This window comes from Ranitomeya imitator, chromosome 4, assembly GCF_032444005.1.
Source record: "Ranitomeya imitator isolate aRanImi1 chromosome 4, aRanImi1.pri, whole genome shotgun sequence".
NCBI classification, from domain to species: Eukaryota; Metazoa; Chordata; class Amphibia; order Anura; family Dendrobatidae; genus Ranitomeya; species Ranitomeya imitator.
The window spans coordinates 484,719,421-484,791,509 of record NC_091285.1 but is presented as its reverse complement, the minus strand read 5'-3'; the positions used below and the strand labels follow the sequence as shown (position 1 = coordinate 484,791,509).

General features: G+C 45.5%; 1 protein-coding gene and 1 pseudogene across 1 annotated transcript; one reads left to right on the top strand and one right to left on the bottom strand.

Annotated features, from left to right (window-relative positions):
• Window positions 1-48,328: 48,328 nt before the first annotated feature.
• Window positions 48,329-48,914, top strand: LOC138674569 (small ribosomal subunit protein uS2 pseudogene; annotated as a pseudogene).
• Window positions 48,915-51,011: 2,097 nt separating this feature from the next.
• RSL24D1 (ribosomal L24 domain containing 1) lies at window positions 51,012-67,034 on the bottom strand. Its single transcript, XM_069765966.1, has 6 exons — window positions 66,868-67,034; window positions 63,743-63,856; window positions 58,627-58,699; window positions 58,266-58,329; window positions 58,095-58,180; window positions 51,012-51,253 (listed from the first exon to the last, which is right to left on the bottom strand). The coding sequence occupies exons 1-6, from the start codon at window positions 66,946-66,948 to the stop codon at window positions 51,180-51,182; spliced, it is 492 nt and encodes a 163-aa protein (XP_069622067.1). The 5' UTR covers window positions 66,949-67,034; the 3' UTR covers window positions 51,012-51,179.
• Window positions 67,035-72,089: the final 5,055 nt, after the last annotated feature.

Genomic DNA, 72,089 nt, shown 5'->3' with positions numbered 1-72,089 from the left:
GGAAGACAGGTCACAAGAACGATCCAGGAGTGAACTAGACCAATACTGGAACATTGACAGGTGGCATGGAGCAATGATCTAGGTGGAGTTAAATAGAGCAGCCAGCTAACGAATTAACCTCGTCACCTGTGGAAGGAACCTCAGAAGCCGCAGCCCCACTCACCACCACCAGGGGAAGCCCATGGACAGAACCAGCCGAAGTATCATTCATGACCACAGGAGGGAGCTTGACAACAGAATTCACAACAGAGAGGTAAAAAAGAACCCCAAGATCACTGTGGCTGAGCTCCAAAGTTGCAGTAGGGAAATGGGAGAAAGTTCCACAAAGTCATCTACTGCACCCTCCACCAGTCGGGCCTTTGTGGCAGAGTCGCCCAATGGAAGCCACTTCTCAGTTCAAGACATATGAAAGCCCGCATAGAGTTTGCAAAAAAACACATGAAGGACTCCCAGGTTCTGAGAAATAAGATTCTCTGGTCTCATGAGACAAAGATAGACCTTTTTGGTGATAATTCTAAGTAGTATGTGTGGAGAAAACCAGGCACTGCTCATCACCTGCCCAATACAATCCCAACAGTGAAACATGGTGGTGGCAGCATCATGCTATGGGGGTGTTTTTCAGCTGCAGGGACAGGACGACTGGTTGTCATTGAAGGAAACAGGAATATGGCCAAGTAAAAAGATATCCTGGATGAAATCCTCTTCCAGAGTGCTCTGAACCTCAGACTTGGCCGAAGGTTCACCTTCCAACAAGACAATAATCCTAAGCACACAGCTAAAATAACAAAGGAGTGGCTTCAGAACAACTCTGTGAACATTCTTGACTGGCCCAGCTAGAGCCCTGACCTAAACCCAATTGAGCATCTCTGGAGAGACCTGAAAATGGCTGTCCACCAACGTTCACCATCCAACCTGACTTAACTGGAGAGGATCTGCAAGGAAGAACGTCAGAGGATCCCCAAATCCAGGTGTGAAAAACTGGTTGCATCATTCCCAAGAAAACTCATGGCTGTACTAGCTCAAAGGGTGCTTCTTCTCAATACTGAGCCAAGGATCTGAATGCTTATGACGATGTGATATTTCAGTTTTTCTTTTTTAATAAATTTGCAAAAATTACCACTTTTCTGTTTTTTTTCAGTCACGATGGGGTGCAGAGTGTACATTAATGAGAAAAAAATGAACTTTTTGAATTTACCAAATGGCTGCAATGAAACAAAGAGTGAAAAAATTTAAAGGGGACTGAATACTTTCCGTACCCACTGTATGTTAATAGTATATATAGATGGTCGGGTGTAGACACACAGGCAGTATGTGACACACACTAAGTGTGTAGTCCATATTTATAAATACCGGCTGCATAGACGAGAGTTCATTAGTGTAAACATGTTGGCAACTTTTCAACCAACAAGCAAAATGCTGCTCATTCATCGGGTGATTTGTTTGTTGATGGCAGAACATAAATCCTTGTTCTCAGCAGCACATCTCCCGGTGTAAACTGCAGATGTGCTGCTGATAACATGATACTGTATGGTGATAGAATGATCTATTAGTGATTGCTCTGTCTCCATCATTCTTCCTCAGCCGGTGTAAAGAGTCTGGGAAACAAGCGTCAAACGACTTCAATATTATCTATCATACTCATTGAATGGTCTGAACTCAGCGCATGTAAATACAATCAAAACATTTGAGCATGATGTGTAATATGTGAGCATTAAGGGCCTCATTTTAAACTATTGCCTATGGCCCCACTTTGTCTAAAACTAGCCCTGAGCACAGGGGATACTTAAAGGGAACCTGTCACCGCCAAAATCGATGGTGAGGTAAGCTCACCGTCTTCAGGGGCTTATCTACAGCATTCTGTAATGCTGTAGATAAGCCCCCGATGTAACCTGAAAGAGGAGAAAAAGAGGTTAGATTATACTCACCGAGGAGCAGTCCCGCTGCGGTCTGGTCAAATGAGTGTCTCAGGTCCACTCCGGCGCCTCCCATCTTCATTCCATGATGTCCTCTTCTGGTCTTCACGCCGTGGCTCCGGTGCAGGCATACTGTCTGCCCTGTTGAGGGCAGAGCAAAGTACTGCAGTGCGCAGGCGCAGGGCCTCTCTGACCTTTCCGGCGCCTGCGCACTGCAGTACTTTCCTTTGCCCTCAGCAGGGCAGACAAAGTACGCCTGCGCCGGGGCCGCGGTGTGAAGACGTCATGGAATGAAGATGGGAGGCGCTGGAGCGGACCTGAGACACCCATTAGACCAGACCGCAGCGGGACCTCCCCTGGGTGAGTATAATCTAACGTCTTTTTCTCCTCTTTCAGGTAACATCGGCGGCTTATCTACAGCATTACAGAATGCTGTAGATAAGCCCCTGATGACGGTGAGCTTACCTCACCATCGATTTTGGGGGTGACAGGTTCCCTTTAACTGTTCGCTTGTGCTCCACCTCCCATGATCACGAGATTCTCTGAAATCTGGGAACTGCTCCATGAAAGATGGAGCTCTGCAGATCCCAGTTCCCAGGTCCCATAGCTCCAATATCTGGTTCTCTGAGGATCCCAGGGGTCAGATCCCCAGCGATCTGTAAGATGTCCCCTCTAGGAGATAATGTAATATTTTGAAAATAACTCTTTAATGACCATTGTAAAAAATGTATTAGTGGGGTTAAACAAACGTGTACTTATCATGCTGGAAAACACACATACAACACAATAATGTTAGTTTAATTAATAATTTTTAATTAACAAAAACGTAATAATACAAATGCAGCTGCCATCAACATGTCAACCATGGCACATTTCACCGATTGGGTAGCAAGCCTATGATATTTATGCAATGTGCTGCTCACGCAACGTAAATAAGCGTGACAGTGATAGCGTTATGCAAATAGCGCAGTTATTAAAGTAGCACGTCAGCGGGCATCTTTGTGGCTGCTACATCTGTAACTATCCCCTAATAAGCCCCCACCAGTGCAGTAAGTCCCTTGTTTTCTGAGCATTACAAATGACTGCATTTACAAGTGTAGCATTGCTGACACTTCTGTAATAACTGTCTGGTGGAACGTCTTCATCACTACAACCCTGCATTTCCATGCGAGAAATAATGATTTTATTAAGCACAAAGTCACAAATCAAACGCAACAATTTTAGAAAAGCAAAACTGAAGTCAAATCTAGAGACTAAAGGCCATTATGTGATGCACAGGCTAAAAATGCACATAAATAATGTGCCATTAATGAATATTTAATCTTCATTATTTCATTCTCTAATTAAAACAAAAAAAGAAAAACCTGCCAGCGGTCTCATAAGTGAAACAAATGAAATCCACATTTTCTGCTCAAATTAATGTATGTGTTATGTACCAGCAGTGGGTTTTATTTCATTGCTTTGTTGCCATTCTCTGATCTGTTTTCTATAGTTGTTTCACATCAAATTACAGGGGTGACAGTTCAGCATTTCCCGTCCATGTAACACGAGGCGATCTGGGATTGGTACACCAGAGAAAAAGAGATGCCAAGCCGTTATGTCTGCCACTGAGAAAATTGTTTTATTTTGTGATGAATGTTATATTTCATTGGCCCAAATACTCACGTGTGAGGAGGGAGTTCATACAGTGGGAGCCGTACTATGTGCTGAGCATGTTGAAGATGGTCTCTGGTATTCTTATATTAGGAGGGGTTCTGAGTCTTAGCAGCTGAGGGGTATTATCTGTTAAAGGGGTTGTCCACTACTTTCATGTAACCCCCCCAATGTATCCCCCCTGGGCCCCTAATGAATTGTGTAAATACCTTCTGTTGCCGTTTTCGCCTGTGAGCGGCGCTATGGCAGCCAGTCCGGGTCACGTGACCCCCAGGCTGCAGCCACCGCTAATTTCCGCTGACGTCACGTCAATTTCCAGACTCTAGAAATTGACGTGACGTCGGCAACAGGCGTGACCAGCCTCACAATCGGCAGTCACTCAAGAGTGACTGGGCTGTGGGCGTGGCTTTGTGCTGCCTGCGAGGCTGTGTGTGCTGGGGGCGGGCGGGGCTGTGCTAGGATCTGCTGCCGTCGTCGGCGTCCGGTGCGGCGGCCGGTTCCGTGTCGGCGGCGGTGGCCGGTGCCATAGCGGCGGCCGGTGCATCGGCGGCCGGTGCCGTGGCGGCGGTGGCCGGTGCAGCGGTGGCCGGTGCGTCATCGGCGGCGGCCGATGCCGTGGCGGCGGCCGATGCAGCGGTGGCCGGTGCGGCGGCGGCCGGTTCCGTGACGGCGGCCGGTGCAACGGCGGGGGTCTGTGCCGAAGGTGCTGGAGTGTGCGGTGGCGGCAGCATCTCTGTGTGCAGGCATCGTCCGATGGGACTACAAGTCCCATCGGGCTCTGCCTGCTACAGTGACAGCGAGTAACACATTAGCCAATGATGGGACAGTAGTAGTCCCATCATCCGGCTAATGTGTTGAATGTAAAAAAAACAACACAGTACATACATACAACACACACCATGTGACATAATATGTGACAACATTCAACACATGCGACATGCACCATGCGACAACATGCACTATGTGGCGACATGCGACATGCACCATGCGACGACATGCACCATGTGACGCCATGCGCCGACATGTGACATGCACCATGCGACGACATGCGCCATGCGACAACATGCGCCATGCGACGACATGCTACATGCACCATGCGCCGACATGCACCACGTGCCGAAATGCACCATGCGCCGGCATGCACCATGCGCCGACATGGAACATGTGCCGACATGCAACATGCACCATGCGGCGACATGCACCATGCGCCGACATGCACCATGCGCCGACATACACCATGTGACGACATGCACCATGTGACGACATGCTACATGCACCATGTGACGACATGCTACATGCACTATGCGGCGACATGCACCATGCGACACCATGCGACGACATGCGACATGCACCATGCGATGACATGCACCATGCGACGACATGCGACATGCACCATGCGCCAACATGCACCATGCACCGACATGCACCATGCGCCGGCATGCAACATGTGCCGACATGCAACATGCACCATGCGCCGACATGCACCATGCGACGACATGCACCATGCGACGACATGCACCATGCGACGACATGCTACATGCACCATGTGACGACATGCGCCATGCGACGACATGCACCACGCGACGACATGCACCACGCGACGACATGCGCCATGCGACGACATGCAACATGCGCCGACATGCAACATGTGCCCACATGCAACATGCACCATGCGCCGACATGCACCATGCGACGACATGCACCATGCGACGACATGCTACATGCACCATGTGACGACATGCGCCGACATGCACCATGCGACGACATGCACCACGCGACGACATGCGCCATGCGACGACATGCGCCACCATGTGACATGCCCCATGCGCCAACATGCACCATGCGCCGACATGCAACATGCGGCGACATGCACCATGCGACACCATGCGCCGACATGCACCATGCAACGACATGCGACATGCACCATGCGACATGCTACAAGCACCATGCGACGACATGCACAGTACATACATACATACAACATACATACAGACATACAGTACATATAACAGAGTACATACTCACCATCACTTGTCACTTTGTTCCCCGAAGCCATTGTCACCTGTATGCGACACTATGCGCCGACATGCACCATGCGACGACATGCGACATGCACCATGCGATGACATGCGACATGCACCATGCGACGACATGCACCATGCGCCAACATGCACCATGCGCTGACATGCACCATGCGCCGGCATGCACCATGCGCCGGCATGCACCATGCGCCGACATGGAACATGTGCCGACATGCAACATGCACCATGCGCCGACATGCATCATGCGCCGACATGGAACATGTGCCGACATGCAAAATGCACCATGCGACGACATGCACCATGCGATGACATGCTACATGCACCATGTGACGACATGCTACATGCACCATGTGGCGACATGCACCATGTGACACTATGCGACGACATGCGACATGCACCATGCGATGACATGCGACATGCACCATGCGACGACATGCGACATGCACCATGCGCCAACATGCACCATGCGCCGACATGCACCATGCGCCGGCATGCACCATGCGCCGGCATGCAACAAGTGCCGACATGCAACATGCACCATGCGGCGACATGCACCATGCGGCGACATGCACCATGCGGCGACATGCACCATGCGCCAACATGCTACATGCACCATGTGACGACATGCGCCATGCGACGACGTGCACCATGCGAAGACATGCGACGACATGCGCCATGCAACGACATGCGCCACCATGTGACATGCCCCATGCACCAACATGCACCATGCAACGACATGCGACATGCACCATGCGACGACATGCACAGTACATACATACATACAACATACATACAGACATACAGTACATATAACATAGAGTACATACTCACCATCACTTGTCACTTTGTTCTCCGAAGCCATTGTCACCTGTAAAAAATATTAAAATAATAAACAAACAATATACTCCCTGATCCGCAGAAATCCAATTAAAACGAGTGTCCCACGACGATCTCCCAGTGGAGAGCAGGAGCATCAGCTGATGCGACCACTCTCCAGGGGCCCCCAGGAACACAATGATGGAAGGTATCCTTCCATCATGTATTCCTCACAAGGTATTCCTACGCCCCTGTGAGAAAATGGTCCCTATTCTCACTTATGGCAATGCTGGGTGAGACATTTTCCCATGAAGCAAATGCCATAAAGTGAGACCAGTGAACTAGAGTAACCTCAGTGATGCACTGCAGGAGCCATTGTCTCCTGTCAGTGTGTCACTGTGGCTCCTATAGAGCAGTGACATCACCCGATGTCACTGTTCTATTGGGAAGATCGTCGTGGGACACTCGTTATTAATTGGACTACGGCGGACAGGTAGTATACGGTTTATTATTTTACGTTTTTTGCAGGCGCTGAAGTATGGTAAGTATGGTTAAATGAAGAATATTCAAATACTTTTTCCCAAATGTGTGTGTGTATTATTAACCCTTTCTTACTATTGGATTACTAACGGATAGGCGTCTTATTGACGCCTCTCCGTTATTAACCCGGCTTAATGTTACCTTACAATAGCAAGGTGACATTAACCCCTTATTACCCCATATCCCACCGCTACACGGGAGTGAGAAGAGAGGGGCTAAGTGCTGGAATTGGCGCATCTTACAGATGCGCCATTTCTGGGGTGGCTGCAGACTGGTATTTGTAGCCGGGGGGGGGGCAATATCCATGGCCCCTCTCTAGGCTATGAATATCAGCCCGCAGCTGTCTGCGTAGCCTTTCTGGCTATAAAATATAGGGGGACCCCACGTCTTTTTTTTGGGGGGTCCCCCTATTTTAATAGCCAGTAAAGGCTACGCAGACAGCTGCGGGCTGGTATTCATAGCAGGCTACAAATATTGGCCCCCGGCCGTCGGCTTTCCCCCTCTGGCGCAGAAAATTGCGCGGGAGCCCACGCCGTTTTTTTCCGCTTTTTTTTTTTTTAAATTCAACACTCATTAAGGCCTCTTTCACTCTTGCGTCGTTACGGGTTCGTCGCTATGCGTCGGGCCGACGTACCGACGCACGTTGTGAAATTTGTGCATGACGTGGGCAGCGGATGCAGTTTTTCAACGCATCCGCTGCCCATTCTGAAGTGCGGGGAGGAGGGGGTGGGGTTTCTGCCACGCATGCGCAGTAGAAAATGGCAGGCGCGACGGCCAAAAAAACTTTCACTTGAACGTTTTTTCGTGCCGACGGTCCGCCAAAACACGACGGATCCGTTGCACGACGGAGACGACTTCATAGACGCCGGTATAGTTGAATGCGGCGGCGGCACTGGTGGGAGGAGGGGGGAAAGAGTGCAGCAGCCCACTACTGGCACCGGCCCTTCTGGCATTTGCCAGAAGTGCCCGATGGCCTGTCTGGGCCTGGTCACCGCCCACACACTTCCCTGCCCCTGAACTGCAGCGTTTCTCGGACCCACATCCGCAGCAAAACTGCAGATATTTTTTACATCTCAATGAAAGTGTAAGGCCGGAGTCACACTACAGTGAGATACGGCCGAGTCTCGCAGGTTAAATACAAGCTCTGGCACCGGTACTCCGGAGCCGAGCGTGCGGCTCCATGTATTGCTGTGCGGCCGCACGCTCCGCTCCAGAGTGCTGGTGCCAGAGTTTGGTTTTAACCTGCGAGACTCGGTCGTATCTCGCTGTAGTGTGATCCCGGCGTAAGGGTGCAGAAATACTGCAGTTCGACACAAAAGAAGTAACGTGCTGCGGAGAAAAAAAAAAGCTGCGTTTCGGTGCGGCCTTTTCTGCAGAATGTGCACAAGTCTGCGGCTCCCATAGACTTACATTGGTTGTGGATTTAATGCAATTCCGTATGGCAAAAAACGCTGCGGATCTGCAATCAAATCCACAACATGTGCACACAGTCTTAGCATTTAGTGAACCTAGCAAAAAGGCAAGCAAAAACAAGTGTGGGATTGCACTTTTTTGCAATTTCATCGCACTTTGAATTTTTTTCACATTTTCTGTTATACGACATGGTAAAACCAATGGTGTCGTTCAAAAGTAGATCTTGTCCCGCAAAAGATAAGCCCTCACATGGCCAAATTGACGGAAACATTATGGTTTTGGAAAGAAGGGGAGCGATAAACGAAAAAAGCTCCAGGGGTGAAGGGGTTTAGAAACATGGATATGGAAATAGATATATAGATATATCTGTATGTATCTATCTATCCCATATCTATCTAATATCTATCTATCTAATATCTATCTAATATCTATCTAATATCTATCTATCTAATATCTATCTATCTATCTAATATCTATCTATCTAATATCTATCTATCTATCTAATATCTATCTATCTATCTATCTAATATCTATCTATCTATCTATCTATCTAATATCTATCTATCTATCTAATATCTATCTATCTGTGTGTAATGGAGTGTGGTTTGGACAAATGTAAAAGAGGAGTTGGACAGAAATGACATCACAAATCTTTTGAAGAGAGAGGAGGGAGAGGAGGGAGGGGTTTGGGTGTGTTTTTGGAGTGGGTGTGGTAGGTTCGGGCTTAGTGGCAGTGCAAAGCATCATGGAACTTGTAGTATTAGAGCACAATAACTCAGGAGAAAGGAAGTTGCCGATTAACCCCATGAGAGCTGAATCCAGCACTGAAGATGTGCTGCTACAGCATGATAAAAGGTAATATTGCTAAAATAAACACAGTAGATGTTTTCAGTGGCACATAATAGCAAGATTTATGAAAAAAAAACAAAAAAATTTATAGTAGTGGACAACTTCTTTAAGAAATGCATTGCTTATCTGGATTGGCTATGTATTTGTGTATGTGTGTATTTGTTTTGTTGTATGTTCGTGCGTATACAGCTCTGGCAAAAATTAAGAGACCACTGCAAAATGTTCAGTTTGTCTTATTTTTCTCTTTATAGGTACAGTACAGACCAAAAGTTTGGACACACCTTCTCATTTAAAGATTTTTCTGTATTTTCATGACTATGAAAATTGTACATTTACACTGAAGGCATCAAAACTATGAATTAACACATGTGGAATTATTTACTTAACAAAAAAGTGTGAAACAACTGAAATTATGTCTTATATTCTAGGTTCTTCAAAGTAGCCACCTTTTGCTTTGATGACTGCTTTGCACACTCTCGGCATTCTCTTGATGAGCTTCAAGAGGTAGTCACCGGGAATGGTTTTCACTTCACAGGTGTGCCCTGTCAGGTTAAATAAGTGGGAATTCTTGCCTTATAAATGGGGTTGGGACCATCAGTTGTGTTGTGCAGAAGTCTGGTGGATACACAGCTGATAGTCCTACTGAATAGACTGTTAGAATTTGTCTTATGGCAAGAAAAAAAGCAGCTAAGTAAAGAAAAATGAGTGGCCATCATTACTTTAACAAATGAAGGTCAGTCAGTCCGAAAAATTGGGCAAATTTTGAAAGTGTCCCCAAGTGCAGTGGCAAAAACCACTACAAAAAAACTGGCTCACATGAGGACCGCCCCAGGAAAGGAAGACCAAGAGTCACATCTGCTTCTCAGGATAAGTTTATCCGAGTCACCAGCCTCAGAACACGCAGGTTAACAGCAGCTCAGATTAGAGACCAGGTCAATGCCACACAGAGTTCTAGCAGCAGACACATCTCTACAACAACTGTTAAGAGGAGACTTTGTGCAGCAGACCTTCATGGTAAAATAGCTGCTAGGAAACCACTGCTAAGGACAGGCAACAAGCAGAAGAGACTTATTTGGGCTAAAGAACACAAGGAATAGACATTAGACCAGTGGAAATCTGTGCTTTGGTCTGATGAGTCCAAATTTGAGATCTTTGGTTCCAACCACCGTGTTTTTGTGCGTCGCAGTAAAGGTGAACGGATGGACTCTACATGCCTGGTTGCCACCGTGAAGCTTGGAGGAGGAGGTGTGATGGTGTGGGGGCGCTTTGCTGGTGACACTGTTGGGAATTTATTCAAAATTGAAGGCATACTGAACCAGCATGACTACCACAGCATCTTGCAGCGGCATGCTATTCCATCCAGTTTGCGTTTAGTTGGACCATCATTTATTTTTCAACAGAACAATTACTCCAAACACACCTCCAGGCTGTGTAAGGGCTATTTGACCAAGAAGGAGAGTGATGGGGTGCTACGCCAGATGACCTGACCTCCACAGTCACCAAACCTGAACCTAATCGAGATGGTTTGGGGTGAACTGGACCGCAGAGTCAAGGCAAAAGGGCCAACAAGTGCTAAGCATCTCTGGGAACTCCGTCAACATTGTTGGACGACCATTCCCAGTGACAACCTCTTGAAGCTCATAAAGAGAGTGCCAAGAGTGTGCAAAGCAGTCATCAAAGCAAAAGGTGGATACTTTGAAGAACCTAGGATATAAGACATAATTTCAGTTGTTTCACACTTTTTTGTTAAGTATATAATTCCACATGTGTTAATTCAAAGTTTTGATGCCTTCAGTGTGAATGTACAATTTGCATAGTCATGAAAATACAGAAAAATCTTTAAATGAGAAAGTGTATCCAAACTTTTGGTCTGTACTGTATATTTTTGAGTAAAATGTAAATTGTTCTTTTATTCTGTAAACTTCTGACAACATGTCTCCGAATTTCCAAGCAACAATTTTGTATGTTTTTTTTTCAGAAAAGAAGAAATGGTCAAAATTGAAAAAACAAACAAACAGTGCTTTCAGACCTCAAATAATGCAAAGAAAACAAGTCCATAATCATTCAGAAACAACAATACTAATGTTTTAACACAGGAAGAGTTCAGAAATCAATATTTTGTGGAATAACCATGATTTTTAATCACAGCTTTCATGCGTCTTGGCATGCTTTCCACCAGTATTTCACACTGCTCCTAGTACAAAAATGTAAGCAGTTCTTTGTTTGATGGCTTGTGACTATGCATCATCCTCTTTATTACATTCCAGAGGTTTTCAATGGGGTTCAGGTCTGGAGATTGGGCTGCCCATGACAGGGTTTTGATGTGGTGGTCTCTTAATTTTTGCCAGATCTGTATGTATGGATACTTTTTTAAGTGGCGTGAAGGTTGTATGGGGAAACACGTACTTTGGGGCTTTTGCCCCTGATCTGTTAGGATCCTAGCAATGCCCCTGTCTGACACTAATTTAAATTTTCACCCTAAGATAGCATCTCATTATGTCCACCATTTACTTAATGGCCAAGCATTCCTTTTCTATAATGGAATAAGTTCCTTATTAAAGTCGGAGGCTACAATTACCGATTGCTTACAGATAGCTACTTTCAGTTCTTGAAAGGCAGTCTCCACGCCCAAAGTGCACTTGATATAACTGATTTTGTCCCCTTAAGGAGGTCGGTCAGGGGTGCGGCCATCATAACAAAGTTTGGGATGAAACAGCTGACTGTAAACAACCAACATCTTTTGCAACATTGCGTGATGATTTACCCTCTTTAATAGTTTAATAATCCTCTCCTTTGTTTCAATTGACATCTCGTGTTGGAGCCATGGTTCATGTCAGTCCACTTGGTGCAACAGCTATCCAAGGTGTGATCGCTCCTTTTTAGATGCAGACTAACGAGCAGATCTAATTTGATGCAGGTGTTTTTGGAATGAAAATTTACAGGGTGATTCCATAATTTTTTCCCTCATAATTGAGTGACTCCATAATTTTTTCCCTATGCTTGGTTAAAAAAAGTAACCATTACTGACTACCACATTTTTGTTCTTGATTTCTTTTACTGTTTCTTAAAGCCAGAAAGTTGCCATTTGAAATGACTTTAGTTTTGTGCCATGTCTGTGATCTGCTTTTTTTCTACAAAATAAAACTGAATGAACATCCTCCAAGGCCAGTGATTACATAATTTTTGCCTGGGATTGTATAATGCAGCCTTCTCAGAGTATAATGCAACCCCCTCAGAGTATAATGCACCTCCTTCAGAGTATAATGCAACCCCCTCAGAGTATAATGCAGCCCCCCCACACACACACAGTATAATGCAGCCCCGTCAGAGTATAATGCAGCCCCCTCACAATATAATGCAGCCCCCTCACAATATAATGCAGCCCCTCAGAGTATAATGCAGCCCCCTCAGAGTATAATGCAACCCCCTCAGAGTATAATGCAGCCCCCTCAGAGTATAATGCAGCTTGGATTACTCGTGCTGCTGACCCCTGATGAACCCCCTTGCAACAATGGGGGGGGAAACGCGTCGGGCATTGTTTTGGGGATAAGATTTTGATCGAGTGCTGCTTTTGTCATCTCTGTATCATCATCTCCTATGGCGTTACCCGGATTTCGGGTTCTCGTGCCGCAGCTCACAGATGAGTATCTTTAATCTTACTGTGCCAATCATTGAATTACTATGCTGCTGTGACTATTGTTTCTGCACCCTTTATTATTAAGGGATAAGTCTGAGTCATTACGGGGCTTCTTGTGACGATAACACTGTTATAATTATCGGTCCTTTGCCCCTTTTTCAAATTTGGCACTTCGCACTTTATTATTGTCGTGGGTACTTGCATTATCGGAGATTGATATAATAGCCTTTTTTTTGTCCATATGAGGGGGCTTTTTGGGCTAATTCTTTAAACATTTGTATATTGCCTGTTCAGCTAGAGACGATTGTGTCTCGCTAACATAATCATATACTGATTGACTTTATGATATAAATGTGTCCCCCTATTGGATATGTTATCATCTTTTTTATTTTTTTGATGATGTGAGATTTATTTACTGCATCCTGATATACCTTTTGCTAGCTGGGCATATCCGATTTTGTAGACTGAAGCCCAATCTGTGATATACTGATCTCTCTATTACACTACATTATCTGGTTAGGTTATTTTCTTTATGTTTTTGTTTCACATTTTTTATTTATTTTTGTGGTTATCAGGGTGTATTGGGACATTTTTCTGAACTTTATCTCCATTGTAGGGATTTTTTGAGGGATCCTAGGGTAAGTCGACGCTGAGTGGGGGCGCCAACCGTTTCAAAGTAGGGTGCCAACCTCCACTGTCAGGTAGGGTTTGTCCGTTAGGCATTTATTAGGTTGCTCCAGGTTTCCTGTATCGTAGGGATCTCTAGGGATTCTGAGGGCGAGCCGCCGTGGAGTGGGGGCGCCAAGCGTAATTTAGGGTGCCAACCCCCGCTGCCAGGTAGGACAAAGCATAGTGTCGCTCTAGGACCATATAGGCACATTTCTGTTATTGTGTTTTAATGATTAGAGTGTTTTAGTAGTATATATTAATAAAGGTTATTTTTTATGAATTCTGTTTTTCTTTGGTTTTTTTATAATGCAGCCCCACCAGAGTATAATGCAGCCGCACACACACTGTATAATGCAGCCCACCACACACAGTATAATTCAGCACCCCCACAAACACACACAGTATAGTGCAGCACTCCCACACACAGTATAATGCAGCCCCCCCACACACACAGTATAATGCAGTCCCCCACAGTATAATGCAGCCCCCCACACACAGTATAGTTCAGTCCTCACAAACACACAGTATAGTGCAGCCCTCACACATAGGAAAAGTGCAGCCCCCACATACACACAGTCTAATGCAGTCTGCCCATGTGCAGTATAGTGCTGCAGACACACAACCCAGTATAGTGCAGTCCCCCCACACACAGTATCATGCAGCAGACACACAAACACACACACACATAGACACACAAACAATACTTCTACTCCTTGTCCCCCCAATGCAGAGCATCTCAGCGTCTCATCAGCTCCACTGCTGGCACATGCTGAGTCAGAGTCAGAGGGGGTGTGATGGGAGAGGGGGCGCAAATGACATTCTCTCCTCCATCACTGCTTTCAACTGTACCACTGCTTTCAACTGTACCGGAATCTATGATGGTGATAAGTTGAATGCGCAATGCAGGGGCGATGCAGAGCCAGGCCCCTCTTACTCAGGGGCCTCATAGCGGCTGTGTGGTGTGCTGCTGTTAGCGTCACGCCACTGTCTGGGTTCCCCTCTAGTAGCAGGGGCCCTAGGAGGCTGCCTGGGCTGTCGGCCCCAAATGCTGACCTTGAGAACACCAGTGCTATAGTTACAAGTAAACCAGTGAGATCCACTTACAAATCTTTCATTGGGACCTGTGAATTTCAAGTTCAAGTTTTAATAGACAAGATTTAATACCTTGAACAGTTTAGCAAGAGGTGATATACAGAAATGAAGCACTTGAACCCCAGACTTATTCAGTACTAAACATTTTAATGGTAATTATGCACAATCTTGATAATAAGGTCACACGAAATGGCTCATTGAACCAATCCAAATTATATGCCACAGCAACAAAGAATGAGGGAACTGTTTTATGGCCAACAAGGGAACAATCTAAAGATAGAATGAAGATCTGACTTTATTGCCAGACTTAAAGCTTTACATCTACAGTTACAGTCAATTTTATTCATTTAGCATTCTTCTCTTTACAGCAATTAGCTTTAATCATGAGACACTAGGTAAAGCAGAATAAGATAACACTGAGTCCATAAGCTAAAGTTTTTTGTAAAACGAGATTTTTTTATATTACATATTTATCCGCTTTTGATCCAAAGATTCAGTATTACAAAAAATTAACATCTATACCATCACATACCATAATACTGCACAGCCAAGCCTAAATGAGAACGGTAATCACCAGCTTTTACATGGTACCTGTTACAGGTAGAGCTTATACCTGTAGCAGACTCTAAGAATGCAACATTAGCTGCGTAGAATTATAAAAGGGAACTGTGCTAGAAGCCGGTATTACATAACTATAATACAGCAACCTTTAGCATCCATTTAATAGATCTAACTTCCTGTATCTCTGTTTAGCCAAACTTAGACCCTCAAGGCCCTAGGAAGACCTAAATTCAGATTAGTACATTTTGTGGTTAACTCTTTTTTTTACTTTTCTTTTTTACCATCAGAGAGGTTATACATTTAAATGCCCTCATACACATTAGATAAATGTTGGCTAAACACGCCAATTATGCCAGAATCGGCTGTCCATTTGATGTGTATGGGGATTTACCAATTTTGCCTCAATAGATGATGTCGAATGGGAAAAGAATCAGGCTGTTGGAAATTCAATATCTGATCCTCTTGATTTCAGGGAAGATAAGCTGCTGCTAAAGGTGTCTGGCAACAGCTTTCACTTCTTTTTCTTTGGGAGAGATAGCTCTTTGCAGAACGAACGTTAAACAGGTTATTATATCGTGTGTATGGCCAAATTATGATAAGAGGGGATATCACCTATGGCAACAGTAATAGTCCCAGAGTTTGGAATCCCACCTTAACTTCATATTAACTTCTGATTTATGGATTATACATAGAAAAAAATTGGGTTTGTGCAACAACTCCCTCACTGACATTGATAAAGAAGGGTTAACATTTTTCTAGTCTTATATTTTGGCTAATAATTGTTTTATTAGTGATTTGCTTGCTCATCACTTCATCCTCAGGAATCAATGTTTACAATCAGTGACAGTAAACAGAGGAAGCCTAAGGGTCTGTGCACACGTTGCGGATTTGGCTGCCGATCCGCAGCGGATTTGGCCCTGCGGATCCACAGCTGTTTTCCATACGGTGTACAGTACCATGTAAACCTATGGAAAACCAAATCCGCGGTGCACATGCTGCAGAAAATTCCACGCAGAAAGGCTGCGGATTATTTTCCGCAGCATGTCAATTCCTTGTTCGGAATCCGCAGCGTTTTTATACCTATTCCATTATAGGAATCCACAGGTGTAAAAACGCAGGAGAAATCCACACAAAATCTGTACAAAATCCGCAGAAAACCAGCAGGTAAAATGCAGGTCATTTTACCTGTGGATTCTGCAGAATTCGCGCTGAAAAATCTGCAGTGGAATCTGCAACGTGTGCACATACCCTAAAGCCTGACAGTAGATTGCTAAAGGTACATGTAAATAATTCATCCTATCAATCCCCTCTGTATCTCAAGGTCTTGTCATCGCCACTTATTGTGGGATGTTCTGAGACGTTGTGTCTGCTCCAAATTTAAATTTAAAATCTAAGTACATGTACAGAGAGAGAGAACCACACTGACACTCTTAGTATCAGAACAGAACTGCTTTATACCATCATAAGGTTAGTCTTTCTATGGGTTATTAGTATTCATGCATTGTTCCAATATAATTGGCTCATCTTATCTCTAAATTTGTTCTGGCATTAGCATACATACATCTAATTGGTTAAGTTAACACTATTGACACCCAGCTTGTGGTTTAACCCCTTCATGACCCAGCCTATTTTGACCTTAAAGACCTTGCCATTTTTTGCAATTCTGACCAGTGTCCCTTTATGAGGTAATAACTCGGGAACGCTTCAACGGATCCTAGCGATTCTGAGATTGTTTTCTCGTGACATATTGGGCTTCATGTTAGTGGTAAATTTAGGTCGATAATTTTTGCATTTATGTGTGAAAAAATTGGAAATTTGGCGAAAATTTTGAAAATTTAGCAATTTTCAAATTTTGAATTTTTATTCTGATAAACCAGAGAGATATGTGACACAAAATAGTTAATAAATAACATTTCCCACATGTCTACTTTACATCAGCACAATTTTGGAAAAAAAATTTTTTTTTTCTAGGAAGTTATAAGGGTTAAAAGTTGATCAGCGATTTCTCATTTTTACAACAAAATTTACAAAACCATTTTTTTTAAGGACCACCTCACATTTGAAGTCAGTTTGAGGGGTCTATATGGCTGAATATACCCAAAAGTGACACCATTCTAAAAACTGCACCCCTCAAGGTGCTCAAAACCACATTCACGAAGTTTATTAACCCTTCAGGTGTTTCACAGCAGCAGAAGCAACATAGAAGAAAAAAATGAACATTTCACTTTTTAGTCACAAAAATGATTTTTTAGCAACATTTTTTTTATTTTCCCAAGGGTAAAAGGAGAAACTGCACCACAAAACTTGTTGACCAATTTGTCCTGAGTACGCTGATACCCCATATATGGGGGGGAACCACTGTTTGGGCGCATGGCAGGGCTCGGAAGGGAAGGAGCGCCATTTGACTTTTTGAATGACAAAATTAGCTCCAATCTTTAGTGGACACCATGTCGCGTCTGGAGAGCCTCTGTGTGCCTAAACATTGGAGCACCCCCACAAGTGACCCCATTTTGGAAACTAGACCCCCCAAGGAACTTATCTAGATGCATAGTGAGCATTTTGTACCCCCAGGTGCTTCACAAATTGATCCGTAAAAATGAAAAAGTACTTTTTTTTCACAAAAATTTTCTTTTAGCCTCAACTTTTTTCATTTTCACATGGGCAACAGGATAAAGTGGATCCTAAAATGTGTTGAGCAATTTCTCCTGAGTACACTGATACCTCATATGTGGGGGTAAACCACTGTTTGGGCGCACGGCAGAGCTCAGAAGGGAAGGAGCACCATTTGACTTTTTGAATGAAAATTAGCTCCAATCTTTAGTGGACACCATGTCGCGTTTGGAGAGCCTCTGCGTGCCTAAACATTGGAGCACCCCCACAAGTGACCCCATTTTGGAAACTAGACCCCCCAAGGAACTTATCTAGATGCATAGTGAGCATTTTGTACCCCCAGGTGCTTCACAAATTGATCCGTAAAAATGAAAAAGTACTTTTTTTTCACAAAAATTTTCTTTTAGCCTCAATTTTTTTCATTTTCACATGGGCAACAGGATAAAGTGGATCCTAAAATGTGTTGAGCAATTTCTCCTGAGTACACTGATACCTCATATGTGGGGGTAAACCACTGTTTGGGCGCACGGCAGAGCTTAGAAGGGAAGGAGCACCATTTGACTTTTTGAATGAAAAATTAGCTCCAATCTTTAGTGGACACCATGTCGCGTTTGGAGAGCCTCTGTGTGCCTAAACATTGGAGCACCCCCACAAGTGACCCCATTTTGGAAACTAGACCCCCCAAGGAACTTATCTAGATGCATAGTGAGCATTTTGTACCCCCAGGTGCTTCACAAATTGATCCGTAAAAATGAAAAAGTACTTTTTTTTCACAAAAATTTTCTTTTAGCCTCAATTTTTTTCATTTTCACATGGGCAACAGGATAAAGTGGATCCTAAGATGTGTTGAGCAATTTCTCCTGAGTACACTGATACCTCATATGTGGGGGTAAACCACTGTTTGGGCGCACGGCAGAGCTTAGAAGGGAAGGAGCACCATTTGACTTTTTGAATGAAAAATTAGCTCCAATCTTTAGTGGACACCATGTCGCGTTTGGAGAGCCTCTGTGTGCCTAAACATTGGAGCACCCCCACAAGTGACCCCATTTTGGAAACTAGACCCCCCAAGGAACTTATCTAGATGCATAGTGAGCATTTTGTACCCCCAGGTGCTTCACAAATTGATCCGTAAAAATGAAAAAGTACTTTTTTTTCACAAAAATTTTCTTTTAGCCTCAATTTTTTTCATTTTCACATGGGCAACAGGATAAAGTGGATCCTAAAATGTGTTGAGCAATTTCTCCTGAGTACACTGATACCTCATATGTGGGGGTAAACCACTGTTTGGGCGCACGGCAGAGCTTAGAAGGGAAGGAGCACCATTTGACTTTTTGAATGAAAAATTAGCTCCAATCTTTAGTGGACACCATGTCGCGTTTGGAGAGCCTCTGTGTGCCTAAACATTGGAGCACCCCCACAAGTGACCCCATTTTGGAAACTAGACCCCCCGAGGAACTTATCTAGATGCATAGTGAGCATTTTGTACCCCCAGGTGCTTCACAAATTGATCCGTAAAAATGAAAAAGTACTTTTTTTTCACAAAAATTTTCTTTTAGCCTCAATTTTTTTCATTTTCACATGGGCAACAGGATAAAGTGGATCCTAAGATGTGTTGAGCAATTTCTCCTGAGTACACTGATACCTCATATGTGGGGGTAAACCACTGTTTGGGCGCACGGCAGAGCTTAGAAGGGAAGGAGCACCATTTGACTTTTTGAATGAAAAATTAGCTCCAATCTTTAGTGGACACCATGTCGCGTTTGGAGAGCCTCTGTGTGCCTAAACATTGGAGCACCCCCACAAGTGACCCCATTTTGGAAACTAGACCCCCCAAGGAACTTATCTAGATGCATAGTGAGCATTTTGTACCCCCAGGTGCTTTACAAATTGATCCGTAAAAATGAAAAAGTACTTTTTTTTCACAAAAATTTTCTTTTAGCCTCAATTTTTTTTCATTTTCACATGGGCAACAGGATAAAGTGGATCCTAAAATGTGTTGAGCAATTTCTCCTGAGTACACTGATACCTCATATGTGGGGATAAACCACTGTTTGGGCGCACGGCAGAGCTCAGAAGGGAAGGAGCACCATTTGACTTTTTGAATGAAAAATTAGCTCCAATCTTTAGTGGACACCATGTCGCGTTTGGAGAGCCTCTGCGTGCCTAAACATTGGAGCACCCCCACAAGTGACCCCATTTTGGAAACTAGACCCCCCAAGGAACTTATCTAGATGCATAGTGAGCATTTTGTACCCCCAGGTGCTTCACAAATTGATCCGTAAAAATGAAAAAGTACTTTTTTTTCACAAAAATTTTCTTTTAGCCTCAATTTTTTTCATTTTCACATGGGCAACAGGATAAAGTGGATCCTAAAATGTGTTGAGCAATTTCTCCTGAGTACACTGATACCTCATATTTGGGGGTAAACCACTGTTTGGGCGCACGGCAGAGCTCAGAAGGGAAGGAGCACCATTTGACTTTTTGAATGAAAAATTAGCTCCAATCTTTAGTGGACACCATGTCGCGTTTGGAGAGCCTCTGTGTGCCTAAACATTGGAGCACCCCCACAAGTGACCCCATTTTGGAAACTAGACCCCCCAAGGAACTTATCTAGATGCATAGTGAGCATTTTGTACCCCCAGGTGCTTCACAAATTGATCCGTAAAAATGAAAAAGTACTTTTTTTTCACAAAAATTTTCTTTTAGCCTCAATTTTTTTCATTTTCACATGGGTAACAGGATAAAGTGGATCCTAAAATGTGTTGAGCAATTTCTCCTGAGTACACTGATACCTCATATGTGGGGGTAAACCACTGTTTGGGCGCACAGCAGAGCTCAGAAGGGAAGGAGCGCCATTTGACTTTTTGACATACATAGTGTACATCAGGTTGGTGTGTGTGTGTTGTAGTGTACGTCAGGTTGGTGTGTGTGGTGTATACTGCACCACACACACCAACCTGATGTACACCACACACCAACCTGACATACACTACAACACACACACCAACCTGACGTAGGGTCAGGTTGGCGAGTGTGGAGTAGTGTACATCAGGGTGGTGTGTAGTGTACGTCAGGTTGGTGTGTGTGTGTGTTGGATACTACACCACACACACCAACCTGACGTACACTACACCACGCACTAACCTGACATACATTACAACACACACACCAACCTGACGTAGGGTTAGGTTGGCGAGTGTGGAGTAGTGTACATCAGGTTGGTGTGTAGTGTACGTCGTGTACATCAGGATGTGGTGTAGTGTACGTCAGGTTGGTGTGTGTGTAGTATACACCACACACACACCAACCTGACGTACACCACACCACACACCAACCGGACATACACTACAACACACACATACACCAACTTGACGTAGGGTCAGGTTGGCGAGTGTGGAGTAGTGTACATCAGGTTGGTGTGTAGTGTACGTCAGGTTGGTGTGTGTGTGTGTGTTGGATACTACACCACACACACCAACCTGACGTACACTACACCACGCACTAACCTGACATACATTACAACACACACACCAACCTGACGTAGGGTTAGGTTGGCGAGTGTGGAGTAGTGTACATCAGGTTGGTGTGTAATGTACGTCGTGTACATCAGGATGTGGTGTAGTGTACGTCAGGTTGGTGTGTGTGGTGTAGTATACACCACACACACACCAACCTGACGTACACCACACCACACACCAACCGGACATACACTACAACACACACATACACCAACTTGACGTAGGGTCAGGTTGGCGAGTGTGGAGTAGTGCACATCAGTTTGGTGGGTAGTGTACATGTGGTGTAGTGTACGTCCGGTTGGTGTGTGTGTGGTGTATATTACACCACACTACACACCAACCTGACGTACACCACACCACACACCAACCTGACATACACTACACCACACATACCAACCTGACGTAGGGTCAGGTTGGTGTGTGTGGTGTAGTGTATGTCAGGTTGGTGTGTGGTGTAGTGTACGTCAGGTTGGTGTGTGTGGTGTATTGTGTATATCAGCCTGGTGTGGGTGAGTTCTGTAGTGGAATATCAGGATGTGGCTAGTCCACGGACGTGTGATGAATTCTGAAGCATTCATCCAAACACAGTCCAGGTTTGTCGGGACACGTTTCACATTGGAAACGAGTTTCCCTTCTTATCCCCCTTTTATAACATACCCGGCACCTTTTTCTTTTTTGCCCCTCACCGGGAAAATGTTGCCCTGGTACCATACGGGAACCTTGAGTTCCAGCAGTGCTGGGGCCCGCTCCTTCCTCGTCTCCAAACATCAGGGCCTTTATCACCGCCTCCTGGAACTGAAGGAAGGTGTTGTTGGTCTGACCTGCACATCGTGATAGCACGTATGCGTTATACAATGCCATTTGTACGATGTGCACAGCCAGTTTTTTATACCACACCTTTGTCTTCCGCATGGCACTATAGGGCTGGAGGACTTGATCAGAAAGATCAACTCCCCCCATGTGTTTGTTGTACCCCAGCGCACAGTCCGGTTTGTGGACCTGTGCTGTGGTACCTCGAACGGTGGTGGCCGTGGTGCCGGGACCATGGATTGTTGTCAAGAAAAAGACGTCCCTTTTGTCTTTGAACTTGACCACAAGCATGTTGTCACTACATTGGGCCCGGGTCTCACCCTTTGGGAGAACCTGCTCAATTAGTGACAAAGGGAGACCCCTCTGGTTTCTGCGCACGGTACCGCAAGCAACGGTAGCTCTGGCAGAGAGGGATTGAAAGAGTGGGATGCTTGTATAAAAGTTATCAACGTACAGATGGTAACCTTTATCAAGCAGTGGGTGGACCAAATCCCACACTATTTTCCCACTCACCCCCAGAGCAGGTGGACATTCTGGGGGCTGGATCCTGGTGTCCTTTCCTTGATAAACTCTAAAGCTGAGAGTGTACCCTGAGGTACTCTCGCAGATCTTATAGAGCTTAATCCCGTACCTCGCCCTCTTGCTGGGCAGGTACTGACGGAACTGAAGCCTCCCTTTGAAGTGGATGAGGGATTCATCCACACAAATTTCCCTTTGGGGAATGTACACTTCAGCAAACTTGTTGCTGAAGTGTTCGATGACCGGCCGAATTTTGAACAGTCTATCAAAATTCGGGTCATCGCGGGGAAGGATGTCCGTGTTGTCCCTAAAGTGGAGAAATTTATGAATCGCCTCAAAACGCTTGCGAATCATAACCATGCCAAATACTGGAGTTTGATATAAAATATCAGTACTCCAGTATTGGCGAAGTTCTGGTTTCTTCACAATTCCCATGTGAAGGACCAGTCCCCAATATTTCAACATTTCTGCAGAGTCAACGGGACTCCAAGCAGAAAATGATGAAGCTGGGTTTTGGGCAAAAAATTGCAGGGCATATAAGTTTGTTTGCTCCACCATGAGACTGACGATTGACTCCGAGAAATAGACTTTGAAAAAGTCTATTTCCCTGAGGTTGGCAGTCTCAAATTGGATTCCTGATTGGGGAATGAAATCAGGAATCCGTGGAGCAAAATTTTCAGGGACGGGGGTCCAGGTGGGGGTACTAGTGCTAGGTTGGGCGTGACTAGCACTAGGTTGGGGGTTACTCACACTTGGTTGTGGGTCTTCTCCCCCGGCCTCCGACTCTTCTTCCCTGGGCTCCGGCTCTTCTTCCCTGGGCTGCGGACGATTTCTCGTCCTGCGACTTCATGGTGGTGGCGAGTCCGTGTCACTGGAGGAGGAAGAGTGGGAGGAATAGAGAAAGGTAGGGTCCTCTCCCTCACTATCAGCTTCGGAGGCAATAAAAGAATATGCCTCCTCTGCCGAGTACAGCCTTTGTGACTGGGACGAGCGGGACATTGTGTGTGCGTGCGTGTAAAAAAACTAAGCTTTATTACTGTGCGTGTGTGTATGTGTGAGTGTTTAGTGAAACTTTACTGCAGGAGGGGGCTTTCAGGAGTGGGGGGCTGAGGAGATGCAGGAGCCGGCAGCAGCAGTAAGGGGAGCGATCAGCAGGGCAGGGAGCGATCAGCAGGGCGCGGGAGCGATCACGCGGGAGCGGTAAGTGGGGCGCGGGGGAGCTGTCAGGCGAAGGGGCCTGAGGAGACGCAGGAGCCGGCAGCAGCAGCGCGGGGGGGAGGGGGGGGGGTGATCAGGGTGATCACTGGGGCGGGTGATCACCGGGGGGGGGCAGGAGGTGGTTGTCAGGTGCGGAGGAAATGTGGGGGCAGGGGAGATGTAGGAGCCTGCAGCAGGGAAGGGTGATCACTGGGCAGGGGGGTGATTTCCGGGGCGTGGGAGGGAGTGGCGGTCGGGAGGGGGGATCGGACGGCGGGGGGAGCGGGAGGCAGAGAGGGGGAGTACTGGAAGGCGGACAGGCGGCGATCAGCAGACCGGAAGGAGGACAGGCGACGATCAGCGGGGCACGGGGGAGCTGTCAGGCGAAGGGGCCTGAGGGGATGCAGGAGGCGGCAGCAGCAGTGGGGGGGGGGTGATCAGGGGGGCAGGGGGTGATCAGAGTGATCACTGGGGCGGGTGATCACGGGGGGGGCAGAAGGTGGATGTCAGGAGCGGGGGGGAAGGAGGGGGCAGGGGAGATGTAGGAGCCTGCAGCAAGGAAGGGTGATCACTGGGCAGGGGGCTGATTTCTGGGGTGTGGGAGGGAGTGGAGGGGTTAACGGATGGCAGGGGGGGATCGGACGGTTGGGGGAGCGGGAGGCAGAGGGGGGGAGTACCAGAAGGCGGACAGGTGGCGATCAGTGGATGGGAAGGCGGACAGGCGGCGATCAGTGGGGCACGGGGGAGCAGTCAAGCGAAGGGGCCTGAGGTAATGCAGGAGCCAGCAGCAGCAGGGGGTGATCAGGGGGGCAGGGGGCGATCAGAGTGATCACTGGGGTGGGTGATCACGGGGGGGGGGGTCAGAAGGTGGCTGTCAGGAGCGGGAGGGGGGGAAGGAGGGGGCAGGGGAGATGTAGGAGCCTGGGTGATCACTGGGCAGGGGGCTGATTTCTGGGGCGTGGGAGGGAGTGCAGGGGTTAACGGATGGCGGGGGGGGTATCGGATGGTGGGGGGAGAGGGAGGCAGAGGGGGGAGTACCGGAAGGCGGCAGCAGCGGCGATCAGGCAGCAGGGGGCGATCTAGCAGCGGCGGCGGCGGCGATCTGGCAGCGGGCGGCGGCGATCTGGCAGCGGGCGGCGGCGATCAGGCAGTGGCGGCGGCGGGTGCGGCACACAGGGACCTCACTCTCCAGCTTCCACGGAAGGGATGAAGCTGGAGAGTGATGTGAGACATGTTTCACTCCGCCCCTCCACCGCTGATTGGAGTGAAAGCGTCACATGGACGCTTTCTCCAATCAGAGCTGGAGGGGGGTGAAACAGAGGGCACAGGAGCGATCGTGGCCACGGGGGGGCAAAGCCACCCCCCCTGGGGTCAACTAGAGGTCCTCACGTACCTGCGGGTCGGGTGACATTTCATTGACCCCGGTCACCCGACCCGCAGGAACGCGATCAAACCATGACGCATACGCTGCGTCATGGGTCGGAATGGCACCGACTTTCATGACGCAGTGTATGCGTCAAAGGTCGGGAAGGGGTTAAAGGTACCTTCACACTGAGCAACTTTAGAACGATAACGATAGCGATCCGTGACGTTGCAGCGTCCTGGATAGCGATCTCTTTGTGTTTGACACGCAGCAGCGATCAGGATCCTGCTGTGACATCGCTGGTCGGAGCTAGAAGGCCAGAACTTTATTTCGTCGCTGGATCACCTACTGACATCGCTGAATCGGCGTGTGTGACGCCGATCCAGCGATGTGTTCACTTGTAACCAGGGTAAACATCGGGTTACTAAGCGCAGGGCCGCGCTTAGTAACCCGATATTTACCCTGGTTACCATTGTAAATGTAAAAAAAAAAAAAAAAACACTAGTTACATTCCAGTGTCTGTCGCGTCCCCCAGCGTCAGCTTCCCTGCACTGACTGTCAGCGCCGGCCGGCTGTAAAGCAGAGCACAGCGGTGACGTCACCGCTCTGCTTTACGGCCAGCGCTTACACAGTGCAGGGAAGCTGACGCCGGGGGACGTGACAGACACCAGAATGTAAGTATGTAGTGTTTTTATTTTTTTACATTTACAATGATAACCAGGGTAAACATTGGGTTACTAAGCGCGGCCCTGCGCTTAGTAACCCGATGTTTACCCTGGTTACCCGGGGACTTCGGCATCGTTGGTCACTGGAGAGCTGTCTGTGTGACAGCTCTCCAGCGACCACACAACGACTAAACAGCGACGCTGCAGCGATCGGCATCGTTGTCTATATCGCTGCAGCATTGCTTAATGTGACGGTACCTTAAGGGTCGTACTAGGTTCTAAGGTTCTATGCTTTGTTTCTCTGAGTTATGTCTAAACACAAAGATATTCCTTAGCCCCCTTATCTGATCATGGACTCTATCTTGGAGGGAGGGAGGGAAATACATGCACAAATAAACTAAAATGAAGTCAGGATAGATAAAGTATAAATTCTGCTCTCACAATTCCCTTCTCTTGTGGCAGTGTGTGGCTGTTCCAGCCAAAGAGCCGAAGAGCCAGTCTACTGACTCCCCCAGATACGTTCTCCTCCCCTAATAGAAGAAGCCGGTCTTCCAACACTGATTCACCGGATTCTCCGGATTGGTCTGCCTGCCATGCCATCGGATGGACACACACACACACCACAGCAAGCAAGCAATACCTGGTAAAATGGATAAAGTAGTTTTATTCTTCGGGTCAGTACGATTACAGCAATATCTCATTTATATCATTTTTTTATGTTTTGGCGCTTTTATACGATAAAAACTATTTTATAGAAAAAATAATTATTTTGGCATCGCTTTATTCTCAGGACTATAACTTTTTTATTTTTTTGCTGATGATGCTGTATGGCAGCTCGTTTTTTTGTGGGACAAGATGACGTATTCAGCGGTACCATGGTTATTTATATCTGACTTTTTGATCGCGTGTTATTCCACTTTTTGTTTGGCGGTATGATAATAAAGCTATTTTGTTATTTTTTGCCTCGTTTTTTTTTTTTTTCTTACGCTGTTTACTGAAGGGGTTAACTAGTGGGACTGTTTTATAGGTGGGGTCGTTACGGACGCGGCGATACTAAATATGTGTACTTTTATTGTTTGTTTTTTTATTTAGATAAAGAAATGTATTTATGGGAATAATATTTTTTTTTTCTTTATTTAGGAATTTTTTATTTTTTTTTACACATGTGGAAAAATTTTTAAAAACTTTTTTACTTTGTCCCAGGGGGGGACATCACAGATCGCTGATCTGACAGTTTGCACAGCACTCTGTCAGATCAGCGATCTGACTTACAGCACTGCAGGCTTACCAAGCGCCTGCTCTGAACAGGCACTTGGTAAGCCACCTCCCTTCCTGCAGGACCCGGATGCCGCGGCCATTTTGGATCCGAGCCTGCTGCAGGGAGGAGACGTAAGAGACCCTCGCAGCAACGCGATCACATCGCGTTGCTCCAGAGGTCTCAGGGAAGCACGTAGGGAGCCCCCTCCCTGCGCGATACTTCCCTGTACCGCCGGCACACTGCGATCATGTTTGATCGCGGTGTGCCAGGGGTTAATGTGGCGGGAGCGGTCCGTGACCGCTCCTGGCACATAGTGCCGGATGTCAGCTGCGATAGTCAGCTGACACCCGGCCACGATCGGCCGCGCTCCCCCCATGAGTGCGGCCGATCGGTATGACGTACTATCCCATCGGTGGTCATACAGGCCCACCCCACCTCGACGGGATAGTATGTCATATGTCAGAAAGGGGTTAAGATATATGGCTGAGTGCACAATTGCTGTGATCTGATGGCTGCAATTATCTCATTGTGGCACTTAGCAGGTCCATCCACCAGTACTGTGGCAATTTCATAGTGTGGCATGTACTCACCACTGGATGAAGTCCTCCATGATCTGAGTGCAGCAGCTGCATTCACGTCATGGCTGTGCTCAGATCAGAGTTATCACCCGTGAGTGCTCATCAGGTCCAAGTACCAGGGCTGTGGCAGAGACTTTATCCAGCGTTGAGCATACACCACTGGATGAAATCACCTCCACAGCACTAGTGTGATGGGCCACTGGGGAGGTGCCATATGTTGCAGAAGGGCCAGCTTGGGCATCTAGTCCCACTGGCACCAGATAATGATGTCACGGTAGCTGAATTGGGTCGCTGGACCCCTCAACACTTCCCTCGTGTCCACAGCAATTGTCAATAGCGGGAGGTGGCACTTGTGGATGATATAGGACAAACCCCCACACCCCCCCCCCCCCCCCCGGGCTCTCCTGCAGCGGTGGTGTCTGGGTGCATGTTTTGGAGCACCCGTGGTGTTTGTGCAATCTCAAGCAGCCAGACAGCTAGGGAACTTGTAAACATAACAATTTTACTGATAAAGGTAACGGGGTACAGTCTCTTAAAGGCAAAGTTCACAGTATATTGTGCATCATATGAAACAATTTTTCTCTCCTCATGAGACAAATGAGGTTATGGCCTCTCAGGGCGTCTGGAGCAGAGTTCTCTTCACTTGCTACTAGAGGAAATGCTATGCGCAGTCCAAGAAATATTACACTGATGGAGGGACCGTCACAGATTGGTTCTCAGTGGAAACACACTAAAGTGTGGAAGTACTCACAGTTTTGAGCCTACCGTTCCCTATCGCAGGGGGTAGGTTAAACAAAGTCAGTGGTGTGGCAGCCATGTGGATCTGGTCCTGGGTAGAATCAAAAAGGATAACCAGCATGCAGGAGAGCACATGGGCAGTGTTATCTCTCCTGACTGGATGAGGCTTCATTCCTTTGTGGAGGAGATTATGTGGAGAAAGATGTCCCCTGAACATGTACTCGCATGGACAATTATGCTGGGAGCAGTAGTGTCTGCTTCCTCAGGCAGCTTGAACTGCCCTGAACTGGAAGTTACCTCAGGAAGTGTGAGAGCCCTGAGCTGGGAGCTGCCTCAGGAAGTGTGAGAGCCCTGAGCTGGGAGCTGCCTCAGGAAGTGTGAGAGCCCTGAGCTTGGAGCTGCCTCAGGAAGTATGAGAGCCCTGAGCTGGGAGCTGCCTCAGGAAGTGTGAGAGCCCTGAGCTTGGAGTTACCTCAGGAAGTGTGAGAGCCCTGAGCTGGGAGTTGCCTCAGGAAGTGTGAGAGCCCTGACCTGGGAGTTGCCTTAGGAAGTGTGAGAGCCCTGACCTGGGAGCTGCCTCAGGAAGTGTGAGAGCCCTGAGCTGGGAGCTGCCTCAGGAAGTGTGAGAGCCCTGAGCTGGAAGCTGCCTCAGGAAGTGTGAGAGCCCTGAGCTGGGAGCTGCCTCAGGAAGTGTGAGAGCCCTGAGCTGGGAGCTGCCTCAGGAAGTGTGAGAGCCCTGAGCTGGGAGCTGCCTCAGGAAGTGTGAGAGCCCTGAGCTTGGAGTTACCTCAGGAAGTATGAGAGCCCTGAGCTGGGAGCTGCCTCAGGAAGTGTGAGAGCCCTGACCTGGGAGTTGCCTTAGGAAGTGTGAGAGCCCTGAGCTGGGAGCTGCCTCAGGAAGTGTGAGAGCCCTGACCTGGGAGTTGCCTCAGGAAGTATGAGAGCCCTGAGCTGGGAGTTGCCTCAGGAAGTGTGAGAGCCCTGACCTGGGAGTTGCCTCAGGAAGTGTGAGAGTCCTAACCTGGGAGTTGCCTCAGGAAGTGTGAGAGCCCTAACCTGGGAGTTACCTCAGGAAGTGTGAGAGCCCTGACCTGGGAGTTGCCTCAGGAAGTGTGAGAGCCCTGAGCTGGGAGTTACCTCAGGAAGTATGAGAGCCCTGAGCTGGGAGCTGCCTCAGGAAGTGTGAGAGCCCTGAGCTGGGAGTTGCCTCAGGAAGTGTGAGAGCCCTGACCTGGGAGTTGCCTCAGGAAGTGTGAGAGCCCTGACCTGGGAGTTGCCTCAGGAAGTGTGAGAGCCCTGAGCTGGGAGCTGCCTCAGGAAGTGTGAGAGCCCTGAGCTGGGAGCTGCCTCAGGAAGTGTGAGAGCCCTGAGCTGGGAGCTGCCTCAGGAAGTGTGAGAGCCCTGAGCTGGGAGTTACCTCAGGAAGTATGAGAGCCCTGAGCTGGGAGCTGCCTTAGGAAGTGTGAGAGCCCTGAGCTTGGAGTTACCTCAGGAAGTATGAGAGCCCTGACCTGGGCGTTGCCTTAGGAAGTGTGAGAGCCCTGAGCTGGGAGTTGCCTCAGGAAGTGTGAGAGCCCTGAGCTGGGAGTTGCCTCAGGAAGTGTGAGAGCCCTGAGCTGGAAGTTGCCTCAGGAAGTGTGAGAGTCCTGAGCTGGGAGTTGCCTCAGGAAGTGTGAGAGCCCTGAGCTGGGAGTTGCCTCAGGAAGTGTGAGAGCCCTGAGCTGGGAGTTGCCTCAGGAAGTGTGAGAGCCCTGAGCTGAGAGGCTCCTCCCAGCAATCTCTATGGCAGCTTGTTGTGAGGAGAATAAGCACTTAACTTTCATATACACATATTGGCCAGTAGATAGCAGCAAAGCACATTTATGAATCGTCGGTATACAATGCAATGTATTACATCTCCTAACTCACAGACCCAAACTAATTCTGACACACTGGAACAAATCTACTGCCACACAACAACTGTCTCATTCAGCAGCAGTAGAATAGCTACTGGGATACCACACTAGTGCCCAGACTTAGCTAGCACCCACCAGTAATGCTGTGATATAGGCTCCTCTATCATTTATAGGTAACATAGTAACATAGTAACATAGTTAGTAAGGCCGAAAAAAGACATTTGTCCATCCAGTTCAGCCTATATTCCATCATAATAAATCCCCAGATCTACGTCCTTCTACAGAACCTAATAATTGTATGATACAATATTGTTCTGCTCCAGGAAGACATCCAGGCCTCTCTTGAACCCCTCGACTGAGTTCGCCATCACCACCTCCTCAGGCAAGCAATTCCAGATTCTCACTGCCCTAACAGTAAAGAATCCTCTTCTATGTTGGTGGAAAAACCTTCTCTCCTCCAGACGCAAAGAATGCCCCCTTGTGCCCGTCACCTTCCTTGGTATAAACAGATCCTCAGCGAGATATTTGTATTGTCCCCTTATATACTTATACATGGTTATTAGATCGCCCCTCAGTCGTCTTTTTTCTAGACTAAATAATCCTAATTTCGCTAATCTATCTGGGTATTGTAGTTCTCCCATCCCCTTTATTAATTTTGTTGCCCTCCTTTGTACTCTCTCTAGTTCCATTATATCCTTCCTGAGCACCGGTGCCCAAAACTGGACACAGTACTCCATGTGCGGTCTAACTAGGGATTTGTACAGAGGCAGTATAATGCTCTCATCATGTGTATCCAGACCTCTTTTAATGCACCCCATGATCCTGTTTGCCTTGGCAGCTGCTGCCTGGCACTGGCTGCTCCAGGTAAGTTTATCATTAACTAGGATCCCCAAGTCCTTCTCCCTGTCAGATTTACCCAGTGGTTTCCCGTTCAGTGTGTAATGGTGATATTGATTCCCTCTTCCCATGTGTATAACCTTACATTTATCATTGTTAAACCTCATCTGCCACCTTTCAGCCCAAGTTTCCAACTTATCCAGATCCATCTGTAGCAGAATACTATCTTCTCTTGTATTAACTGCTTTACATAGTTTTGTATCATCTGCAAATATCGATATTTTACTGTGTAAACCTTCTACCAGATCATTAATGAATATGTTGAAGAGAACAGGTCCCAATACTGACCCCTGCGGTACCCCACTGGTCACAGCGACCCAGTTAGAGACTATACCATTTATAACCACCCTCTGCTTTCTATCACTAAGCCAGTTACTAACCCATTTACACACATTTTCCCCCAGACCAAGCATTCTCATTTTGTGTACCAACCTCTTGTGCGGCACGGTATCAAACGCTTTGGAAAAATCGAGATATACCACGTCCAATGACTCACCGTGGTCCAGTCTATAGCTTACCTCTTCATAAAAACTGATTAGATTGGTTTGACAGGAGCGATTTCTCATAAACCCATGCTGATATGGAGTTAAACAGTTATTCTCATTGAGATAATCCAGAATAACATCCCTCAGAAACCCTTCAAATATTTTACCAACAATAGAGGTTAGACTTACTGGCCTATAATTTCCAGGTTCACTTTTAGAGCCCTTTTTGAATATTGGCACCACATTTGCTATGCGCCAGTCCTGCGGAACAGACCCTGTCGCTATAGAGTCACTAAAAATAAGAAATAATGGTTTATCTATTACATTACTTAGTTCTCTTAGTACTCGTGGGTGTATGCCATCCGGACCCGGAGATTTATCTATTTTAATCTTATTTAGCCGGTTTCGCACCTCTTCTTGGGTTAGATTGGTGACTCTTAATATAGGGTTTTCATTGTTTCTTGGGATTTCACCTAGCATTTCATTTTCCACCGTGAATACCGTGGAGAAGAAGGTGTTTAATATGTTAGCTTTTTCCTCGTCATCTACAACCATTCTTTCCTCACTATTTTTTAAGGGGCCTACATTTTCAGTTTTTATTCTTTTACTATTGATATAGTTGAAGAACAGTTTGGGATTAGTTTTACTCTCCTTAGCAATGTGCTTCTCTGTTTCCTTTTTGGCAGCTTTAATTAGTTTTTTAGATAAAGTATTTTTCTCCCTATAGTTTTTTAGAGCTTCAATGGTGCCATCCTGCTTTAGTAGTGCAAATGCTTTCTTTTTACTGTTAATTGCCTGTCTTACTTCTTTGTTTAGCCACATTGGGTTTTTCCTATTTCTAGTCCTTTTATTCCCACAAGGTATAAACCGCTTACACTGCCTATTTAGGATGTTCTTAAACATTTCCCATTTATTATCTGTATTCTCATTTCTGAGGATATTGTCCCAGTCTACCAGATTAAGGGCATCTCTAAGCTGTTCAAACTTTGCCTTCCTAAAGTTCAATGTTTTTGTGACTCCCTGACAAGTCCCCCTAGTGAAAGACAGGTGAAACTGCACAATATTGTGGTCGCTATTTCCTAAATGCCCAACCACCTGCAGATTTGTTATTCTGTCAGGTCTATTAGATAGTATTAGGTCTAAAAGTGCTGCTCCTCTGGTTGGATTCTGCACCAATTGTGAAAGATAATTTTTCTTGGTTATTAGCAGAAACCTGTTGCCTTTATGGGTTTCACAGGTTTCTGTTTCCCAGTTAATATCCGGGTAGTTAAAGTCCCCCATAACCAGGGCCTCATTATGGGTTGCAGCTTCATCTATCTGCTTTAGAAGTAGACTTTCCATGCTTTCTGTTATATTTGGGGGTTTGTAACAGACCCCAATGAGAATTTTGTTACCATTTTTCCCTCCATGAATTTCAACCCATATGGACTCGACATCCTCATTCCCTTCGCTAATATCCTCCCTTAAAGTGGACTTTAGACAAGACTTTACATAGAGACAAACCCCTCCTACTCTCCGATTTTTACGATCCTTTCTAAACAGACTGTAACCCTGTAAGTTAACTGCCCAGTCATAGCTTTCATCTAACCATGTCTCGGTTATTCCCACTATGTCAAAGTTACCTGTAGATATTTCTGCTTCTAGTTCTTCCATCTTGTTTGTCAGGCTTCTGGCGTTTGCGAGCATGCAGTTTAGAGGATTTTGTTTTGTTCCAATCTCCTCACTGTGGATTGTTTTAGAAATGTTCTTACCTCCCTTCTGAGTATGTTTTCCTGGGTCGTCTTTGTTCGAGTCTAATGTTTTTCTTCCCGTCCCCTCTTCTTCTAGTTTAACGCCCTCCTGATGAGTGTAGCGAGTCTTCTGGCGAATGTGTGTTTCCCAGGTTTGTTGAGGTGTAGTCCGTCTCTGGCGAGGAGTCCATCATACCAGTAATTCACACCGTGGTCCAGGAATCCAAATCCTTGTTGTCTGCACCATCGTCTTAGCCAGTTGTTTGCATCAAGGATCCTGTTCCATCTCCTGGTGCCATGCCCATCTACTGGAAGGATAGAAGAAAAAACTACCTGTGCATCCAGTTCCTTTACTTTCTTCCCCAACTCTTCAAAGTCCTTGCAGATTGTCGGTAGGTCCTTCCTTGCCGTGTCATTGGTGCCAACATGTATCAGAAGAAATGGGTGGACGTCCTTGGAGCTGAAGAGCTTTGGTATCCTATCGGTCACATCCTTGATCATCGCACCTGGAAGGCAGCATACTTCTCTTGCAGTTATGTCCGGTCTGCAGATGGCTGCTTCTGTGCCTCTCAGTAGTGAGTCTCCCACCACCACCACTCTTCGTTGCTTCTTGGCTGTACTTTTTGCTGTCACTTGTTGCTGTGTGCCCTTTTCTTTTTTGCTTGCTGGTATTGCTTCATTCTTAGGTGTGCCATCTTCATCCTCTACAAAGATTTGATATCGGTTCTTCAGTTGTGTGGTTGGTGATTTCTCCATGGTCTTCTTGCTTCTTTTGGTCACATGCTTCCACTCATCTGCTTTTGGAGGTTCTCTGACACTTTTTGCACCTTCTGTGACCAGTAGAGATGCTGGTGATAGAGGAAAATTGTAAGAGCCAATCTACAATAGAATGGTGCCGGACTACCCCTAGCCCAGGGTGCATGCCCATCAGCTGATGCAGCCACAGTATGGCAAATAGGGTCGGACACTGACCGCTGTTTCCTATTGTCTGGGGCTGCCGTATTCGTGGTAAGGACAGAGACAGACTGCCGTATTTCTCATGTGAGAATTGCATCGCACTGCACAGACTGGCCTGGCACCTCTCCTGACCTGAGCAAGGCAGTATGATGTATTTCTATGCAGCTGTCAAGCTCAGGTCAGGAGAGCCAACAGCAAGTACGAGGTTTACAATGCGATTCTCGCATGATAAATATGGCAGTGTGTCTCTGCCCTAAGTGTAGTTCTTTGACATTTACTGACCAGCAAATAAAAATGGAAGCCCTCAGTGCCTCAGTTAACAAGTTATCAAGCTGTATAAAAAATTACATTACACCATTAAATTGTAAACATTTATCAATAAACTTTTGATAAAACTTCAAACATTAAAAAAATCATGATAAATTACCTTTAACCTTATAAGGCGCCGCTTGGAGATGACCGCCCAGTCATGGCTTTGTTCAAATCAGAACATACAACCCATGTTGCTTCATGCATAAACACATTCCAAGGTGGTAAAGATGAAGTATCATTTCATTTATGCCGTTTTCTGGAAGATTAATCAGTAGTAATGCTTACAATTTCACTCCTACTGAGTAGATAGGTCGAGTTGTGGGGGATTGTCGGAATATAAATAGAGGTTCATCATATAAAATCATTAATTCCATTATTCATTTTGCTCACAAACAAAAATATCTAAACACAATTACAAAGCAGAAAAGCCTCTGTTAGTCTTATAGGAAAGAACGAGGCCTCAAAATATAGAATTGGCAAGAATCAGTGAAGGTAATTTCCAGACATAAAACAGATATCATACCCACAGAGTCCCAGTCATTAATGCAAACCAATCAATGTTTTTTACAATACATAATGCCGAAATAGCGACTCCGATAACTTAGTACTGAACAGCAGGAGAACCAAGGAGTTACAGTGCTATTTAAATATTAACATTTTATTCAGACATAACGAAAAACAAGCATGAAGTTCAAAATATGACTGGCCAGTGTCAGGCAGCTGCTACTAAGGCAAATAAAATAATGGGATGCATTAAAAGAGACATAGATGCTCATGAGGAGAATATAATTTTACCTCTATACAAGTCACTTGCTCGACCACACTTAGAATACTGTGCACAGTTCTGGTCTCCGGTGTATAAGAAAGACATAGCTGAACTGGAGCGGGTGCAGAGAAGAGCAACCAAGGTTATTAGAGGACTGGGGGGTCTGCAATACCAAGATAGGTTATTACACTTGGGGATATTTAGTTTGGAAAAACGAAGACTAAGGGGTGATCTTATTTTAATGTATAAATATATGACGGGACAGTACAAAGACCTTTCTGATCATCTTTTTAATCATAGACCTAAGACAGGGACGAGGGGGAATCCTCTACATCTGGAGGAAAAAAGGTTTAAGCATAATAACAGATGTGGGTTCTTTACTGTAAGAGCAGTGAGACTATGGAACTCTTTGCCGTATGATGTTGTAATGAGTGATTCGTTACTTAAATTTAAGAGGGGACTGGATACCTTTCTGGAAAAGTATGTTACAGGATATATACACTAGATTCCTTGATAGGGCGTTGATCCAGAGAATTAGTCTGATTGCCGTATGTGAATTCGGGAAGGAATTTTTTTCCCCAATGTGGAGCTTACTCTTTGCCACATGGGGTTTTTTTTGCCTTCCTCTGAATCAACATGTTAGGGCATGTTAGGTTAGGCTATGGGTTGAACTAGATGGACTTAAAGTCTTCCTTCAACCTTAATAACTATGTAACTATGTATGTAACTGCAAGCAAAGTAATGCATGGGAGAACCAAATAGGAAGTGTACATTATTATTATTATTTTTCGAGCGCCAATGATTACATGGTGCTGTAAAAGTGAGAAGGGTGTACATAGAAAATTAAATGAACAAACTAACAATGACAGACAGGTACAGAGGGGAGAGGACCCTGTCATCGCGTGTTAACGTCTACCGGGTTATGGGGAAGAAGACAGTGGACTGGGGGGGTTGCAGCAGCTCTAGTGGTGGTGAGGTGGCAGGGGGTCAGTGCAGGCTGTAGTGAGGTGGCAGGGAGGCAGTGCAGGCTGTAGTGAGGTGGCGGGGGGGCACTGCAGATGTAGTGAGGTGGCAGTGGGGGCAATGCAGGCTGTAGTTCGGTGGCAGGGGACAGTGCAGGCTGTAGTGAGGTGGCAGGGGGGCAATGCAGGCTGTAGTGAGGTGGCAGTTGGGTCAGTGCAGGCTGTAATGAGTTGGCAGGAGGGCAGTGCAGGCTGTAGTGAGGTGGCGGGGGGCACTGCAGATGTAGTGAGGTGGCAGTGGGGTCAGTGCAGGCTGTGGCAAGGTGGCAGCCGGGAAGTGTGGGCTGTAGTGAGGTGACAGCAGGGCAGAGCAGGCTGTAGTGAGGGGGCAGCAGGCTCAGTGCAGCCTGTAGTGAGGTGGCAGGGGGCAGTGTAGGCTGAAGTGAGGTGGCAGGGGGCAGTGCAGGCTGTAGTCAGGTGGCTTCGGGGTCATTGCAGGCTGTAATGAGGTGGCAGGGGGCAGTGCAGGCTGTATTGAGGTGTCAGGGGGCAGTGCAGGATGTAGTGAGGTGACAATGAGGTCAGTGCAGGCTGTAGTGAGGTGGCAGCGGGGAAGTGTAGGCTGTAGTAAGGTGACAGCAGGACAGAGCAGGCTGTAATGAGGGGCTGCAGGGTCAGTGCAGGCTGTAATGAGGTGGCAGGGGGGCAGTGCAGGCTGTAGTGATGTGGCAGGGGGGCAGTGCAGGCTGTAGTGAGGTGGCAGGGGGGGCAGTGCAGGCTGTAGTGAGGTGGCAGGGGGCAGTGCAGGCTGTAGTGTGGTGGCAGGAGGGGCAGTGCAGGCTGTAGTGAGGTGGCAGGAGGGACAGTGCAGGCTGTATTGAGATGGCGGGGGGGCAGTGCAGGTGTAGTGAGGTGGCAGCGGGGTCAGTGCAGGCTGTAAGTTTTCTTGAAGAGAGGATTTAAAACGTACATCTAATTATATCAGAATGCCTGGGACAAATATCGAGAATTTTCTGCTGCTGTGACCTAGAGATAAACTATACCACTTACTTTAAAGCCATCTCCAATTCACATCAGCTGCTTAGGAATTTAAAAAGACAGGATGGACAGCAGTGTGAGGAGCCTCTTCTTACCTCAGCACACCTGTTATCTCCTGTACTAGATCAGATAGACAGAATGGACAGCAGTGTAAGGAGCCTCTTCTTACCTCAGCACATCTGATATATCCTGTACTAGATCAGATATATAGGATGGACAGCAGTGTGAGGAGCCTCTTCTTACCTCAGCACACCTGTTATCTCCTGTACTAGATCAGATAGACAGAATGGACAGCAGTGTGAGGAGCCTCTTCTTACCTCAGCACATCTGATATATCCTGTACTAGATCAGATATATAGGATGGACAGCAGTGTGAGCAGCCTCTTCTTACCTCAGCACACCTGTTATTTCCTGTACTAGATCAGATAGACAGGATGGACAGCAGTGTCAGCAGCCTCTTAAGGTACCTTCACACTGACCAACTTAACAACGATATCGCTAGCGATCCGTGACATTGCAGCGTCCTGGATAGCGATATCGTTGTGTTTGACACACAGCAGCGATCTGGATCCTGCTGTGACATCGTTGGTCGGAGCAGAAAGGCCAGAACTTTATTTCGTCGCTGGATCTCCCGCAGACATCGCTGAATTGGCGTGTGTGACGCCGATTCAGCGATGTCTTCACTGGTAACCAAGGTAAACATCGGGTTACTAAGCGCAGGGCCGCGCTTAGTAACCCGATGTTTACCCTGGTTACCAGCGTAAACGTAAAAAACAAACAAACACTACATACTTACATTCCGGTGCCTGTCCTCCGGCGCTCTGCTTCCCTGCACTGTCAGCGCCGGCTGGCCGTAAAGCAGAGCACAGCGGTGACGTCACCGCTGTGCTTTCCTGCCGGCGCTTACACAGTGCAGAGAAGCAGAGCGCCGGAGGACAGGCACCGGAATGTAAGTATGTAGTGGTTTTTTTTTTTTACGTTTACGCTGATAACCAGGGTAAACATCGGGTTACTAAGCGCGGCCCTGCGCTTAGTAACCCGATGTTTACCCTGGTTACCAGGGGACTTCGCATAGTTGGTCGCTGGAGAGCTGTCTGTGTGACAGCTCTCCAGCGACCACACAGCGACGCTGCAGCGATTGGCATCGTTGTCTAGATTGCTGCAGCGTCGCGAAATGTGACGGTACCTTTACCTCAGCACACCTGCTATCTCCTGTACTAGATCAGATAGACAGGATGGACAGCAATGTGAGAAGCCTCTTCTTACCTCAGCACACCTGTTATCACCTGTACTAGATCAAATAGATCCTGCCCGCTCCATACACCCACTTCCGATTTTTGCTGTATTTATACGGCGCATGTCGTGAGAGGGTTAACTCTGATATCTTCATAGACAAAATGAATCGAGTTTGTTAATTAAAAGTTTTCATAAACGTATTCATAATGACATTTTTTTAATTTATTTTTTCAATTATTTTAATATTTTGACTTATTTTTATTTTTCATACATGGGTGCAGGATAAATGGGACTCTTATATATAATCATATAATGTGGAACTTCAAAGTATAGCAACAAAGTAGTACATGATCATAGTCAGAAACATTTTTCAACCATGTTTGCCTAGGTCTCTGTGAATGGAAAATACAACCCTGGTAAAAAATTATGGAATCACCGGCCTTGGAGGATGTTCATTCAGTTGTTCAATTTTGTAGAAAAAAAAGCAGATCACAGACATGGCACAAAACTAAAGTCATTTCAAATGGCAACTTTCTGGCATTTAGAAACACTAAAAGAAATCAAGAACAAAAAATGTAGTAGTCAGTAATGGTTACTTTTTTAACCAAGCAGAGGGAAAAAATTATGGAATCACTCAATGCTGAGGAAAAAAATATGGAATCACCCTGTAAATTTTCATACCCAAAACTAATACCTGCATCAAATTAGATCTGCTTGTTAGTCTGCATCTAAAAAGGAGTGTTCAAACCTTGGAGAGCTGATGGAACCAAGTGGACTGATATGAATCATGGCTCCAACACGAGAGATGTCAATTGAAACAAAGGAGAGGATTATCAAACTCTTAAAAGAGGGTAAATTCATCACACAATGTTACAAAGGATGTTGGTTGTTCACAATCCGCTGTATCTAAAATCTGGACCAAATACAAACAACATGGGAAGATTGTTGAAGGCAAACATACTGGTAGACAAAGGAAAACATCAAAGCGTCAAGACCGGAAACTTAAAGCAATATGTCTCCAAAACAGGAAATGCACAACAAAACAAATGAGGAACGAATGGGTGGAAACTGGAGTCAAAGTCTGTGACCGAACTGTAAGAAACCACCTAAAGGAAATGGGATTTACACACAGAAAAGCTAAATGAAAGCCATCATTAACACCTAAACAGAAAAAAACAAGGTTACAATGGGCTAAGGAAAAGCAATCGTGGACTGTGGATGACTGGATGAAAGTCATATTCAGTAATGAATCGCGAATCTGCATTGGGCAAGGTAATGATGCTGGAACTTTTGTTTGGTGTCGTTCCAATGAGATTTATAAAGATGATTGCCTGAAGAGTACATGCAAATTTCCACAGTCATTGATGATATGGGGCTGCATGTCAGGTAAAGGCACTGGGGAGATGGCGGTCATTACATCTTCAATAAATGCACAAGTTTATGTTGATATTTTGGACACTTTTCTTATCCCATCAATTGAAAGGATATTTGGGGATGATGAAATCATTTTTCAAGATGATAATGCATCCTGCCATAGAGCAAAAACTGTGAAAACATTCCTTGAAAAAAGACACATAAGGTCAATGTCATGGCCTGCAAATAGTCCGGATCTCAATCTAATTGAAAATCTTTGGTGGAAGTTGAAGAAAATGGTCCATGACAAGGCTCCAACCTGCAAAGCTGATCTGGCAACAGCAATCAGAGAAAGTTGGAGCCAGATTGATGACGAGTACTGTTTGACACTCATTAAGTCCATGCCTCAGAGACTGCAAGCTGTTAGAAAAGCCAGAGGTGGTGCAACAAAATACTAGTGATGTGTTGGAGGTTTTTTTTTTGTTTGTTTGCTTTTCATGATTCCATAATTTTTTCCTCAGAATTCAGTGATTCCATAATTTTTACCCTATGCTTGGTTAAAAAAAGGAACCATTACTGACTACCACATTTTTTGTTCTTGACTTCTTTTAGTGTTTCTTAAAGCCAGAAGGTTGCCATTTGAAATGACTTTAGTTTTGTGCCATGTCTGTGATCTGCTTTTTCTACAAAATTAAACAACTGAATGAATATCCTCCAAGGCCGGTGATTACATCATTTTTGCCAGGGGTTGTATTTCATCGAGAACATTTAAAAGTTTACATCGCACAGTTAACGACCGTATTAAACACTGCCAATTAACACACGCATCTATGCTGATTGCCTTAACAACATCATAACTGTTTTAACTTATTTTTTAATACCACGGTCATTTTTATGCAAAAAAGTTATCATCAACATCTGTGACTTTGAGAAGAGTACCGAGAGATGAAAACTGCCGCAGATTGGAAATTTCAGTGGATTATGAATTTATTCATTCAGCATAGCAAGGGTTTTCAAGGACACACAGACACCAGGCTTTTGCATTTAGGAGATGCACAAAATACCAACAAAACTAAAGCTGGACAATTTCAAAGATTATCTAAGACATCACATTTTAAAGGGAACCTGACAGTAGGATTTAAAAAATTCCTGCATCTGCCGCCTAATGACACTTGTAACAAAGTCTTCATTGTAAATTTATATCTGCTCCTCCACCCTGTTCTCTCTGCACACATTGGTTTGTCAATAACGGTTCCCTGAAAAATGCCCCCAGGAAAATTGCCCCCAGGAAAAATGCCCACAGGAAAATTGCCCACACAGAAAATTGCCCACATGGAAAATTGCCCACACAGAAATTTGCCCACACGGGAATTTGCCCACATGGAAAATTCCCCAAACGGAAAATTGCCCACACGGAAAATTCCCCACACGGAAATTTGCCCACATGGAAAATTGCCAATTGCATCATCACAAAGTTTCAGATCTATGATATTTGAGGTGAAAGGTGAGGATGTTTGCATGATGTGTGATCAACATGTGATTTACAGCTGACCTATTGCAAAACTGCAAACATGCTGAAGATCTGTGGTTTGTAGCAGTCTGTCATTATCAGCATACCTCCCAACCATCCCGAATCCAGCGGGACTGTCCTGATTTTGACAGTCAGCCCCGCGATCCCGGGCGGGACATTAATTGTCCCACACTGGTTGGGAGGTGTGTGATATCACCCGGTCAGCTGAGAGCTCCCTGAGTCCCTGCACCCGGCCGCACAGCAGCACACCACATAATGGCTGCTCTGTGCTCACAGGACCTGTGATGAGGTCACAGGATGGGAGGAGTCAGGGGTCACATGATCGGGAGGACATCCTTGTACAGGACTCTGCTGGTTGCCATGGGCGCCGGAGGAGGGTAAGTGTATCTATGTGTGTGAGGTCAGGAGGTGTTTATAGTGTGGATGTAGCAGAGCTGTGTGTGTATGAGGTGTACGGAGCGGAGCAGCATGTCAGCATGTGAAAGGTGTACGGAGCGGAGTCGTGTGTAAGAGGTGTACGGAGCTTTGTGTACGAGGTGTACGAAGCACAGCCGTGTGTGTACGAGGTGAACGGAGAGGAGCAGCATGTGAAAAGTGTACGGAGCGGAGCCGTGTGTGTATGAGATGTATGGAGTGGAGCCGTGTGTACGGAGCGGAGCCGTGTGTGCAAAGTGTACGGAGCGCAGCCGCGTGTGTAGGAGTAGCTATATGTGGCCATTATACGGTACGAAGTATCATGTGCTGCCAATATACAGTATGGAGCATCACGTGCAGTCATTATACAGTATGGAGCATCATGTGCGGTCATTATACAGTATGGAGCATCATGTGTGGCTATTATACAGTATGGAGCATCATTTGCGGTCATTATACAGTATGGAGCATTATGTGTGGCTAATATACAGTATGGAGCATCATGTGTGGCTATTATACAGTATGGAGCATCATGTGTGGCTATTATACAGTATGGAGCATCATGTGCGGCCATTATACAGTATGGAGCATCATGTGCGGACATTATACAGTATGGAGCATCATGTGTGGCTATTATACAGTATGGAGCATCATGTGTGGCTATTATACAGTATGGAGCATCATGTGCGGTCATTAAACAGTATGGAGCATCATGTGTGGCTATTATACAGTAAGGAGCATCATGTGCAGTCATTATACAGTATGGAGCATCATGTGCAGTCATTATACAGTATGGAGCATCATGTGCGGTCATTATACAGTATGGAGCATCATGTGTGGTGTGAGGAAACTGTATAAAATAAGTAGTAGTTTCTCTGCCTGTTAGCACCATAGCTGAGGGATTTTTGGCACTTCTGACCATGGTTCCAAAGAACACATGGCAGACCCTGGGCTCAAAACCCCCCCTTCCCATTACTTCAGAGTTTAGCTTTCCTTCTCAGAGAGTGTGGGGGTTTTAGGAGAGCCAAGGTATTTACGACCGGCATTTCCTGCCGTGTAAGCTCTTGTCCAGCTATAAGTGAACTAGAAACTTCTAGGATCCATGAAAGTTCTTTGTTTTGTTTTTGTAAGATATTATGCAAACCTTTTACATTACGAACACGAAAATATATATTCTTAATCGCACTCGGTGGACCTACCCATCCCTCGAAACACGGGCTTCTAACTCCATCTGGTAAAGAAGTAGGGATTTCTCTGTAAATATGTATCCCAGATAGGACATATTTGATCTCATTAGAATGCTCACGTTAATCCGAGATGAATGATGGGTTTCTTATGACTATGACATGTTTTGTAGCGAAGTTATAGAAAGTAGATAAATTTCTGTGATGTCACAGGCTGAGGCTATAACTGTCTGCCAAGATCCCCAGCTCAGTCTTCTTGCTTGCTTGCTTCTTCTTCTGGAAAGCCCTGCGCACGTCCAATGAGCTGGGACGTATGGTTGCCTGCCATGCTTTGAACATGTGAGTGTTATCTTTTCTCATTTAATCCCTGTTTATTTCATAATCACCATTGTACATATTTGCAATTGTCTCATTTGTAACCTTTTTGTAGAATATTTTGATAAAGCACTGCCTAAATTTTGTGGGGTATATTATTTCATGCCAGTTCTTTCTCCATGCTCTAAAAACCGTACCCGAAGTCTTCTGAAGGGAAATACGCTACTGTGTTGGGTTAGCTTCGGACCCATTTAATCGAAGCTGGTGGCAGCACACATTCTGTACTGGGTAGTTGAGAGGCTTTGTAGCGACTGCGGCGTTGATAATTATTGATTCTGCCTAAGTGGGAGTAGTTTATCGCGTTGCTGCAGCGTGCCCAATAGCCAGTACATAGCAGGCAGCCTGTCTGGCGACCAATTACCCAGGGTGCAGTACCTAATTTGACCTGAGAGTAAGGGGGGCGCCAGAGAGCTGCAAGTTTTAAGCGGAACTGTTAGCGGGATATACATAAATCCCTGCAGTTCGTGGTATATTGAAAAGCAGTGGGATACCTAAAATAAGCCCCTGCTGTAAACTAAGAGGTCAATAGCCTTGTGTGTGTTTTTTCATCATGTTGTGGAGTGGAGGGATAACTAAGATAAGCCCCCCTGCACATGTGATAGCCGTCTGTTGGCCCAAAGTCACCCCGACCCGTGACGTAGGGGTGACGGTCACGGTGTGAATCGTGACGAATTGGTGGCAGCGGTCAGGGGATTCCTGACATGTGGCTATTATATAGTATGGAGCACTGTGCGGCTATATTTTTTTATCCCCTGTCCTGCAGAGCATTTAACCTATATCTTTGCTATTCTGTCGTGCAGAGCATCTCACCTATACTTCTATATTATTCTTCTGCCCTGCAGAGCATCTCACGTATACCTGCATACTACCCCCCTGTCCTGCAGAGCATTTAACCTAAAGGTCTTCTTTGCTATTCTCTGTCCTGCAGAGCATCTCACCTATAATTATATATCACTAGATGGTGGCCCGATTCTAATGCATCGGGTATTCTAGAATATGCATGTCCTCGTAGTATATTGCCTAGCCATATAGTATATTGCCCAGCCACGTAGTATATTGCACAGCCACGTAGTATATTGCCCAGCGACGTAGTATTCAGCAACGAGCCACATAGTATATTGCACAGCCCACGTAGTATATTGCCCAGCTACGTAGTATATTTCCCAATCATGTAGTATATTGCCCAGCGACGTAGTATACAGCATAGAGCATATTGCCTCAATTGGGAGGGTGCAGCTGTGTTGGCAGAGAAAATGGCTAGAAGGTTGGAGGAGTGTTTAAACTAGGCATTGGGGGGGAGGGTATTCAATTTATAGGAGGGGAAGATAGTGCAGATAGAGACCTGGGCACAAATAAGGAAGTTGGGGGTGGCGGTGGCATGGGGGGTGGGGTTAGAACAGTTAATAATTTAAGAAAGAATAGAGGTACAGAGAGGAACATCAAGTGCATCTATAATGCCAGAAGCCTCGCCAACAAAATGGACGAATTAGAATTAATGGTGTTGGAGCATAATTATGACATGGTGGGGATATCTGAGACATGGCTGGATGAGAGCCATGACTGGGCTGTTAACTTGCAGGGTTATAGTCTGTTCAGAAATGACCGTACAGATAAGCGAGGGGGAGGGGTGTGTCTATATGTAAAATCGTCCTTAAAACCCATCCTGCGTGATAATATAGGTGAATCTAATGAAAATGTAGAGTCCCTGTGGGTGGAGATAAGGGGAGGGGGAAAAAATAATAAATTACTGATAGGGGTTTGTTATAAATCTCCAAAAATAATGGAAGCAATGGAGAATATCCTCGTAAAGCAAATAGATGAAGCTGCGACTCAAGGGGAAGTCATTATTATGGGGGACTTCAACTACCCTGAAATAGATTGGGGAACAGAAACCTGAAGTTCCAGCAAAGGAAATCGGTTTTTGACAACTATGAGAGACAATTACCTTTCACAAATGGTTCAGGACCCAACAAGAAGGGGGGCACTGCTAGACCTAATATTAACCAACAGGCCAGACCGCATAGCAAATATAAGGGTTGGGGTCACTTGGGGAATAGTGATCACAAAATAATAAGTTTTCATGTATCCTTTAATAAGATGTGTAATAGAGGGGTTACAAGGACACTAAACTTCAGGACGGCAAATTTCCAACGGATGAGAGAGGATCTTGGTGCATTTAAATGGGACGATATCCTGAGACATAAAAATACACAAAGAAAATGGGAGACATTTATTAGCATCCTGGATAGGACCTGTGCACAGTATATACCGTATGGGAATAAACATACCAGAAATAGGAGAAAACCAATATGGCTAAATAGAGCTGTAAGGGGCGCAATAAGTGACAAAAAGAAAGCATTTAGAGAATAAAAGGAAGTTCGTAGTGATGAGGCATTAAATAAATACAAAAAAATAAATTCTGTAAAAAGCAAATCAAGGCAGCAAAGATTGAGACAGAGAGACTCATTGCCAGAGAGAGTAAAAATAATCCCAAAATATTCTTTAACTACATAAATAGTAAGAAACTAAAAAATGATAGTGTTGGCCCCCTTAAAAATAGTCTGGGTGAAATGGTGGATGAGGATGAGGAAAAAGCCAATATGCTAACTGACTTTTTTTCATCAGTATTTACACAAGAAAATCCCATGGCAGACAAAATGACTAGTGATAAAAATTCCCCATTAAATGTCACCTGCTTAACCCAGCAGGAAGTGCGGCGGCGTCTAAAAATCACTAAAATTGACAAATCTCCGGGCCCGGATGGGATACACACCCGAGTACTGCAGGAATTAAGTACAGTCATTAATAGACCATTATTTTTAATCTTTAGATTCTATAATAACACGATCTGGACCACAGGACTGGCGTATAGCAAATGTGGTGCCAATATTCAAAAAGGGGACAAAAATTGAACTCGGAAATTATAGGCTAGTAAGCTTAACCTCTACTGTGGGTAAAATCCTAAGGGATGCTATGCTGGAGTATCTGAAGAGGAATAGCCTCATGACCCAGTATCAGCACAGGTTTACTAGGGACCGTTCATGTCACACTAATCTCATCAGCTTCTATGAAGAGGTAACTTCCAGACTGGACCAAGGGAACCCAGTGGACATAGTGTATATGGACTTTTCAAAAGCTTTTGATACGGTGCCACACAAAAGGTTGATACATAAAATGAGAATAATGGGGATAGCGGAAAATATGTGTAAGTAGGTTAAGAGCTGGCTCAGGGATAGGAAACAAAGGGTGGTTATTAATGGAGCACACTCGGACTGGGTCGCAGTTAGCAGTGGGGTACCACAGGGGTCAGTATTGGTCCCTCTTCTTTTTAACATATTTATTAATGACCTTGTAGGGGGCATTCAGAGCAGAATTTCAATATTTGCAGATGACACTAAACTCTGCAGGTTAATCAATACAGACGAGGACAATTTTATGTTACGAGGATTTATGTAAACTAGAAGCTTGGGCTGATAAATGGCAAATGAGCTTTAATGGGGATAAATGTAAGGTCATGCACTTGGGTAGAAGTAATAAGATGTATAACTATGCGCTTAATTCTAAATCTCTGGGCAAAACCGTCAATGAAAAAGACCTGGGTGTATGGGTGGATGACAAACATGTTCAGTGGCCAGTGTCAGGCAGCTGCTACAAAGGCAAATAAAATAATGGGATGCATTAAAAGAGGCATAGATGCACATGAGGAGAACATAATTTTACCTCTATACGATGTGAATACTTCTCTGCCCAATGATGACAGAAGTATTCTGGGAGTGATACCTTTATTGGCTAACCAGATCTGTAATCTAGCCTGAAGAAGGAGCCTCTGTGCTCTGAAAGCTTGCAAACATATTATTTTCTGGTTAGGCTACTTTCACACTAGCGTCGGAATCTCCCCATCGCAATGCGTCGGGCAGAGATTCCGACGCTAGCGTTTAACGCACTGCACAACGGAGGCAGCGGATGCATTTCTCCGGCGCATCCGCTGCCCCATTGTGAGGTGCAGGGAGGTGGGGGCGGAGTTCTAGCCGCGCATGCGCGGTCGGAAAAAGCGGTCCGTCAGGAGCAAAAAACGTTACATGTAGCGTTTTTTGCTCCCGACGGTCCGCCAAAGCACGACGCATCCGTCGTACGACGGATGCGACGTGTGGCAATCCGTCGCAATGCGTCGTCAATACAAGTCTATGGGGAAAAAACGCATCCTGCAAGCACTTTTGCAGGATGCGTTTTTTCTGCAAAACGACGCATTGTGACGGATTGCAGAAAACGCTAGTGTGAAAGTAGCCTTAGCCAATAAAGCTATCACTCCCAGAATACTTCTGTCATCATTGGGCAGAAAAGTATTCACATCGATTTTTCTGGCTAACACAGTACTACAATACAATTTGTTATTGTACATCATTACCTCTATACAAGTCATTAGTTCGACCACACTTAGAATACTGTGCACAGTTCTGGTCTCCGGTGTATAAGACATAGCTGAACTAGAGCGTGTGCAGAGAATAATTACCATGGGGGACTTTGTTCGACAGCCAGTTGCCATAGCTTTGACAAGCACATTTTGCTGGTTGGAGAATTGCAAGTTCCATAGACTCTAAGCAAGGGCAGCTGGGAGAAGCAGGCTGCATTTTTAGTGCAGGGTTGCAGATTAGTGCATAGTTAAACACAATATCATAGTTTGACACAAGATCATTTTTTGGTGTTTTCCCTACTAGTTTTTCTGCCTTTTCTCTACTGTTTATCCCCATTTAATATGTGGCATCTTATGTCAATACTCCTACAATTGCCCTCTGCAAAACAGATCCTCCTCTGCGCTATGTGCATATTGCAATTCCCTGTAACAACAAGGGGGCTCACTCAGTTGGCCTCATGTGGTGGATGTTGCCCCGTGAAGTTCTTCGTATGAGGCACAATATCCCGCGAGCACGCATGGAAGGTCAAGTCTGATCTTTATTTCTATCGTGATCCAGAAGAGATTGAAAAAGAGTAGGCTGCTGCTGAGAAGGCTACCACAAACGAGGAATACCAGGGTGAATGGACTGCACCTGTTGCAGAATTTAATACAACTGAAGTTGCAGACTGGTCAGAGAGAGTTCAGGTTCCTTCAGTGCCCATTCAACAGTTTGCTGATGGTCGTGAACCTCAAGGAGTGCCCAAAGTTCCAGCGGAAGACTGGAGTTCACAGCCTGCTGGCAAGGATGATTGGTCTGCTGCTCCAACTGCTCAAGCACCGGAGTGGGTTGGAACAACCACTGAATGGTCCTAAAGAATTATCTGGTGTCACTTATTTTAGTGCCTGCTATGATCCCAGAATAAACATGAACATGTTTTCAAATTATATATATATGTGATCCATGACCAATGCTACCAGGTGTGCATATTGTGAGAAGTATGCACACCTTGAACAGCTGTTTGTGGGTGAATGGACCACTGCTATTGGCGCCTCTGCATGGTGTCCCTTTCTCCCTCCATACCAGGGACACCAGCTTACTCACCGCCCCAGTCATGGAGGGGCCAGTGCCTGAACCTCAGCGCCTGATCCCAGAGCAGTCAGTGTCTGAACCTTGGCCCCTGGTTCTGGAGCGGCCAGTACCGGAACCTCGTCTCCTGGTTCCGGACTGGCCAGTGCCTGATCCTCATTCCCTGGTCCCAGTGTCTGTATGTCATCACTTGGAGCAGCCAGTGCATGATCATTCCCCAATCTGTGTGACCAGTTCCTGTTCCAATAGCCTAGACCTGTGTGCCTGAACATTGCCCTAGCCATAATCAGTGTCAGCATACCTAATCCCTGGGGTCAGCAACTGCAGTACTGGGTTCTGCCCAGGAGTAGTACCTGGCGGCTACCTGCAGCCCAGTCTGTCTCCAATATCAGGAGCTCCAGTGAACACCAGGTAGCCGCTTAGCTATGCCCCTTCCTGGGCAGGCCCAGCCCTGTGGCACAGTGGGTCAAAAAAACCCACATGCGCCATGGTTAGGCGTAACCGTAAATATATCTGTGCTCAATGTCACTGATGTCATTGATGCTGGGGCTACTGATATAAAGTTGGGTGGGGGTGGGAAAATAAGGATACAGAAGTACCGTATTTTTCAGACTAAGACGCACTTTTCCCCCCCAAAAAAAATTTGGGAAGAAAATGGAGGGTGCGTCTTATAGTGCGAACGCAGGCTTACCGGGGGGGGGGGGGGGGGGGGGGGGGCGGGGGGGAGTTGCGGCAGAGGTGTGCCGATGCTGTGGCAGTGTGGAGCAGGATCCCTTCTTCAGGATGCCAGTGCCAGGAATGTGGTGGCGGCGCTGCCCGGTGTCCACGGAGAGCAGACTGCATCACCGGTTTCCCTGCAGCCATCTTCCTGAAGCCGTGGGTCACCGGAGCCTTCATGAAAATGACCGCCAGAGGCCACATGTGCACAGATTGAAAACTCAGTGGCACTCAGCTTCAGGAAAATGGCCGCCGAGGTCTCAATCTGCGCAGGTGCGGCCTGACCCGCAGCATCACACCCCGGGACTTCAGCATGGCCCCATTTCTGCCGTCGTCGGCTTCCTGAGGAAGGCACCCTGCCTCCTGTGACCCCGCTGCACCACGGCCGGCTCTCAGGTAAGATACTCACTCAATGTTTTAGTCATATAGAATGGCTCTCGGTGCACGCTATAGAAGAGAACACATCTGTAGCACGGATGAGTCGGCATTCCCTATCGATATCTATGGGAAATTGTGTACTTCTATGTTTGCAAATAACGCGACTGCTAAAATAGGTAGAAATAAAAGTTTTGAAAGATGAAAACTTTGGGCTCCAAGTTAAACGCAAAAGAATTCTTCACAAAATCTGGTTGATGAATAAATCCAAATAATCCAGGCTTTTATAGCTACACTAATAGTGTTTTGACCACAACAGTAACTTGAAGCACTCCTCTTCCCATCAAAGTTTGAATCCTCTTACTCAATTGCAGTCATCATATTATATAGTACTGTGTCCATACAATTGCTCATTCTGCCTTTCTATGCAGTTTATTCTTCTCTTTTCTCTGCTCTATGTAGGATTAGGAAGTCTCTTTTCCCTGCATTTATTATTCCCCTCTTCAACTCCTGACCCAGCTGCTCCCTCCGCCCAGGGACTTTTGCAGTGACTCATGAGTCATACAGGACAAATTTAACTCCTGTTTCTACATAGAGCTTAGATGGATTCAGCCAGTTTTTAATCATGTGATGTAATAGACCTAATGGAAAAGAGAAGATTTAATTGGGTAGAAAGGCAAGATGAGAAATTGTAAGTATATACTGCTATATAATATGATTGCAATATATTAAGAGGATACAAATGATGGGAGGAGGAATGTAATCACATTCAATAGTTCTACCAGTAAAACCTGTGTATGACAGATCACAACACTGTATAGAGAAAAACCTTTCCAACACTAACTGTGCACGAACAAACAAAATGAGGAACTAAAATTTTATTTTTCAGGCTGACTGTACTTAAAACAGTTATTCCTCCAAGATCTCTGGCTTCAAATATGAAACTCATGCAACAGTCCAAAGTGCTGTAAAAATGTTCCTAAATCGAAGCATACATTGCAACAATGTCAAGATGATAGCTGTATCGATTTCTAAGAATCCTCGTCCATATCCACATCCTCTTGTAACTGATGAACCATTTTCTCTTCCAACAATTTTGCTTTTCCTGAAATAACAGAAGAAAATATATGTAACACCACACTAGGCTATGAAAGGAAGGGAAATGTAAATGAACACAAATAAATAATTAAAGAAATATATGTTTAGTAAATTATTTACCTTTACAATGTTTTCCAGAAAGAGAAAATATTAAGCACAGGCATGTGTTAGGACTTTCGCGGTTCATATACAAAGACCAGACACTACATAGTGGGGTGACAGTAGGGCAGATGAGACACCCTTTCTTATGTTTATAGCAGAACCACTAGTAATCCAATCCTAGCCATTATAGTCAGAGCAACAAAGTTTTGAGTCAAATCAGGGGTGTAACGAAAGCATAATAAATAATAGAGGCACAGCTGAGGTGGTGCCTGTGAGCCTCCTTACAGACCTTGTGCATGCGATAACTGCTAGGGATGCACATAACCTGGCAATCGAAGGATGAATGCCACATTAGCTGCCCCCCTAATCTCCTGATGCAGAATTGATAGGTGCTGGTTAGCCAAATCTACATAGGGCTTACCTTATCCAGGCTGTATATTCGTATGTCATAGATTGTCATATTTTAGACATGAAGTGGGTTTTCGGCTCAACTAGCGAGTGCTTTAACATTAGTGTTAAAAAGGTTTGTCCGGCCATAACAAAACTATCCAAAAAGACAGGCGTAGTTGAGAACTGCTCAGCAGCAGTTACTCATTAAAGCACCACTCCGGCATTTTTTTTACTGCAGTGGTACTACTAATCTAAGTTCCCTGGCCGTAGTCTTATACTTGCCATCTTCATCTGTTATTGATGCCACCACCCCAGTCAATCTTTTGCAGGTTGTGACCTGCCGGACTGCTCCTGTTTGCTGTGCGAGCCGGAAGTCACTATTCAATGCAAGTCTATATAGCCAGACAAGCTCTAATAGATTAACATTAAAAGTTTGTGACCTTTACCGCTGACCTCCGATTAGTCAGAAGTTGCGGTCACAAGATGGCGGCGCAAGACCGAAGCAGCGACACAAAGAGCTGAAGACAGCGGCAGGTGAGTATAATACTAGGGTCAGGGAACTTAGATTAGTAGCACCACTCCAGCGCTAAAATAAAAAAAAAAAAAAAAAAAACACAACAACAACGCTAGAGTAGTGATTTAAACAGAGCTGTTGTGATGACCCAGCATTGTATCTTAATTAACCAGATGTCTATTTTCAGCAAACCAGGAGAAACAGACCTATCTATATGTTGACTTTTGAATGTATGTTTTTCTGGTTGGCCAAGAAAACAAACTTTTGTTCGCGCAAGCCTGTAATACTGACTTGTAAGTTGACAATTTGTTGTAACATATCATGCTCTTGTCCTGGATGACTAGTGATGCAGGGTCATGGAAGAATGATGTTTGCTGATATGTTAATTACACATTTTCCAGGCCAGTTTGTTGACTTGCAAAATAGAGGAGGAAAAACTATGCAAACAGATCAAACAACGAGAGTTGGTCTTATCACCATTCTTCCCCTTTACCTGTGAATACTGGATGAAGGAAAATTGCTAACTATAAAAAGAGGTTATATGCCTCTAACATGGGCCAGGGATTCAGCCAAGTCATCCAGACATCAAAAAGATCCAGCGATTCTCTAGAGGACAGCAGCCAAGACATCATGGCTCCATCACAAGGTACACAGATTTGTCATTCTACAATGCCAGCTTAGTAGACAATGGCCCCAGGTGGAAGAATGCTGCTCCATTGACCATCGCGAATCCATGGATACAATTGGGGTAGTAAGGATTTGGACCCACCGGTCGCGTAGCTCCATGGAGATGTTTGGAGAAGCCAGGTTGTGACCCTCCGGTCAACTGGCCTTGTACCTCACTTGGACTTATCTTCCTAAGCTTGTAGTTACCGCCTCTCTGTGTGGTGTGCGTGCAACAGGTGGGGGTAGTTGGCCCTGGAAGTTCTGAAGTCACAGATGCTCTTATCCCGGCGAGTCAGTAGAAGGGGGAGTCTCTGTGGTTCAATAAAGTATTGACACATTGCTTAAGCCTCACCCTGTGTTGCCACAGTAGTGTTACGTCCATGGTTAAAGGAGAGCGGGCATTCAGTGAAATGATGCCTGATCCATGCGGTTTAGGCTAGCGGACCAGGGCGCCCTCTGAGCCCCCGTGTTTCCACAACTGCGCTTTTCAGATGCTTACAAAATGTTACAATCAGGGACAGACGGAGCAAATAACAGCTGGTCTGTGGGAGTGCCAGGTGTAGGACCACATCAATCTGGTATAGTTTACCTATCCTATGGATAAGATAGGTCACTAACATGGTATGCCCAAGCAACTCCTTTAAAAGGGTTAATATAATAACTACTTTTTTCCTATAAACTTTCACACTGTTTAACAAACAGAGCTTTATTCACCCCCACCACACACACATTCACATACACCAGCTGTCCCCATTCTCTGTTGGCAAGATGCAATTGTAATGTCACGACTATAGTGCACATTACTGCTGCAGCCAATCACTGGACACAGCAATTTCTTGAAAACTTGCTTGGCATCTCCACTGAGCCCACTGATTGGCTGCAGCCATCACTTCTGCTGTAACATCACCTCTGCAGCCTATCAACAAAGTCCGTAAGCAGCAGCGAGGAGCAGGAGCTAGGGCAGAGGTGGGCCAGTAAGGCTCAGTTATTTGCTAACAGTTGAAGCCCATAGAGTAAAATTCATGACACGCCATTCAGCATGTCAAAGGGGTTAAATACATACTCTAATTTAAACCATTGCTAAACCCTGTAATAAACTCAGGAAATTAGCAGTGTCAGGTAACTGCCAATATATGGAAAGAGGAAAAATAAGCCAGCTCACCCGTGATGCATAAACCAATCTTCGGGAGCATGGACCCGCTGTGTCCAGGCGTGTAAAGTCAAAACGAGAAGGAATGTCCAGCTTCACCGAATCCGTAAAAAAGAATTTTCTTTATTCACAAACGTTAAACATGGAGGATACAGACTTCAGCACGAACCATATAGGTAAGAATCATACCATGATTAAGGGAGCTTAGTCTCCAGAAACGCGTTGAGATTCTTACCCATATGGTTTGTGCTGAAGTCTGTATCCTCCATGTTTAAAGTTTGTGAATAAAGAAAATTCTTTTTTACGGATTCGGTGAAGCTGGACATTCCTTCTCTTTTTAACCCCTTCACCCCAAAGCCTGTTTTCACCTAAGTGACAGGGCCAATTTTTACAATTCTGACCACTGTCAATTTATGAGGTTATAACTCTGAAACGCTTCAACGGATCCTGGTGATTCTGACACTGTTTTCTCGTGACATATTGTACTTCATGATAGTGGTAAAACTTCTTCGATATGACTTGCATTTATTTGTGAAAAAAACAAAAATTTGTCGGAAATTATGAAAATTTAGCAATTTTCAAACTCTTAGTTTTTATGCCCTTAAATTAGAGAGTTATATCACATAATATAGTTAATAAACAACATTTCCCACATGTCTGCTTTACATCAGCACAATTTTTGGAAACATAATTTTTTTTTGTTAGGACGTTATAAGGGTTAAAAGTTGACCAGCGATTTCTCATTTTTGCAACAAAATTTGCAAAACCATTTTTTTACGGACCACCTCACACTTGAAGTGACTTTGAGGGGTCTATATGACAGAAAATGCCCAAAAGTGACACCATTCTAAAAACTGCACCCCTCAAGGTACTCAAAACCACATTCAAAAAGTTTATTAACCCTTCAGGTGCTTCACAGGAATTTTTTGAATGTTTAAAAAAATTGAACATTTAACTTTTTTTCACAAAATTTTTACTTCAGGTCCAATTTGTTTCATTTTACCAAGGGTAACAGGAGAAATTGGACCACAAAAGTCGTTGTACAATTTGTCCTGAGTACGCCGATACCCCATATGTGGGGGTAAACCACTGTTTGGGCACATGGCAGAGCTCGGAAGGGAAGGAGCGCTATTTGACTTTTCAATGCAAGATTTGCTGGAATTGAGATCGGAGCCCATGTCACGATTGGAGAGCCCCTGATGTGCCTAAACAGTGGAAACCCCCACAGGTGACACCATTTTGAAAAGTAGGCCCACTAAGGAAATAATCTAGATGTGTGGGGAGCACTTTGAACCTCCAAGTGCTTCACATAAGTTTATAATGTAGAGCCGTAAAAAAAATTTTTTTATTAATTTTCACAAAAAATGATCTTTTTGCCCCAAATTTTTTATTTTCCCAAGGGTAAAAGGATAAATTGTACCCCAAAAGTTGTTGTGCAATTTGTCCTGAGTACGTCGATACTTCATATATGGGGATAAACCACTGTTTGAGCGCATGGCAGAGCTCGGAAGGGAAGGAGTGCCATTTGACTTTTCAATGCAAAATTGGCTGGAATTGAGATCGGACGCCATGTCGCATTTGGAGAGCCCCTGACGTGCCTTAACAGTGGAAACCCCCCACAAGTGACCCCATTTTGGAAAGAAGACCCCCTAAGGAACTTATCTAGATGTGTGGTGAGCACTTTTAACCCCCAATTGTTTCACTAAAGTTTAGAATGTAGCATTGTGAAAATTAAAAAATCATTTTTTCTTTCCACAAAATGATGTTTTAGCCCGCAATTTTTTTTTCCCCAAGGGTAACAGGAGAAATTGGACCACAAATGTTATTGTCCAATTTGTCCTGAGTACGCTGATACCCCACATGTGGGGGGGAACCACCGTTTGAGTGCATGGCAGAGCTCGGAAGGGAAGGAGCACCGTTTGAAATGCAGACTTAGATGGAATGGACTGCAGGTGTCATGTTGCATTTGCAGAGCCCCTGATGTACCTAAACAGTAGAAACCCACCACAAGTGACCCCATATTGGAAACTAGACCCCCCAAGGAACTTATCTAGATGTGTTGTGAGAGCTTTGAACCAACAAGTGTTTCACTACAGTTTATAACGCAGAGCCGTGAAAATAAAAAATATTTTTTTTTCCACGAAAATGATATTTTATCCCCTATGTTTTTATTTTCCCAAGCGTAACAGGACAAATTGGACCCCAAAAGTTGTTGTCCAACTTGTCCTGAGAACGCTGATACCCCATATGTTGGGGGGAACCACTGTTTGGGCACACAGGAGAACTCGGAAGGGAAGGAGCCCTGTTTTACTTTTTCAAAGCAGAATTGGCTGGAATTGAGATCGGACGCCATGTCGCGTTTGGAGAGCCCCTGATGTGCCTAAACAGTGGAAACCCCCCAATTATAACTGAAACCCTAACCCCAACCCTAACCCTAGCCCTAGCCCTAACACTAATGGGAAAATGGAAATAAATACATTTTTTTACATTTTATTATTTTTCCCTAACTAAGGGGGTGATGAAGGGGGGTTTGATTTACTTTTATAGCGTTTTTTTGGCGGATTTTTTATGATTGGCAGCCGTCACACACTAAAAGACACTTTTTATTGCAAAAAATAGTTTTTGCATCACCACATTTTGAGAGCTATAATTTATCCATATTTTGGCCCACAGAGTCATGTGAGATCTTTTTTTTTGCGGGACGAGTTGACGTTTTTATTGGTAACATTTTCGGGCAGATGACATTTTTTGATCGCTTTTTATTCCGATTTTTGGGAGGCGGAATGAACAAAAACCAGCAATTCCTGAATTTCTTTTAGGGGGGGCGTTTATACCGTTCCACGTGTGGTAAAACGGATAAAGCAGTTTTATTCTTCGGGTCAGTACGATTACAGCGATACCTCATTTATGTAATTTTTTTTATGTTTTGGCGCTTTTACACAATAAAAACTATTTTATATAAAAAAATAATTGTTTTTGCATCGCATTATTCTGAGAGCTATAACTTTTTTATTTTCCTGCTGATGATGCTGTATGGCGGCTTTTTTTTTGCGGGACAAGATGACGTTTTCAGCGGTACCATGGTTATTTATATCCGTCGTTTTGATCGCGTGTTATTCCACTTTTTGTTCGCCTGTATGATAATAAAGCGTTGTTTTTTGCCTTTTTTTTTTTTTTTTGCGGTGTTCACTGAAGGTGTTAACTAGTGGGATAGTTTTATAGAGCGGGTCGTTACGGACGCGGCGATACCAAATATGTGTACATTTATTGCTTTTTTTTTTTTACATAAATAAATGGATTTATTGGGAAATGTTTTTTTTTTTATTTGGGGATTTTTTTTTATTTTTTTTTTTTTACACATTCTATTTTTTTTTTTTTTTTTTACTTTCTAACATTGTCCCAGGGTGGGACATCTCTGTATTAGATCAGATCGTTGATCTGACACTGTGCATAGCACACTGTCAGATCAACGATCTGACAGGCAGCTTAGCTGGCTCTCCAGCGCCTGCTCTCAGCAGGCGCCAGCTAGCCAGGTCACTTCATGACCCGGAAGGAGTCCGGCGGCCATCTTGGATCCGGGGACTCCTTCCGGGTCACCAGAGCAACGCGATCTCATTGCGTTGCTCCGGTGGGAGAGCGCAGGGAGCCCCCGTCCCTGCGCGATCCCCCTCTATGCCGCTGTCACTACTGACAGCGGCATCAGAGGGGTTAAATGCCCGCGATCGGCGATAGCGCCGATCGTGGGCATTGCTGCGGGGTGTCAGCTGTCATATACAGCTGACACCCGCACCCGATCACCGCGGCGCTCAGCGCGAGACCGCGGTGATCGGTGCGCCGTACTAGTACTGCTGCTGGCACTAATGCAGTGCCGGCAGCGCAGTACTAGTATGGCGCGTGTCGCGAAGGGGTTAACTGCCAATATGTACAGTGATATACTACACAGAGAGACTAATATCTCCAGAAAAGTAATAATAAAAAAGTGAATTCAAGAAAAATCAAAGTCCTCTGGCAGACTAAGCGACTTACCTGCATGTGGGGCCCGGATAAGATGTATGTTCTTTTTGACTTCTTTGATATCCTGGACTTTCTCCAACTCTTTGCCCTTCTTTAGTCTACAAGAGAGAAATGTGCATGACATCTCGCTTGGCTTCTCAGTCAGTAATGATCTGAGCTACCTGTGACCCGATGCTTTCTTACCTGTTCATGATAAATCGGGCCTGTCGCTTCTGCTTGATCTCTTCTACTCTCTTCATAGCCTCAACTAAAAGCAAGAATTTAATAAATACATTAAAGTAAGAAGAAAATAAAACACAAGATGAATGGACTAAACTTGACTATACGCTCTACAGTGATGCTTTCATATAAAATGCTGGCAAGAATAATCAATCATGAGAGCAGATCATAAAAGGTTGTTAAAGTGCCAAGATTCCCTGCTCATGTTTTTTTTCACCAGCAGTGAATAGATTGAAATCTTATTTCTTTGTTTTTATTTCAAAGAACAATAAATGAACCTATGTAATGTGTAAATCTACAAGATTTGATATAAAAAAAACATTACCGCTCTTGCTCCATAACTCTCGCTGGTATTTCACGGGTTCATTTCTTCGTTTTTCAAATTCAAATGAATTATCCTGCACAAGATTTGTGATGTTATTACATTGTACACGCATGTCCTCTACACAGATCTACTCTGAGTACTGAGCTCTGTATAACCCGACCACTCCACTGAGTGACAGCATTCTGTGTACACCCAGGCAGAAAGCTGCTAATCAGTGGTGGGAACGAGGTTACACAGAGTTCATAAATATGAAGGACACTATGGCAGCAGGTTTACTAATCCTCTAGTGATAATCTCCTGCTGATAAATTACTCTTAAGGTACCGTCACACATTAGCGACGCTGCAGCGATACCGACAACGATCCGGATCGCTGCAGCGTCGCTGTTTGGTCGCTGGAGAGCTGTCACACAGACCGCTCTCCAGCGACCAACGATCCCGAGGTCCCCGGTAACCAGGGTAAACATCGGGTTACTAAGCGCAGGGCCGCGCTAAGTAACCCGATGTTTACCCTGGTTACCATCGTTAAAGTAAAAAAAACAAACGCTACATACTTACCTTCCGCTGTCTACCCCCGGCGCTCTGCTTCTCTGCTCTGGCTGTGAGCGGCAGGCAGCCGGAAAGCAGAGCACAGCGGTGACGTCACCGCTCTGCTTTCCGGCCGCTGTGCACACAGCCAGAGCAGAGAAGCCCAGCGCCGGGGACAGACAGCGGTAGGTAAGTATGTAGCGTTTTTTTTTTTTTTACTTTAACGATGGTAACCAGGGTAAACATCGGGTTACTAAGCGCGGCCCTGCGCTTAGTAACCCGATGTTTACCCTGGTTACCAGCGAAGACATCGCTGAATCGGCGTCACACACGCCGATTCAGCGATGTCAGCGGGACCTCAACGATCAAAAAATGGCCCAGGCCATTCCGACACGACCAGCGATCTCACAGCAGGGGCCTGATCGCTGGTACGTGTCACACATAGCGAGATCGCTACTGAGATCGCTGTTGCGTCACAAAACTTGTGACTCAGCAGCGATCTCGCTAGCGATCTCGCTATGTGTGACGGGGCCTTTATTAAAACTGCAGCGACCAGACCAGTAAGTGACAAAATGCTGCATTCAAGGTCCTGATTCCCTTTAAAGACTACCCAATAGCAATCTGGGGCTGCCCTTTTTATTTAAAGGGAACCTGTCACTAGAAGTAATGCTCTTAAACTGCAGATATGCAGTTAATCTGCAGGTTAACAGCGTTATGCTGCTCATGCACGTAGTCAAATTCAGCAGGTAGAAAATGATCTGTATTCTCGCCACCAGCATTTGATACTCAGTCACCGCTGAGAATAGAGCAACCGCTGTAACTGCGCCCAGGGCCCAGACTGACACTGGCTCTACATTGAGGTTCAGCTGTCAGTCAGGGTCAGGGGCGCGGTTACAGCCCCTTCTGTATATTCAGAGCAGTGACTGAACTGCCCCCACTCATATGACTGAATACCGAACGCTGGCGGGGAGAATAAAGTTAATTTTCTCCCTGCTGCACTAGTCTGTGTGCAGACACCGGACAGCATCATAAAGCTGTTAACCTGCAGATTAACCCCATATCTGCAGGTTAACAGCATTATTCTTGGTGACAAGTTCCCTTTAATGAACCAGTGGGCAGCTCCACACTGGTGATTTTACCAAATATAAGTGTCAAAAGTGCTCAAAGTATCTAATGTCCCTGAAATGCCCTATCAAATTTAGACATGAACTTCCAAGTTATGGGACCCCGGCATGTAGAGCGTGAACCTTCACCAGCCACACTCACAGTGAAAGAATAATATCTGGAGATATACTGCTCTTCCAAATTAACCCATTGATGATGCGTGCTTTACTAAGCTGTTACGGAATGGTAACTGCTCTGCTACCAATCTGACAATATCCTACTCTTTCAATGCGAGAATGACCTCAAAGGGTTACGAGATCCAGCTTTCATGTCGAGTTCCCACAACTTAGAAAGTCTGACCCTTTTGGGAGTCATTAGGAGCACTTTTGACAAGTTATATTTAGTAAAATCACGTATCTGTGAAGGTCCACTTTTATGAAAAGGGAAGGCACAAATTGGTGATGGATACTCTTTAGCTACAACTGGTCAATTTTTATGATCGTCCTGAGGTCACGTTCACATGGCAATATTTTGGGCAGTATTTTCCATCAGTATTTGTAAGTGAAAACCTGGAGAGGGTGAAAAATGTAGAAGTGGTGACGTGTTTCTATTAGGCCAAGTTCACACTGTGTTCTTGCAGCTTTTCTATGCAAATGTTCAGCTGTGTTTCTCAGTACCAGCAAAGTCTACAAGATTTCAGAAGTCTCATGCGCACCTCGTTTGTTTTTTTGTCATCCAGATTTTGTGTTTTGCATGGATTCTTACACAATGGTGCATGTCGCTTTCATAGTTACATAGTTATTAAGGTTGAAGAAAGACTTTAAGTCCATCTAGTTCAACCCATAGCCTAACCTAACATGCCCTAACATGTTGATCCAGAGGAAGGCAAAAAAAAAAAATCGTGTGGCAAAGAGTAAGCTCCACATTGGGGAAAAAAATTCCTTCCCGACTCCACATACGGCAATCAGACAAGTTCCCTGGATCAACGCCCTATCAAGGAATCTAATATATATAACCTGTAACATTATACTTTTCAAGAAATGTATCCAGTCCCCTCTTAAATTTAAGTAATGAATCACTCATTACAACATCATACGGCAGAGAGTTCCACAGTCTCACTGCTCTTACAGTAAAGAATCTGCATCTATTATTATGCTTAAACCTTTTTTCCTTCAAACGTAGAGGATGCCCCCTTGTCCCTGTCTCAAGTCTATGATTAAAAAGATCATCAGAAAGGTCTTTGTACTGTCCCCTCATATTTATACATTAAAATAAGATCACCCCTTAGTCTTCGTTTTTCCAAACTAAATAGCCCCAAGTGAAATAACCTATCTTGGCATTGCAGACCCCCCAGTCCTCTAATAACCTTGGTTGCTCTTCTCTGCACCCGATCCAGTTCTGCTATGTCTTTCTTATACACCGGAGACCAGAACTGTGCACAGTATTCTAAGTGTGGTCAAACTAGTGACTTGTATAGAGGTAAAATTATGTTCTCCTCATGAGCATCTATGCCTCTTTTAATGCATCCCATTATTTTATTTGCCTTTGTAGCAGCTGCCTGACACTGGCCACTGAATATGAGTTTGTCATACACCCAGGTCTTTTTCATTGACGGTTTTGCCCAGAGTTTTAGAATTAAGCACATAATTATACATCTTATTACTTCTACCCAAGTGCATGACCTTACATTTATCCCCATTAAAGCTCATTTGCCATTTAACAGCCCAAGCTTCTAGTTTACATAAATCATCCTGTAATATAAAATTGTCCTCCTCTGTATTGATTACCCTGCAGAGTTTAGTGTCATCTGCAAATATTGAAATTCTGCTCTGAATGCCCCCTACAAGGTCATTAATAAATAGGTTAAAAAGAAGAGGGCCCAATACTGACCCCTGTGGTACCCCACTGCTAAACGCTACCCAGTCCGAGTGTGCTCCATTAATAACCACCCTTTGTTTTCTATCCCTGAGCCAGCTCTCAACCCACTTACACATATTTTCCCCTATCCCCATTATTCTCATTTTATGTATCAACCTTTTGTGTGGCACCGTATCAAAAGCTTTTGAAAAGTCCATATACACTACATCCACTGGGTTCCCTTTGTCCAGTCCGGAACTTACCGCTTCATAGAAGCTGATCAAATTAGTCATGAACGGTCCCTAGTAAACCCGTGCTGATACTGGGTCATGAGGTTATACCTCTTCAGATACTACAGTATAGCGTCCCTTAGAATGCCCTCCAGTATTTTACCCACAGTAGAGGTTAAGCTTACTGGCCTATAATTTCCGAGTTCAGTTTTTGTCCCCTTTTTGAATATTGGCACCACATTTGCTATACGCCAGTCCTGTGGTACAGACCCTGTTATTATGGAGTCTTTAAAGATTAAAAATAATGGTCTATCAATGACTGTACTTAATTCCTGCAGTACTCGAGGGTGTATCCCATCCGGGCCCGGAGATTTGTCAATTTTAGTGATTTTTAGACGCTGCTGCACTTCCTGCTGGGTTAAGCAGGTGACATTTAATTGGGAATTTTTATCACTAGTCATTTGGTCTGCCATGGGATTTTCTTGTGTAAATACTGATGAAAAAAAGTCATTTAGCATATTGGCTTTTTCCTCATCCTCTTCCACCATTTCACCCAGACTATTTTTAAGGGGGCCAACACTATCATTTTTTAGTTTCTTACTATTTATGTAGTTAAAGAATATTTTAGGATTATTTTTACTCTCTCTGGCAATGAGTCTCTCTGTCTCAATCTTTGCTGCCTTGATTTGCTTTTTACAGAATTTATGTAATTTTTTGTATTTATTTAATGCCTCCTCACTACCTACTTCCTTTAATTCTCTAAATGCTTTCTTTTTGTCCCTTATTGCGCCCCTTACAGCTCTATTTAGCCATATTGGTTTCCTCCTATTTCTAGTATGTTTATTCCCATACGGTATATACTGTGCACAGGTCCTATCCAGGATGCTAATAAACGTCTCCCATTTTCTTTGTGTATTTTTGTGTCTCAGGATATCGTCCCAGTTAATTTCAGCATTTTTCAGCCATTGAAATGAATTGGGTGTTGAAAACACTTTTTTTTTTGCAGACATAGTAATAACCAGTCAAGTGGTTTTATCTGAATGAGTGATAGCGTACCGATATGGGTCTGGCCACTAGAATTCTCACCAATCCCGGAAATGGAAAATGCATCATACTTCCTGTGCGCTCACCCACCTGGCTGTGCACCTGGCCCCATTCACACATGCCAACTACCTTGACATCCCTGCTAAGCTCAGTTAATGGGCTTAGGATAAGTTATCAATATCAGATCTCTAGGAGTATAACATCCCCCACAGATCAGCTCCTTCACACTGTTCACTGCCTGCTCCCAGGTACTGCAGATCAGCTCTGTACACTAAGGATAAATCACCATCATCACCTTAGTACAGGATGCATCAGTATGTGTTATAGATGTGCAGCGCTGGAAAGTGCAACTTACCACAGTTAACTCTTTACCAGCTGCTTTTCTGAAGGCTTTGGTCCATCTGATCTTTCTGGGATTACGCTTCTTCTTGAAGTTCTTGTGACATTTTGAGCGGCAGAACCTGAACATCTGAAATATCGAAATGTCACATATGAATTTAGTGTAACAAGCACATCTAGCATGTGATAATCCAGCACTTAGGCTAGGTTCACATTAGTGTTTCTGTGCGCAGCATATCATCTGCATGCGCAAACGCATACCAAAACGCATGCTTACGCTGCGGTTTTACTCCTCACCATCTTACGTATGACGCAAAAAAACACACACGCTGCGTGTGCATTCGGTTAAATGCGTTTTGGCATGAGTTTGCGTAGTTTATGTGCATGGTGGAGGTGGTGAAATCATTTCCTGGACATGCACAGTCTGAAGTACGCATACGTATTGAACAAATGTGTATTGAACGCAAGTCCTTGCAGTTTTTTGTTGCACTTCATAAGCATGATTGCGCAATATTTGACGGCTCAAAAAATGCAACATATTGCATTCGCCGCACACTGCGAAACCATGTCCCTGCGTACACCATGTTAAAGATATGTACACATGCGGATCATACGCTCCAAATTGAAAAGTGTGTGTATACATTTCATAATCTGTCACAGGTGTGTGTGTGTGTCCCCTATGTACACGCGTGCAGCTTGTCCCCCCTATATACACATGCGTGCAGCTTGTCCCCCCTATATACACACGCGCGCAGCTTGTCCCCCCCATAAACACACGCGCGCAGCTTGTCCCCCCCCATAAACACACGCGCGCAGCTTGTCCCCCCATAAACACGCGCGCGCAGCTTGTCCCCCCCATAAACACACGCGCGCAGCTTGTCCCCCCATAAACACAGTCTGTCCCCCCCCCCACTTATATAAATATACACACACAGCTTGTCCTCCCTATATACACATGCGCAGCTTGTCCCCCCCCCCTTCCCCCATATACAGACACGCAGTCTGTCCCCCCCTCACTCCTATACATATACACACACACAGCTTGTCCTCCCTATATACACATGCGCAGCTTGTCCCCCCTTCCACCATACAAACGCGCAGTCTGTCCCCCCCACACCTATACATATAAACACAGCTTGTTCTCCCTATATACAGGCACGCAGCCTCTCCCCCCCATATACAGAAGCGCAGTCTGCCCCCCCCCCACTCCTATACATATAAACACAGCTTGTCCTTCCTATATACACACGCACAGCTTGTCCCTCTTCCCCCATACACACACGCAGTCTGTCCCCCCCACTCCTATACATATAAACACAGCTTGTCCTCCCCTTCCCCCATACACACGCGCAGTCTGCCCCCCCCCACTCCTATACATATAAACACAGCTCGTCCTCCCTATATACACATGCGTAGCTTGTCCCTTATATATACACGCGCAGCTTGTCCCTCTCTTCCCCCATATACAGACACGCAGTCTGTCCCCCCACACTCCTATACATATATACACACGCGCAGCTTGTCCCCCTCTTCCCCCATATACAGACACGCAGTCTGTCCCCCCCACTCCTATACATATATATACACACACACAGCTTGTCCTCCCCTTCCCCCATACACACGCGCAGTCTGCCCCCCCACTCCTATACATATAAACACACACACACAGCTTGTCCCCCTCTTTCCCCATATACAGACACGCAGTCTGTCCCCCCCACTCCTATACATATATACACACACACACAGCTTGTCCCCCTCTTCCCCCATATACAGACACGCAGTCTGTCCCCCCCACTCCTATACATATAAACACAGCTTGTCCTCCCTATATACACATGCGTAGCTTGTCCCTTATATATACACGCGCAGCTTGTCCCTCTCTTCCCCCATATACAGACACGCAGTCTGTCCCCCCACACTCCTATACATATATACACACACGCGCGCAGCTTGTCCCCCTCTTCCCCCATATACAGACACGCAGTCTGTCCCCCCCACTCCTATACATATATACACACACACACAGCTTGTCCCCCTCTTCCCCCATATACAGACACGCAGTCTGTCCCCCCCACTCCTATACATATATACACACACACAGCTTGTCCCCCTCTTCCCCCATATACAGACACGCAGTCTGTCCCCCCCACTCCTATACATATATACACACACACAGCTTGTCCCCCTCTTCCCCCATATACAGACACGCAGTCTGTCCCCCCCACTCCTATACATATATACACACACACAGCTTGTCCTCCTCTTCCCCCATATACAGACACGCAGTCTGTCCCCCCCACTCCTATACATATATACACACACACACAGCTTGTCCCCCTCTTCCCCCATATACAGACACACAGTCTGTCCCCCCCACTCCTATACATATAAACACAGCTTGTCCTCCCTATACACACACACACAGCTTGTCCCCCTCTTCCCCCATACACACACGCAGTCTGTCCCCCCCACTCCTATACATATACACACACAGCTTGTCCCCCTCTTCCCCCATACACACACGCAGTCTGTCCCCCCCACTCCTATACATATACACACACAGCTTGTCCTCCCCTTCCCCCATACACACACGCAGTCTGTCCCCCCCACTCCTATACATATACACACACAGCTTGTCCTCCCCTTCCCCCATACACACACGCAGTCTGTCCCCCCCACTCCTGTACATATACACACACAGCTTGTCCCCCTCTTCCCCCATATACAGACACGCAGTCTGTCCCCCCCACTCCTATACATATACACACACAGCTTGTCCCCCTCTTCCCCCATACACACACGCAGTCTGTCCCCCCCACTCCTATACATATACACACACAGCTTGTCCTCCCCTTCCCCCATACACACGCGCAGTCTGTCCCCCCCACTCCTATACATATACACACACAGCTTGTCCTCCCCTTCCCCCATACACACGCGCAGTCTGTCCCCCCCACTCCTATACATATATACACAGCTTGTCCTCCCTATATACACGCACGCAGTCTGTCCCCCATACACAAACACAGCTTGACCACCCCCTATATACATGCGCAGCCTTTCCCCCTTATATACACACACGCAGCTTGTCCCCTCCCCACCCCTATACATACACACAACCGCGGGCACTGCAGCGCTTACCTTGCAGTCGTTCCTCACAAACATCATGCCGTGCCCCGGGTAGATGGGCGCCGAGCAGAAATAACACTTCTCTATGCGCATATTTACGGCTCAATGCAGACGCCGTCCACCACGCTCCAACACCGAACGTGAAAGGAAGTGACGTCAAGGACTCCGTCATTTCCTCTAAAGCCAGAGCGTCTAGAAGGAAAGTTTTCACCACAGCGCCACCTGACGGTCCAAGTTATGTCCTGCAGCCTCTTATTACAGAACGCTGCAGAATGCCGAGTGTGATGAAACATCAGAAAACCCTGTAACATGACGGTCCATCTATTGTTATTAGTGAGCTATTAATATATTAGACATGGCAGGGAAATAATTCGTGAGACGCACTACTAAAACCAGAACATTCCATTTGATCTCGTGTACACAATTTTGCACATTTCACTTTGCCATCTAACACTATAATTTAACCCCCTTGCGGTCAGTTCCGTGCTGTATTTCCCATTATATTAGGAATATTGTACAATACACAGAATCCGATGGCGCCCGATCGCGCTGCACATAAGAGGGCACTTGCAGCTCCCCCATGACAACTGCTGTGCTGTGCCCCCACTGTCAAATGAATGTAATACAGCATGGTAGCTGGTGGCCATAGCCCTTAAAATGAGCCTTTATGGCGGAGAGCACGGCAGGAAATGAGCCATTACGACGGAGAGCACGGCAAGAAATGAGCCATTATGGCGGAGAGCACAGCCGGAAATGAGCCATTATGGCGGAGAGCACAGTAAGAAATGAGCCATTATGGCAGAGAGCAGGGCAGGAAATGAGCCATTATGGCGGAGAGCACGGCAGGAAATGAGCCATTATGGCAGAACGCACAGCAGGAAATGAGCCATTATGGCAGAACGCACAGCAGGAAATGAGTCATTATGGCGGAGAGCAGGGCAGGAAATGAGCCATTATGGCGGAGAGCATGGCAGGAAATGAGCCATTATGGCAGAACGCACAGCAGGAAATGAGCCATTATGGCGGAGAGCACGGCAGGAAATGAGCCATTATGGCGGAGAGCATGGCAGGAAATGAGCCATTATGGCGGAGAGCAGGGCAGGAAATGAGCCATTATGGCGGAGAGCATGGCAGGAAATGAGCCATTATGGCAGAACGCACAGCAGGAAATGAGCCATTATGGCGGAGAGCACGGCAGGAAATGAGCCATTATGGCAGAGAGCACGGCAGGAAATGAGCCATTATGGCAGAGCGCAAAGCAGGAAATGAGCCATTATGGTGGAGAGCACGGCAGGAAATGAGCCATTATGGCGGAGAGCACGGCAGGAAATGAGCCATTATGGCAGAGAGCACGGCAGGAAATGAGCCATTATGGCAGAGCGCACAGCAGGAAATGACCCATTATGGCGGAGAGCACGGCAGGAAATGAGCCATTATGGCAGAGAGCACGGCAGGAAATGAGCCATTATGGCAGAGCGCACAGCAGGAAATGAGCCATTACGGTGGAGAGCACGGCAGGAAATGAGCCATTATGGCAGAGAGCACAGCCGCAAATGAGCCATTATGGCAGAGAACACTGCAGAAAAGGAGCCATTATGGCGGAGAGCACGGCAGGAAATGAGCCATTATGGCAGAGCGCACAGCAGGAAATGAGCCATTATGGCGGAGAGCACGGCAGGAAATGAGCCATTATGGCAGAGCGCACAGCAGGAAATGAGCCATTATGGCGGAGAGCACGGCAGGAAATGAGCCATTATGGCAGAGAGCACGGCAGGAAATGAGCCATTATGGCAGAGCGCACAGCAGGAAATGAGCCATTATGGCGGAGAGCACGGCAGGAAATGAGCCATTATGGCAGAGAGCACGGCAGGAAATGAGCCATTACGGTGGAGAGCACGGCAGGAAATGAGCCATTACGGTGGAGAGCACGGCAGGAAATGAGCCATTATGGCAGAGAGCACAGCCGGAAATGAGCCATTATGGCAGAGAACACTGCAGAAAAGGAGCCATTATGGCGGAGAGCACGGCAGGAAATGAGCCATTATGGCGTAGAGCACGGCAGGAAATGAGCCATTATGGCAGCGTGCACAGCAGGAAATGAGCCATTACGGCGGAGAGCACGGCAGGAAATGAGCCATTATGGCAGCGTGCACAGCAGGAAATGAGCTATTATGGCGGAGAGCACAGAGTCAGTGGATTCTATGGTATCCGGGTAATAGACTGTAGACCTCAGGCAGAAGCAAGGTCGGTCACACAGAAGTGGTTGGATTGTGTCTCAACAATCTACCATGTGAGAAAGTGCAATCCAGGTAATGGCCGTACCAGTGATGGCCGGGGCCTAGATGTGACACAGGAGAGTGAAGCTGGTGGAGAAATGAAAAGGAGACATGTAATTAAGCGGAGACAGGTTGGAAACCATGCTCTGGCCTAATGTGATTACCAGCTGCGCATGGCCACCACAGATGAAAGGAGACAGTAGAAGGACTGATCAGCTGTGGAAGAACATTGGTTTGAATATCCATAGACCAAGGGCATGTGAGTGAAAGAAATCCCCAGCTAGATAGTGAGCGTCAGGAGTAGCCGGCACGGCAGTGTCAATCACTGGTCTCACAGTCCGAGTACAGAGCATGATGCATGGACCGGCCGCAGGTCTCTCAACACGAACTTCAGCGCATTATGTATGCCTGCACTCCCCCATCCGTGTGAAATGTCAGTGTGCCGCTCGATTTTATCACCTGACTGTACACGGACCCGTTGGGCAGAATAAGACAGGCATGGATCTCATCCTTGGACCTGTGATTTTTACAGATGTCTCAATACATCCATTCTACTCAATTGGTGTGTGTGCCGTCTGATTTTTTTTTGTAGTTCAATTTTGAGAAAGTATTCGGTATGAACCTGAAATGCGTGAATAACAGCTACTTGAAGTATTGCCACGCATGGAACTACTGTTTTCGCAGCACCATGGTCTATCAGAACGTCTATCTCAGAGGAAAAGTGTCACAGAAACACGGCACCACTTCTTCAATTTTTTTTTACCCCCTCTGGTTTTGGCTTACAAATACTGATGTACAACACTGACCAAATACTGAACATGTGAACGTGGCCTTAGGGTTGTGCTGTAGTTCACTAATAACCGTGAAGCTAGTGCCTCCAAGTGAGAGATCACTGTCAAGAGTTATGCCTTATTTAAGAATAAACAGCTGCCAGCAGATACTTTTGCTGCTACATTCATATGGGGAGAACACTAGACCCCTGTTCTTCACCACTCGTCCATCTCATACATTCACTTTAATACATATGGCTGAGTTATTTGCTGTATCCATCTTATATAGAGCCCCATTACACCCAGACACAGTGGCATGCTTGTAGGGCCACAGTGGTGGATTTCCCCAGGCAATCATTTCTGCTCTATTCCCTTGTCAAATGTTAATTGAACATCACTTCATCAAACATGTCGATTTCAACATGGTACGAATACAGTAAAAATTCTTTGGTTGAACAGGGAACCTACCGCACTCTATTTTGTAGGTCTACAGCCTATAAGACATTGGCTTTTTGGTGCAACAACATCACTACACATGCAGCGCCTACATAGGCCCACTCTTGCTTGCTTGGCAGAAGGGGATTCAGTTGCTATGTTGGTCAGTACATCTGATTTGACATTCACAAGAAATGCGGCACAAAGGTAACATTATTATATTTAAGGAGGGCATTAAGGGGTATTATTACTTAAAGGGGGCAATGAGAAGGCCTAATTACTTGAAGTGGCATTATCACTGCCTATGCATATAAGCGATGCTATCATTTTCTAGGCAGCACAGTGGGGGAATAATTATTTTCTATGGAGCTCACAGGGATCAATATTACTGCCTAGCACAGAGGTGCACAGCCTACTCCCCGCAATGCCATTCTGTGTGGACATCAGTCATCTCTGTCTCCTCTGTGATCAATAACTCTCAAACTATGGGGATTGCTGTATTCTTTGTATGGTCATCTTGACTCCTTTTTTCTGGACTGCTGAATAAGGGAACCTCCACACAGTATGATGGTCCCCCCACAGTGTCTTGTTCTCCTCATCCCAACACGCAGTATTATGGTCCCCCAACACAGTATGAAGGTCCTCCACAGCCCCCCCATACAGTATGATGATCCCCCTCAGACCTCCATATAGTATGATGGTTTCCCTCACAACCCCAAAACAGCATGATGGTTCATCACAGCCCCCCCCATATAGTTTTATTTTCCCTCTCACAGCGCCAATACAGTATGATTGCCTCCATATACAGGGTGGGCCATTTATATGGATACACCTAAATAAAATGGGAATGGTTGGTGATATCAACTTCCTGTTTGTGGCGCATTAGTATATGGGAGGAGGAAAACTTTTCAAGATGGGTGGTGACCATGACGGCCATTTTGAAGTCGGTCATTTTGGATCCAACTTTATTTTTTCCAATGGGAAGAGGGTCATGTGACACTTCAGACGTATTGAGAATTTCACAAGAAAAACCAATGGTGTGCTTGGTTTTAACATCAATTTATTCTTTCATGAGTTATTTACAAGTTTATGACCACTTATAAAATGTGTTAAAGTGCTGCCCATTGTTTTGGATTGTCAGTCAACCCTCTTCTCCCATTCTTGACACACTGATATCAACACTGCAGAAGAAATGCTAGCACAGGCTTCTAGTATCCGTTGTTTCAGATGCTTTGGGGTCGTCTATAATTTCCCACGGGAACAATAAAGTGTATCGTATCTGAAGGCAATTGTCTATGCGGTGAAGATATGAGATGTGCAGCATAGTTACGGTAATAAATAACATTTCCCATGTGTCTACTTTACATCTGCATCATTTTTTCAACTTTTTTTTGTAGCAAGTTAGAAGGGTTAAATGTCAATCAGCAATTTCTCATTTTTCCAACAAAATTTACAAAACCATTTTGTTTTGTTTTTTTAAATTTTCAGGACCACATAACATTTGAAGTCACTTTGAAACATCTATATGAAAGAAACTACCCAAAAGCTACACCATTCTAAAATCTGCACCCTTCAAAGTACTCAAAACCAAAAAATGGCTGGAATCGAGAGTGATGTGCTAAAAAAAAAAAAAACGGGGGGAAACCCCCCACAAATTACGGTACCCCATTTTGAAAACTAGACTCCTCAAGGAATGTATCTGGATGTTTGCTGACCACCTTGAACCCCCACGTGTTTCAATTAAGTTTTTACG

Coding starts and splice junctions, on each gene's coding strand:
- RSL24D1 (XM_069765966.1), bottom strand. CDS start 66,948: ATGCGCATAGAGAAGTGTTATTTCTGCTCGGCGCCCATCTACCCGGGG. Junction 58,330..58,626: donor AGAGTTATGGAGCAAGAGCG/GTAATGTTTTTT, acceptor TCTTGCTTTTAG/TTGAGGCTATGAAGAGAGTA. Junction 51,254..58,094: donor TATCCGGGCCCCACATGCAG/GTAAGTCGCTTA, acceptor CTGTTATTTCAG/GAAAAGCAAAATTGTTGGAA.